This window comes from Chiloscyllium punctatum, chromosome 27, assembly GCF_047496795.1.
Source record: "Chiloscyllium punctatum isolate Juve2018m chromosome 27, sChiPun1.3, whole genome shotgun sequence".
Lineage (NCBI taxonomy): Eukaryota > Metazoa > Chordata > Chondrichthyes > Orectolobiformes > Hemiscylliidae > Chiloscyllium > Chiloscyllium punctatum.
The window spans coordinates 32,229,643-32,301,731 of NC_092765.1; the positions used below are offsets into that span (position 1 = coordinate 32,229,643).

Sequence of the window (72,089 nt, forward strand, 5' to 3'; positions counted from 1 at the left end):
CAAGGTTTCCAGCGTGTCTGATGTAGGTATCTCCTCAGCGCCATGAGGGAAATGAGCGTCTGTTCCTGATGGTGGGGGGGGGGGGGGGGGGGGTGTGAGTGTGTTCCTGGTGGTGGGGGAGGGAAGGGAGTGAGAGTGTGTTCCTGGTGGTGGGGAAGGGAAGGAGGGGAGAGTGTGTTCCTGGTGGTGGGGGAGGGAGGGGAGTGAGAGTGTGTTCCTGGTGGTGGGGGAGGGAAGGAGGGGAGAGTGTGTTCCTGGTGGTGGGGGAGGGAGGGGAGTGAGAGTGTGTTCCTGGTGGTGGGGGAGGGAGGGGGTTGAGAGTGTGTTCCTGGTGGTGGGGGAGGGGAGAGTGTGTTCCTGGTGGTGGGGAGTGGGGTGGGTTTGGGCCCAATTCTTGGTGGGGGATTGGAGCTGTCTTGCTGAGATTGGCCCAGTGCAGACTCCTTCGGAGGCTATCCTTGGTAGAGACAAGATGGCGATGGGCGGCACAGTGATGGGATTCGAGGCAGGTAGACTGCTCCCTGCTGGTGATGGTCTCTGTATCAGGAGGAAGGGCCTGGATCCAGCCTGTGGCTAAGCGCTTAAGAAGGACTGTAATGTTCAACTTTTAACCTTATTTCTTTATTTTCTACTTTATACGGAAGGTTTGCTATCTAGGCAACTTTGTATCTAAGATAGCGCTGGGAATGGCGACTGTGTGCACTTTTCACTGTACTCCTGTATCCCTGGACTTGGTTCCACGTGACAATAAAATCTAATTTATTAATAAAAACCAGGCAGACAAGATAGTGAAGAAGGAATTTGGCAGGCTTGCCCTTATTGGTCAGTGCGTTGAGTATAGGAATTGGGAGATCATGCTGAGGCTGTACAGGACATTGGTAATGACACTTTTGGAATACTGTGTGCAATTTTAGTCTCCTGCTATAGGAAAGATATTGTGAAACTTGAAAAGGTTCAGAAAGGATTTTTAAGGATGTTGCCAGGATTGGAGGGTTCGAGCTATAGGGAAAGGTTGAATAGGCTGGGCCTGTTTTTCCTGGTGTAGCAGAGGCTCAGGGTGACCTTAGAGAGGTTTATAAAATCATGAGGGGCATGGATAGGGTAAATTGACAAAGTCTTTTCCCTGGGGTGGGGAAGTCCCCGGAGGAAACTAGAGAGCATAGGTTTAAGATGAGTGGGGAAAGATATAAAGGGGATCTAAAGGCAATTTTTACATGCAAAGGGTGGTGCATGTATGGAATGAACTGTCAGAGTAAGTGGTGGCATCTGATATAATTACAGCATTTAAAAGGCATCTGGATGGGTATATAAGAAGGGATTGAAGGAATATAGGCCAAATGCTGGCAAATGGGACTAGATTAATTTAGAATAACTGGTCGACATATTGAAGTTGGACCAAAGGGTCTGTTTCTGTGCTGTACGCTCTTTGGCTCTATGACTCTATAATGTTGTCCTCTGACTTCTGTGGGAGAGAGTAGGTCATTCATAAATCTTTAGAGCAGGTTCCGTAACATTATTAAGAGCAGGAGGGAGGAGAGCCCAAAGACAGTCAACAATACCAAAAAGAGAATGAGAAAGGAGGACCCTGTGCTTCTGAAACAGCACAAGCGAGAGTGAGGACAGCAACTTCCTAAAGAGAAGAACAGCCCTGTGTGAGCAAGGTAGCAGTGGGTGTGTGATAAAAACCAGCAAAAGAGAATCTCTTCTACTTGTTTTGATGTGTAAGAGTGAAATGGGATGTCAGAGGAAATCAGGTCAGTGACCAAGGGGTAATTTTTCCATGTCTCTTCAAATTGACCAAGTGGTTACAGTCAGGAGAGATGATTTCCACTGAAGAGTACTGTTAATAAATTCAGTTTTAAAATTTAACATCAAAAGTAATGAATCAAATAGAATCGAGATGATTGGACGGGGGATTGTATTGCTGCTGCAGTATATGATACTGTTGCAGTTCATGGTGTCAACATCTGCAACATACTACGACAGGGTCAGGAGGAAGTGGAGTATCTAGACATTCTGTTTCAGGAGGCAGTCACACACTTAGATCAATTGAATCAAATGTAGTCTCTGGTTGGAGCAGGAGGGCGTGATGATGTAAGAGGCAGCTACAGGGATCTGTAATGCAGCTTTGCAGGAATCTCAGCCAGTATCTTGTCAAATACAAATGAAGTTCTTGCTCCTGATGTGGAGGTGGGCAAAGACTGCAGGGAGGTTTGACATTTGACAGTCCACCCTTGAAGCCCACCCTCCAACTGCAACAAGGACAGAACCCTCCTGGTCCTCACCTTCCACCCCACCAACTTGCGGATACATTGCATCATCCTCCACCACTTCCACCACCTACAAACAGACCCCACTACTAGGGATATATTTTCCTCCTCACCCCTATCTGCCCTTCGGAGAGACCATTTCCTCCATGACACCCTTGTCAGATCCACGCACTGCCAGCCACCGCCCACCCGCCCCACACCCCACCCCCCAACCACTCCACCAATGGCATGAAAGTCTGGGTCTCCTCCATCGCCAAACCCAAACTACCTGACTCCTGGAGGGAGAAAGCCTCATCTTCCGCCTCAGGGCTCTACAATCACATGGGATCAATGTGGATTTCACCAATTTCCTCATTTCCCCTCCCCCCACTTTATCCCAGTCAGCACCGCCCTCTTGACCTATCCATCTTCCTTCCCATCTATCCACTCCAACCACCTCTCTGACTTATCACCTTCCCCCCCCACCTTCATCTACCTATCACATTCCCAGCTACCTTCCCCCAGCCCCACCACCCCCTCCCCCATTTATCTCTCAACACCCCTCCAGCCCATAAGCCTTATTCCTGATGAAGGGCTTATGCACGAAGCATCGATTCTCCTGCTCCTTGGATACTGCCTGACCTGCTGTGCTTTTCCAGCACCACACTCTCGACTTGACCACAGCAGTATGGTGCAAGGCACCATTCAGCTGGAGGAAGAAAAGAGAACTGTAGCAGTACTGGGGATAGCATGGTGAGGGAAAACACGACTGTTTTCTTCAGCAAAGGTAGACAGTTTGAACTCCCTTTTGCCTGCCCAGTGGCAAGATTTAGGACATCTCCACTGGTCTGGAGAGGAACTCAAAATGGAGGGGAAGGTTCATTTATTATGGGTTGACATAGTGTCAACAGGTAGGACTAAGAAGAAGGCTGTGCTGAGGAATTATGAGCAATTCAGGATGAGATTAAATAGGAGAACAACAAAGGTAATAATCTCTGGATTACTACCTGAACCATGTACAAATTAATGTAGTGTGATAAGATTAGAGAGGTAAATGCATGGCACAGTTAGTTGTGTGAGAGAAATGGGTTCTGATTCTTGGGACACTGGCATCAGCATTGCAGAAAGAGAAGCCTGTTGGGACAGGCTTTATCTGAACCATGCTGGAACTAGTGCTCTGGTGAATGGTATACTCGGGTTGGAGATAGAACTTTAAGATAATTAATTTGGGCAGGAGCAGGTGGGGGTGGAGGAATGAATGTTAGGTTGAAGAGTAGTATAAAATGCAAATCAAAATGAGAGAACAAAAGTGCAGAATAGTGAAGAGGCAAATGATAATCAAAGTGTAATTGGATAGGGCAAAAGAGTTCATCTGAACTTCGAGCCAGAGCAAGTCATGAAGGTGAAAAGTCAAAGCTTATGGCTCTTAAAGAAGCTTTGTTAGAGATATGCCCAAGATGGATGACCAAGACTGTAAACTCAATATTCAAGGGTATTCAAACTTCCAGAAGAATAGATGAATAGGAAAAGAAGGTGGGGTAGTTTTGTTAATAAGAAAAGACATCTGAGTGTCAATGAGTCGTTCTATAGATGTAATCGATCATGAGTTTGGGTGGAAATAGGGAATAGCAAAGGAAAGAAATCAAGGATGGGAAAATCATATATGGGCTGCTGAACTGTTGCCTCAATGTAGCACAAAGTTTAAACTGGGAAATAATGGAGGTGTGCAAAAGGACACTACAGTTGTCATGGGTGATGTATAGAAATTTGATAAGTTAGGGACAACTTTGAAGATGAATTTGTAAAGTGTATCAAGGATTGTTTCTTAAAGCAATACTTTGCAGGACTGTTGGGGAACAAGCTATTTTAAATCCAGTAACGTGTAATAAAATGTGTAATAACGATCTTGTAGTTAAGGATCCTCTTTGGTATTGCAACCTCACAACTTGTTAGAATTTCAAATTCAGTTCGAAAAGAGCAACTCTGGTCTCAAACTAGTGTCATCGACTTACATAAGGGAAATTGCAGAGGTATGAAGAAAGAATTATCTAAAGTGGGCTGGGAAAATAGATTAAATACAAAGTCAGTGAATGAGCAGTGGCAGATATGTCATTATGCTCGGCAAAAAGATTTTCCAGTCAAAAAGAAGGCCTCTATGAGAATAATGAACTCTCTGTGGTTAACAAAAGTGGTCCAAGAGAGTACCAAAGTAAAAAACTGAGACATACAGAGTGCTAAAAACTAATGGTTGGCCAGAGGATTGTGAATGTTTTGGGAATCAGCAGCGGATGATGAAAAAGCTAATAAAGAGGAAAAAATTAATCATGAAATTAACTTGGCAAGAAACATACGAACAAGCACAAGAGCTCCTATAATTATATAAAGAGAACAGCTAAAGAATGTGTGCAAAGCTTCATGAATGTATTAAAGAATTAATAACTTGGGCGGCAGAGTGGCTAAGTGGTTAGGACTCTTGCTTCAGAGTACCAAGGACCCAGGTTCAATTCCAGCCTCAGGTGACTGTCTGTGTGGTGATTGCACATTCTCCCTGTGGCTGTGTGGGTTTCCTCTTGGTGCTCTGGTTTCCTCCCACAATCCAAAGATGTGCAGGTCAGGGTGAATTGGCTATGCTAAGTTGCCCATAGTGTTCAAGAATATGTAAGCTAGATGCATTGGTCAGGGGTAAATGTAGGGGAATGTGACTGGGTGGATTACTCTTCAAAGGGTCGGTGTGGACTTGTTGGGGCAAATGGCCTGTTTCCATGCTGTAGGGATTCTATAAAATGGCAGATAGTTTAAACCAATATTTTTGCATCAATCAAGATGGAGGCATTATAAAATTCTCAAAGGTAACAAGTAAGAAAGATACAAATAGAAGGAAATGTCTTGTAACAGTGTCTATAACAAAGGACTAAGTATTTGACAAACTAATAGGACTGAAGGCTGACAGGTTGCCTGTTTGCCTCTATCCAGGGGGTTTAAAGGAAGTGGCTGCAGTGATACTGGTGGCATTGGTTGAAATATTCGAATTCACTGGATTACAGGAAGATTCCATTGGATGAGAAAACAGTGGTGCTGTTGTTCAAGAAAGAAGGGACAGTGTGAACAGAATTGGACAAGTTAAGCAAGTGGACAAAATCATGATAAATGAAGTAAAATGTGGATAAATATGACATTATCCACTTATGTTGCAAAACCAGGAAGGCAGATCTGAATGATAGTTTGGGAAAGGGGGAGGTACATGAGACCTGGGAGTCCTTGTACATGAGTCCTTGAAAAGAAACAGGCAGAGGCAGCAGGCAATGAAGAAGGCAGATGATACGTTGGCCTTCATAGTGAAGGGATTCTCACACAGGAGCAAGGATGTCTTACTGCAATTGTATAGTGTTTTTGTAATACCACACTTAGAATATTATATTCAGTTTTGGTCTTTTTACCTGAGGAAATATGTTCTGCAATGGAGGGAGTGCAACAAAGGTTTACCAGGCTGATTCCTGTGGTGGAATCAGAACTCATTGGATTGGTTTTGACTGTAATCACTGGAGTTTAGAAAAATGAGGGGATATCATAGGAACCTATAAAATTTGAACAGGACTAGTCAGGATAAACAAAGGAAACTTGTTCCTAATGACCAGGGTGTCCAGAAAGAGTTTACACTTTAAGGAGTTAAAAATCACACAACACCAGGTTATTGTCCAACAGGTTTAATTGGAAGCACTAGCTTTCAGAGCACTGCTCCTTCATCAGATGGTTGTGGAGGACACAATTGTAAGGAGCGACACTCCGAAAGCTAGTGTGCTTCCAATTAAACCTGTTGGACTATAACCTGGTGTTGTGTGATTTTTAACTTTGTACACCCCAGTCCAACACTGGCATCTCCAAATCATGACACTTTAAGGATAGAGGGTAAACCATTTAAAACTGAGATGAGAGTGGTGAGCCTGTGGAATTTATCAGCCCAGAAAGCAATTAAGACCAAAGCATTGAATGTTTTCAAGAAGAAGAAAGATATAGTTAATAAAGCTAAAGAGATCAAAGGGCTTGGGGTGAAAACAGGAGTTGAATGATCAGCCATGATCACATTGAAGGGCGTAGCAGGCTCCAAGTGTCAAATGACCGCCTTTTGCTCCTACTTTCTATGTTTTTATGACAGATAAAAGGAAACTACAGGGCAGTTAACCGACCATATGTTATTGGGAAAATAAGAGTCTATTATTAAGGAAGAAATGGCAGGACATTTAGAAAAGCTTTGCGCAATCTGAGTCATCATGGCTTTGTGAAAGGGAAAGCTTGTTGATAAATTTATTGGAGTTCTTCAAGGATCTAACACAGAGTTGATAAAAGGGATCTCATAGTTGCAGTGCATATGGATTTCCAGAGGCATTCAAAAAGATGCCATATAAAAGGTTAATGCACAATATAGGTATTGGAGATACCCATAAGCAGCTGGACTGCAGCAGTTCATGAAAGCAGGTCATCATCACCTTCTCAAGGGCAACTGGGAATGGGGGGTAATAAATGCTGGACCAGCCAGCGACGCCTGCTTTAAATGTGTATTAAAAGTGTCCCGTAATATTGTCAAGTCCAGTGATAACAAAGGAATTGATAAGGCTGTCAGTAGCAGATAACTGGGGTGGGGCAAAGTCATTGCAGAATCAAACCTGATACCAGAGGCCAGATTTTTGAATGCTACTGGGATCATTTCAGACTGTGATTTAATAACCTAAGAGGCCATCTTCTGGATCCCAAAAACCTTTGTGACAGAGTCCAATTTTCAAAGTGGATGTCAGAGGGGAGGGCATGACAACATCCATTCATCATCTAAATGCCCAATAAATGCCTTTAAAAGCTTATGGAGATCTAGATGCTATGTTTAAATGAGGATTCATTCAACCTGAACAGTCTGGTCCAGGTCAACAGGAAGTGGTATCTGGATGATGAAAAAGTTTTGTTTTAAACCATTGAACACTATAAAATGTTCAGGAACCTTGCACTGGATTGTACACATCATCTATGTTTCGACTGTTTGGACACCACCTAGTGCTTTTATGTTGCTGGGCATCTGAGGTAGCTTGTTGTGTACTGCCATCCATACCTTCTAAGTGTCTGGTTTCTTTAGGGTCTTACATTGTCTAGTGTGTGGCAGGACAGGTCTAACAAGAGGAATCTTGTGAGTTTATTTGCAGTCTATTGCATTTCTACAGGTTATAGAATAGACTTAACATTGCTGCAAATAATGTTGAGTGGTGTTGCCTTAGGTCTGTCTCTCATGAGATCATCCTTTACGCTGCCCTTCAATCTTCATGACAACATCACAGTGTCTGGTGCTTATTATAGGGAAACAAGCGTTAACCCTTTCAGACCCATAAATAACAGAGCTGCCTGCTCTCTGCATGAAGGCAACAGCAGATTCCATCATAGAAGTGGTCTGCCTTTGCCAGTGGTCGTTTGCAGGCAGATCCTGCCTCTTGGAAAAACTTTATGCCATGAATTGGGTGCTAAAACATTGCCACAAAAGAGGCACTCTTTTGCGGCATGGTGTCAGGACTAGAATTTATTTAGTCATTTGGTTCTCGACACTTCTATCCAAATCCAAGACTGTGTTTGTGAGTAGTCTGGTTCAACCTTACACAGCTGTAGGTGAGATGAATGGAGGTGGCAGCTAGAGGTGGCTGATACCAAAGACAATAACTTCACAACATTTTGTTGGAAGTGTTGAGTTTAGTTATATAAAGTGATATAGTCATGTGTTTATACATTATTATTTATACTTTGAACATCAGACAACAATTTGTTTAATTATTTCTGCTTTATTAAAATAAACTATGCCTTGTCCTACTTACTTACTAAAAGGGCTTTTAACACCATCAAATTAACTGTGTTGAAAGCATTGCTAATGGATGCAACACTGTCACCTACAGTGTGAAGATCAGTTTATTAAAATAATGTGTTTGCATTTCTTTTAGACGTGGACCATTTAACATATGGAAGCCCTTGCAATAATTTTTAATTAGAGACATGGTATCCAGTAAATAGTCTATTTACCTCTTTCCAATGAAATCATTAAAAATTTGGTGGGCAGTACAAATATAATTTACACAACCATTTGATGAGAAACAGAGCATGCAAACTTTCAAATTCTATTCAAAACACAGTCAAACTTCATTCAAACAAATAAAAGGAATCCTGCAAATCTGAAGTAAAACTGAAAACTCTAGCAATACAAACCGGCATGCCAGAAAAGAAATATAGATTAATACTTCAGGTGGAACATTTCATTTATTCTGGCATTGTTACAGAGAAGCCCACTATATTGGAATCAATGAAATAAAGAGAGAAAAGGATAGCCAGAGATGAAAAACAAAAATTATATAGACTTTACAACACATCAGGACACATCGCCCAAATTGTCCAAACAATTTTTTTTATTTTGCACGAGCCTCCTTGCATCCTATTTGATCTAATTGTATTGTTTTATAAACTGTTGCACAAAGATAATTTGGGCAAGATTTTGCTGTCGCAGGACCTCGAACATTGACTGCCATTAATTAGGTACACCCTTAAACCCTCCAGCTCAAATGATTTATCTCATTAAGCTTATGAAAGTGTGAATTGATAACAAAGCAATGCGAGAAGGAGGACACCTGAGACCTGAGTGAATACAAAAGCTAACAGAGTATCTCCTTCACCAATTAAATATAGGGAGTGGAAAATAAACATTGGAAGGACTAAGGAGAATTAATCTAATGTCAAATCAGCTACAGAAAGAGAGTGAGGAAAAAATTGAGAGGGGGGAAGAAAAGAAAGAAAAGGTGTATAAAATACATAAATATTAAATCTGACTTTTTTAAAAATCTAAAGGAATGAAATTCTATATTTATAATTAATAATTCTCATGAACAATGATCATATTGTTAAATGTTTTTGCACTTGTAATTGGTAACCTCAAATATCTGCAATAGAATTGACTTATCCTGTTATCCAAATACATAGTCTGGCACCACTCAATGCATTTGAATAGTGAAGCAGACAGCAAGATGTCATTTTTTTGGAACTAATAACCATGTGACACAACCTAAGCAGTATCATTTAGACCTTTGTGTATAATCTCATACCTATTCCACAACTGAAGTTGTTGTGCTATTTACACAAAAATAGGTGAACACCATTAGTCTTTCTATTCTTTTGACAGCAAATTTAGCCCATGCTATATATACTGGTCCATTTTATTTCATTCAAATATAATTTGTCCTGGCTCCAGTGTTATTCCCAAATTGAGCATGAAAAATATTTAACTTCCATCACTGAAAATCCATGAGAGTAAGGAAGTTACTTTCTAATCAACACGAGTGTTTGAAAGTTTGGCTCTTGACTAACAAAATCATTGAGCTTCTTTCAGTAAGTAATACATTTGGCAGAGGGGTAAATAATAGCAAACATAGAGCAACGGTTCATAGTTTTGATTAAAGTAGCTCTAATCAAAATTTCCGAAAGGACTATCTGATAAACAAGGTGTTGTGCCATGCTAACCTGGATTCAAGTATCAATCATGATTTTTATTGATACAAGTGAACAATTGGAATACTAGAACATACCTGAAACTCATTGACCTGGGAAGGAGAATTCAATCAGACATCCCTCCACATTCTCTCCCAATCATGGAAAATGCACAAGACTGAGCATTGGTGCCTCCTATACCTGATCATACAAGTCACCTCTTCTTTGTTCCACCCCTTGAATCAAGACTTCCAGTGAGGACCCATATATGTCTGCTCTCCCCTATGGCCAGCGATTCCCATGATCGAAGCATCTGCAGCACAGTGCACTTCTTATATAAGAAGTTCATGCTAATATTAAATACTGCTCAGTGCTCGTGTTGTTGGACCCTTCTTGACACATGGAGCCAATTAGCAGGATGGAGCATGATGGCCCTGTACAGAAATTATTGGATTGAACAAGGAACTCAGAGTTGCTTGGTCCTGCCTGCATTCCAATCAACAGGCACAGCTTAATTGTACATCAAGGTTTCTGCATGCATTTTAGAATTATACAATTCAGTCCCTTTTCTGTCTGGCTCAACTATGATATTTCTACCTTTATTTCCTGCTCCATGTTAATGAATGATATATTCCTATACATGTCAATATTCTTGCAATATTTGTTGGTCATATTTCTTGGTATTGTGCCTGCCAAGAGGGTATGAGATGAAGGTATATAGCAAGCATCAATGAGCATCCAATCAATAATGCACTGCAAACTATAGGACATTATTTAAATCTGCAATGGAAGCCTAGATGGAATTAATCATATGGAGCTGGAGCTACAAACATCTTGACAGCTATAGGTAATACATTATATGCTTATTCTAATGTTGGTGTTCTGACTGAAACAGGTCTCAAACATCAAGCATGATCTCTTTAATGAAATGAAGGCACCCAAATATTGATCAACATTAATGTTCAAATATGACAATTGATACCTAACCATTTTCTGCAAATATGTAACACAATTGACACTCCTTCTCCCCTCCTCTTCTTTTCTCTCCACAGTGTATTCTGTCCTGTGTGACATCTCCACATTCTCCAATGTTCAATAACAAGAGGAAATCTTACAGTACTATCCATGTCTGCAAGTAATGAGTATTATATTCAAGCTTTCAAAACACTAAAAAATGATTTTAGAACCAGTCAAGCTACTTCTTGATGGCTACTGAAAGCTTAGACATGGAAAGTCTCCTGAATGCATAGAATTTATCTATCAGCCAGAAGAACTAACCCCATAACCAATCTTCAAACAGTTCTTAATCTCTTCAAATAGCATTAATGAGGTACCTGATTGTTTTATATAACCTATTTTTCTAGTCAATAAGCTCAGCAATGTTATTACACATTTCTGGAGTAGATGGGACTTGAATCCAGGCCTCCTAGCTCAAAGTTAAGGATACTACCACTCTGCCAAAAAACAATTTGTACTGGTGAGGTACTTCAGGCTAATAAGCTTAAGGTTCAGCTGTATAAAGGTAAAAGAAGATACAAGTTGCAAAGTGAAGCCTCGGTCATCCATTCTTCCCTTGTATTTCAAAGTGCTGAAACTATTTCCATTGTTTTGATGTTTGATATATCTAAAAGTAATGTTGTATGATCCTACAAACATTTAACAGCCCCTTCAAGGTGTCTTTTTGCAAGGCTAACACACACTAACGTATTTAGTTATTCTTAATGATGTAGCCTTCTAACACTGAAGATCCATTGGATGGTCAGCAGTCACTGGCATTGTTCCCAGCATTTCAATCTGCTTTCATTGATATTTAGTAACAAATCTATTAAGTGTTTTCCTCATTTTCAGTATTTCCTTGATAATTATTGATGCATGGTTTAAGTATACCTTGTTAAAATAGTTTAATCTGAGAATAACTCTGAAATACATAACAAAAGAATTCCATTTCCTCATATTTGCATGAAAATGTCAGGGAAAGTGGGTTGAATTATTTTAGTTTGAGTACAATTAGATCAATGAAATGCTTCAAGTTATATACATGTGGCACAGCCTACACTCCCCCTACTTTAACAGAATTCTTCTGTTTAAATATGATTAATCTAACATTCTGTGTCAAGAAAAATGCCAATCAAGATCGGGATTAGTCACCTGGTATTGAAACCTTGCTTGTTTTCATGGAGAGAGGAGAGAGTGGGAATTTGAGAGCCTGAATGAATTTGCACCGTTGAGTCATTGCTATTGCTGCAAAGCAGCGCCAATGGAAATAGCTTTCAGTGAAAAAGAGTAACTTCAGTGTAACTCACACTGGTCACCTTTCAATGACTTTGCTAAGATCACCTTCTTAGTGCGAAGCGACTATAGATTCAAGAGAGATTAAATATGTCAGTGTAGCCAGAACTCCAACATTAGAATAAGCACATAATGCATTACCTACAGCTGTTTTAAAAGTGAATACATTTTAAACATATTTATGCTATGTGGAGCACATTATTGAAACTACAGTAGTAAAACTGTACTGGTTGCAAAGAAATGTTAATATTGATTCAAAATATCCTGGAAATAGCTTGCTAATTTATCCATTAAACGTGCTTATATTCTCCTTTTTTAAAAAAAAACAATGAAATGCTTATTATGCAAACATTCTGCTCCTAATATCCAAAGCACAAATGTAAACCACATAGGTAAATAAAAGTGGTCCCGGGAGATATCTGTAGGGCTCCGTCCTCAGACTAACATCTTAACGAGCCATGGAAATAACGAAAGTGTTGTGCAAAGCCGTCAATGGATTTTCCTTCACATAAGCTCTGCAGACCTAGCCAACGACAACATAAGAAATTAGTCCCACATTTGTGGGGTTGCTCTGTTAGTATATACTTTCCACAAATATAAAACTTTTCAAAACACTGAATATATCAATAGGTTGTTCATTCAGCGGAACACAGACCTTAACCTCACTATTAGCTGCTTTTAAAAAAGGTCACAAAAGCATTACCATTATTTATTGAACATAATTACGCTGGAGTGAGATTTCTGAACTATGTCTATGATGTTTTTACAATGCTGGGGAAACAACGTGCGCAATAACCAACAAACAAGGGTCATTTGTGCTACAGTCTTAATTTGAAACCTACTACAGTATTTCAAAATTTGTAAGTGAGGCCTCAAAGGACTGGCCGCTAAGCTGCCCTTTTCCATCTGCCAATGGATCAGTGTCTGTTTTTGTCCCAAGCAACGTAAACATGAAGCAAGGAACTGGCTTGAAAACTCATCCCAAAGGAGGGAATGGAAAATGTATTCTTTTTTATTGACTGATGGCTCTCAACAGTGTTACATGGCTCGTTTAAATAATGCGTACAATATTTGGGAAGCAAGTTATATGGCGGTCGCTCGTTTGACATGACATTACCGTACATTGGTGAGCTAAAGCAGAGGTAAAAATATGGAAACTTACTTAAAAATCTGGAGAAAGAACGTAGGGGACAATTGTCCTGGCTGTTGCGAAATCATAAATGAGTTCATTCTGAAAGCATTCGCATTGTCACTAAACAAGACCAGTCATTTTTCCCCCCCTATGGGGTTGGCACACACCAACCTCGCTGTGAGCTGATGTAAATTGTAACTGTTTCTCATCTAACATTTCTGTCGTGCACGCATGTTTCTCTTGAAAATGGCAAACGACTTTTGAGCAAATTTCATCTTAAGTCCATCTCTCAAAGGATTCATCGAGGTGATCAAAATAAAAAAAGATGATGAAAAAGTTCACGGACCATTTGCAGAAGGTTGAAGTTGAAGGTTTTTTTTTCCAAACTTTAGAAATCATTCATATTCTTTGAAAGGACATTAGTTGACATAACCCTCATATTTGTTGATCTGCCCAGGTCAAGAGGATTTACATTTATCATGTTTAGCCGTGAAGGCGGAACAAAAGCAGAAAGTGCTGGAGAAACTCAGCAGGTCTGGCAGGATCTATAAAGAGAGAAATGGATTTCCACTGAGAGTAATTTAAGGAAATACTTATGCAAACCTCCACAGGGAACAGTTTGGAATCAATATACTCTTCACGTTTTCTTTATCAACACTTCCAAAGATGCAAACGACTCTTCTGTGAAAAAGAAATGTTCGGGTCTCCATCGTAAGTTGGACACATGATTGGTCGCCAGCAATAAGACACAAGTGCCAGTCGAAAAGTTGCTATCACTCCACATCCCATCAGGAGATGGCACACAACAGTCAACGGCCATCAATTACCCGTGCTAATCAGCACCTGCTAATTCAAATCCACTGCAGATCCAATGTTCTTGCATATCGGATCAAAATTCTGCAGAGGTGTCACTGGACTCGAAACATTAACGCTGTTTCCCTCTCCACAGATGCTGACAGACCTGCTGAGATTCCCCACTGCTTTCTGCTCTTGTCAGATATAACAAGCGGTCGATCTGAGATTTACACCACACACCAGACAAAATTCCAACCCGTTGTATTATTTACGCTTGCTGATGAAAAAGGGTGTTTTTTTTTAAAAACGTACTGCTTCTACAAAAACAACATTTTCCGACTAACCTCAAAAGGGAAATATTCAGCAAAGCAAACATACTTTAGCACCAACATTTCTCATAGTGGTGCCAGTAGGAATGACAGACTTGGCCCTGAAATGGAACATTGAGTGTTGGGACGTCTGTCCTCCGTTCGGGTAAATTTCCTCAAATTTCCGAGTGTACAGGCTGGAAGGCATTCTGTGAAAAGGACAGAATGAGGAAAGATTGAACCCTACAACTTAAATCTTACTTTTATTTTTCTCTGTAGAAGGCCCTCCCAAGGCGACAGATTCTGGGGGTGGCTCAGGCTGTATGATACATTTGATAATATGGGTTAGAATGTGTTTGTTTTAAATCTTGCGAAGACTCTTTGAAGAAAAAAACTTGATCGAAAAAATGTAGAATGAGTGATTTGAAGGTTTCAAACTGCATGAGAAGAATTGATTGTTATTATGCAGAGGCTGTTTGTGGGAGAGTTGCTATTTTCACTCTAGTGTGGGGGCCGAATGCCTGAGTGAGTAATGTCTTTGCGCTATGCGAATATGGCTCTCGCACTCTTTGTTTGCATATTTACCTAACGGTGTCCATTCTTACATCTTAAAATAACAACAGGAATATGGTTTCAGCTAATCCCGCTGTTGGCGCTCTTACGTGAAACTTTGGCATTAAATGCTAATGGTAATGAGAAACGTCGAATCGATAGTCCCACGCACATGAATTTACAAAGGACCTTACTGTCGTTAAATACGCAAATGTCCGATGTACTTCTCACACTCACAGGTCCCAACAACATATAGCACACATGAATGATCTGCTATTTTCTACTTCACTGTAACATTCTGGCGGAGAATATAACATTTACTAAAGTACCAATTGCAAATGTAAAGTAATAACACCTAATACAAATATTTTATTGGACCACAGCCCATAGTAAGAGCAGCGTGCATATTACTGATTCCACGGTTCGCGTCTCGCAACCCAAGTGACAGTGACCTCAAGTGACCTTCGCAAACACTTGATAATCAGTGGAGACCAGAGAGTTGTAAGAGGCGGTCATTTTCATTGGAACTGTCCTGGTAAGATATAAAACATGATCAGTAAATCTTATGTTCCATTTTTGCCAGCAGAGCCCAAGTCTAACTATAGCCGTGGACTTGACATTACTTTACCTTTATTCTTAGCTACGTGGTGTGAAGGTAATTTTGACAAGAATGAGAAAGAATGCTCAGATCTGATTTAACTTGCTGTTTAGCTAATAATATATTATGATAGAAGCCATTGACAGGAAAATAGCATTAGTGGTGTGTTGTAGTTTCTGAAGACTTCTGGCAACATCTGACTAATACAATGTCATGACAATTACCTGTATGTATATTTATGGGCTGTGCACTGCATAGGAGAGTTAGACTATATTGTGAAGGTACGTGATCGTTTGTCACTCGCAGTTTTAATGATAAATCACAAATTTCACAAATTGTTGAAATGGAAAGCCAGAATCGTGAAAAGACAACAACAATCCTTTTTAAAAGGCCAAAAAATTCCAGACGATTCACATAACCCACAGGTTCATCCTATTCCAGAACAAAGCTATGTTTTCCTAAGAAGCATTTATCCATTGAAGAAACTCACTGTGATTTCCAAACTATTGTCGGACATTCTAATTAATGATTGCAATGTTTAATGGGAAAAGAATCAAGTGATTTTAATGTTGGTGCTTCAAGCAGATTTTTAAAAGAAAGACTAAAAATGGTGCCCTTCATAAAGTTTGACCAGAACGATTACATTCCATAATGTAGCTCAGTGCAAAGCCTAGACTTTGATTTTGGCTCTCTTTTTTTCCAGTTACACAGAGCCTTTTTTTTCCCTGAGGTTAGGCTCCCTTCAATGTGAGCTCTGTGATCCCTTCATCTCCCTCTCCATGGTAACCATCAGCATCCTGGCAAAAACGCACCTCACCCAGACAAGGGCATATTCTTCCCCATCCAGCATCTGGACACTTTTAACAAACTTACTGCTTGTCCTTCGATTACAACAGGCCTCGCATTTCCGTCTTCTTCAATTGAAAGTAAAATAGCAGCTTTTGATGTTTTGCAATTAGGAAATTCATAAATAATGCAGCTTCTGTGGTGTTACGAACTGTAGCAAAAATATATTTCCTCAGTAATAGGATAACCATTAAATGATTTAAATTATCACTTGTACTTTATAATTTTGAATGTAAGTATGGAATACAGAGTTGATATATTTTGTCTGAAAATGGAATGTTATCTGGATCAAGTAACAAAAATAATTAGTGTTCATTTGCTCACGAATCAGAAATTGCTGCTTGCGAATTGATTCGATAAATTCTCTCTTAATGATAGAAAAAACAAACTTTTTTTCTGGTGGAGACGCATCTTCAGGGAAATGAAGGAATTCATTAAATACATCGTCATCTCTAACAGCCATGCCCAACATTACATCTGAAAACAATAATTGAATGCCCTGAGCATGTTCTGCTTTCTGTTAAGATGTGGAAGTAAATAGCCCTTAACACCACTCGTTCTAACCTCTTCCTTTGTTAATTTCTGATCCATTCTATAAAGTTCTGCAATCACGTGATCAGTTCTTTGAACTTGGGTTAATTTAAAAGGACACGTCTCAGCATCTCATGGATTTAAGCCAGAGGTAATGGATACTTTACCCGATAATTTATTTAACTGAATCGCTAAACTATTGGGGGAAAATAGGTAGTGGTTTATGAACACCATCAGTTGTAGGTTCACTTATAAGTGTTTGAAACATTACGCTATATAGGTCCTGGCTATTGTCCAAATCGATGATAGCGACAGGACTGTGGTAGTATGTTTTGTCTAACCCCTTGAAAGCAGCTCTATTTAAACATAAAATAAATAATTGTATTTTTCTCAAAAGGACAATAATGCATTTTATTTTTTGTGAGAGGAAATTAACAACCAGTCAGTCCTTCAATATGTGTAAAAGCATTTTAATTTCGCCTTAAATAATTCCTCAAACCTGTGATCACGTGTTACAAATTTAACTGAGCAATGGACAGATCTGGGGCTCCCTTATGGGGCTGATTATTAGACATTGGTTTTCATTTTAAATAGTCAGAGGAGGAAATGACTACAGTGTTTGTATTTGCGGTCATCTGATTAATCAATAATGCTGCAATCTCAGTTATGAATATTCCTTTAAATTTTAATGCCATGAACACGGACAAGAATTCCGTTTTTTATTTTGTTTTGGAACTGTGCACTTCAGTTATCAAAGACCCCAAACAACGAGGTACAAAAGGCATACTCTTCTGGAAGAACTATGGAAGGGCACCTTTTAAACTGTTGGCCTGAGGCATATTCTGGGGGGTGGGGGGGGGGGGGGGGGGGGTGGGGGGGGGCTGCAGAACGGCACTTTATCTTTGCATGCCTGAGAGAATTCCAAATGGCATCAGTCTTCCAGTTCTATTGCTGGTCTTTCAGTGGCACGGCGAGTATGGCCAGTGAGAAGATGACCCCTACAGACGAAAAGAATCTTAATTTGATCCCAGCTGGACTGTGAGCAATGGCAGGAAGATGTCCACTGTGAACAGGACAGTATTTAAACAGCCAGACAACAACCACAGTTATGACTCACACATGCATCGTGTCACTTAGCTAAGAAGCCAGAGGCGAGCTAATGCACAGATTAACTTCAACAAATGAGAAATGTAATTCGTATTGGGAGAAAATCAGAACTTTTGTTTTTGTGAATTGACTAGACAGCTCGGAAGTGAATTATTTCAACTGCCAAAGAAATTGATCCTACTTTGAAACTGGTAATTCTTTTGCACCATCAAAACATCTGCCCTTCCTTGTTACTTTTCAAACCCAGAGGCTTTATTTAGGACATAGTGCAACGTGCATGGGCAGACTGAGTGACAACGTCTGTAGTCCTTTTTCAGTCACCCAAGCAGCAGCATTCTTTCTCTCTTTACCTTAACTCAGCAAGTTCTGTTGAGCCCACTCCGGGAAACTTCCAAGCGCAAACACCGTTTGAGAGTATAATTTAAGCATCAACTTCCCTCGTAAAATACTCTGAAGTAAATGGAATACAATGAACATAGCAAAGCTGTCTGGTGTGTGATATGAATGCTGTAATATTCAGATGTGTTATCGTTTTCTTTAAACAACATAAAGCACCCTTCCCTTCACAGAAACTGATTTATATTGCTGCCAGGACTAGAGACAACTCCAATCAAGGGAAATCCAACATCTCCAAGTTGTATCTCAGTACTAGCATCATGTGCACCAATCTCATTTGAGGAGATGCGAGAATTTGTCTAGATTATACTCAATCTGACCTTCATTCTCAGGACACCTGCAGAGTGAGGTTCTGCGAGCCACCATCAACGCTGCAGCGTTTGCCCACAGTGCATATGTCATACTGGCCAGTCACCAGGAGATCTGAATTCTTAGAAGCAACGCAGCGCGACTTTCAAAAAGAGGATCCAAGTCAGCTTCTCCTAACTTTTATTCACGTGTCATATACCTCATGAAGCATACACTCTAATGTCATGTTCAAAACCTCAAAAGAACCATCAACTGCAATAGTTACAGGTTGGAGCCGAAAGAGCAATAGGAAACAACAAGTGATTATGATGCAACAATCTCAATAGTTGAAATAAATCGGAGACGTTCAGGATTTCAATGTTCCTGCTGCCACCCAACCTGTACAACAGGCTCTAAATATTCACCGGCAGTTGTTTGTTTTCAATTTGAGTAATGAGTTCCAGTTTCAATGTTGATTTTTTTTTTCACTCATCCGAGATGTGCGTCAGGAGTGTGTGTCAAGTGTTTGGGAACTCCATGTTATTAATATATTCATACTTGGTTGTGACAATTACTACGCAAGCTTTGAAAAATTAACACTGATTATATGAACATGCGAAGACAGTGTATGATATTAGAGTCATGGACACCTAAGAAGGGTGACATTTTTTTAATAGAGGGATTCAGGTAATTCATAAAACCTTGAACTGAGAAACTTGGATGATTTGTATGATTTGCTTTGAGTCCCAAGATTAGGCTTTGCTCATCTCTTTTAAACAAACTCCAAGCTTGCTTTTGACTAATGAAATTCTATCTCCTATAACATACAGGGGAAAATACTTTCCTTTATCTTTAATTACCAAGCCACCGATGGAATATTAGCAATGTATGACTACAAAATGCAAGATTCCTGAGGATTAGATGTTAGCAGGTTATTAATGACCATTTAAAAGCCTCCTATTTTTCACCGAAACAGAGATCTTGCCTCATCCAATACGTTACTGTCATCAGATAAAGTCCTGCATCCGGTCACGGAATACGGCCATGGAATCAGAAGCGACTCCTGGTCAGCATTCAAAGCAAAATTCGTTGACCGAAATTGTCACCTTGGGTTTCGAGGGGAACTTTGTCAGAGAACTGTGACGGCGATGTTGTCTTTGCCTGTGGTGCCTTATTGTGGCGGAATATCTGAAAAGTGCCTCACACGGTGCGACATACTGCCAGCGTTCTGGCCATGAACTTGTCGTTGCCTGAGAAGTTGTAGAAAGTTAGCTACATTCTGGGATGAGCCACACAGCAGCCGAAGAGAGAAGAGAACTTGGCTGTAATGTGTTCCCTTTGCACTGCCCCTCACTATCTTTGTACTGACATCCCCAAGGTACAACAGCACTTCAGAGATACTTAATTGGCTGTAATTGGGCGAATAATCGGCCCGAAAGGCGCTGTACAAATCAAGTCTATTACTTTTGTTTCTCTAAAGCATGTGCGTATTTGCAGGTCTTCCGGGTCCTTTCCTTTTAAATCTTACAGAATGTTGTGGCGGTGCCCTCATCTGATGGGCAGGGCCATTGTACTGGCGAAGTCAGAACCAACACTTGCAGAGTTCCAGGCCCTATCACATGCACAATGATCTCGCCCACCCCGCCATCCCATCCCAACAATTTCCTTGAGCTGAGCCATCACTGAGAGTCGGGAAGCAATACTCTTAAAAAGTGTGCCACACACCCTCTGAATTACTATAGTGCCCACAAGTGAGCGACAGGGAGCCACTCGAGGCCCAGGCTTGGCCTTCAGAGTTGTTTAATCTTCGTGAGTGCAACTAGACCATTAATTCTTCGTTCGCCTGGGGCAGGAGCGAACCCACCACTTCACTCTCACTGAATGAATCTAGATTCTCCTCCCAAATCTGTTCCATGCAGAGCACTAACCCCATTTGTTCCTTACTAAAATAAATCACACTTCTCTGTGAATTGTAAATGAGCGAAAGTCACATTAATCGATGCATACTTTAAAAAAATGCATTGGGGCCAGAGAGAAAGGGTAATAGTAAAAAGAACGTGAGAGAGAGAGAGAGAGCCTGCAGGTAGACAATCACAAACATCCAGTCACACAACATTATTCAAATATATTTCACATAACAGAATCCGCTTTTTGGAGAACCGTGAGGCGATTGAATACTTAAAAAAAACATCTACATATTTCTAATTCAAAACTTGACAAGACATCAGCCTCCAGTTAAAAAAAACTTGCTCAGAGTTTTAAGGCGAGTGGAACTAATATTTCCTAATAAGTGTCAATCAAATTCTTGTCTGTGAAGTGTGGAAACTTACCATCTACCCCAAGCGCTCTGCATCGTAATGAGAGTCCGCCGAATGATTAGAACTTGCAACCCATAGAAAAGCGCAAAAATACGAGGGTTAGATACATCCACGTTGAGATTTGCGGGACTAATGGGAATTAAGGGCCGATGTAAAACGTGTATGTGTGTCTAGAGTTATGGTGCCTTGCAAACTACGATCTAACATTAAAATGCCCTAAATTAACATTAAAGGACGTGCTTGTGTTTATAAGAGACTTCCCCTGCAGCAGGGAGACCTGCACTGAATGCTGTTTTGCAATTCATAGAATTGGTAATTTGCTGTGGGGCAAAAAAAAACGTGAATAGAAAAATAATCAAGCAGCACTGTAAAGATGGAAACGAATCCCCGTGGGCTTGCGGAGATATAAGTATTAGCGATAAAAAAAACAAATTAGAAACTTCAGTCATTTATCTGGATGAATTGTTCGGACGATAAAGCAGATCTCACGATCTCGATTCTGGTCACCACAAACGGAGATGCGTGAGGACAAGTGACATTTTATTTCTCTCTCACACACAACTCGCCTTTGTTGCCATTGTGATGATAGATTTAAAGCAACGATTTATGCAGAAACCATTTCTCTTTTCGATGGTATTTCTGGTTCCATTTGTGGGAAACATTTAGCTACCTAATTAACACGGCGATGGGCCGGGGCTGGAAAGTAGTTTGCGATCGGCAGAGGTGTTAAAAATATAACTTTATCGTTTTTAGTAGAAGTTCTGCAAACACGAGAAGAAAGAAAAATCAGCTTCGATTTAACACTTGGCGCTGGAAGTGTTCGCGAGGTATCTCGCCTGCCCACGAGTCTCAGGCCGATTTTCTCGAAGTAAACCCAGTAACAATAATCGGAGTGGGGGACGGGGAAGGGGAGAGAAAGAGGCAAGAACAAAACAAGATCAGATCAAAGGTGGGAGTGAACAATTGGCAGGCGAGGCGCTTCAGTTGGGAACACTTGCGGCTGAAGGAGAAAACAAACGCGGGATATCTTCACTTGAGATCATTGGCATTATCTTTGTACATTGCCCGGCCGTTTCCGCAATCTTTTATCATTTACTTTTGTTGTTGTTGTTGTTGAATGGAGATCACTGGGAGGTTAGCTTCTGTCCACCCACGTGGTCGCCTGAAATTGCAGCAGCCGGGGAAGACGGGCCAATCGGGGCTCGAGGGAGGTGGGATCTGAAGCTCCAAACCCACGGCCAGCGGCCAATCGGCTGTTAAGATGGTACACCCCGCCCATCGCACAAACCTCTGTCAATCACACCTGGGCACTGTCCAATCGGAGCGCCTTGTTATTGAGGGGCCGCCCACTAGCCAATGGGGGAAGGGGGCGGGAGCAGACGCCCCGACGGCGATGAGGCTCTCCACCAATCAGAGTGGGGTCAGGGTGGGGATTGGTTGTCAGTTCGTTGTGCTGAGCCAATGAGGGTGTGGAGGTGGAGTCGGAATGAGGTTGTCCCCGCCCCCTCGCCTCCTGCCTGCTTCCCTCCCTCCCTCTGAGCTCCATCCTCCCTCCTCATGCTCCCTCCCCTCCCGCTGCCCCAGCTCTGGGCTCTGCTAAAGCTGCCCAAAGTCGGCGGCAGCTGAGCAGTTTGGAAGTGCGAGTCATGGCCACCACAGCTTCGGCTCACTACATCCCCAGGAATAACTCGCTCCACTCCAACTCGTTGGTGCACCCGGACTCGGACAGGATGCATCCAGGGACAACCTACCGGGAGGTGCAGAAGATGGTGCAGAGTGACTACCTGCACGGCCTGAGCGGCAGCGGGCACCCCATCTCCCACAGCCACCAGTGGCTGTCCTCGGTGACGGACGGCGCGCCCTGGGTCACCGCCTCCCACCTGGGGCAGCAGGATCCCGGCAAGGCCAGCGTGCAGGCGCCGCCGAGGGACGACCTGGGCAACGGGCTGCACCACCGAGCGCACCACATGGTGCACCAGCAGAGCCACGGCAGCCACCCCGGGGCGGCGTGGGGACCGGCGGCTCCTCCGCCACCGCCGCCGCCGCCGCCGCCGCCTCCCATCCCCGGGATGCCCCCTTCGTCCAACGGGCACCAGCCGCTCATCTACTCGCAGGCGGGCTTCAGCAGCCTCAACGGCATGCTGAGCCCGGCCACGCCGAGCCTCCACCACGGCCTGACGGACGCTCTCCACGAGGACCCGGGCGGTCACGACGGCCACCCGGAGCACCCCGCGCCGCACCACCCGGAGCACTCGGACGAGGACGCCCCCACCTCGGATGACCTGGAGCACTTTGCAAAGCAGTTCAAACAAAGGCGGATCAAGCTGGGCTTCACCCAGGCGGACGTGGGCTTAGCCCTGGGCACTCTGTACGGCAACGTCTTCTCTCAGACCACCATCTGCAGGTTCGAAGCCCTGCAGCTCAGCTTCAAGAACATGTGCAAACTGAAGCCGCTGCTGAACAAGTGGCTGGAGGAGACCGACTCGACCTCAGGGAGCCCCACCAGCATAGACAAGATCGCCGCGCAGGGACGGAAGAGGAAGAAGCGGACGTCTATAGAGATTGGGGTGAAAGGGGCGTTGGAGAACCACTTCTTAAAGTGCCCCAAGCCCTCCGCTCATGAGATCAGCAGCTTGGCTGACAGCCTGCAGTTGGAAAAAGAGGTGGTCAGAGTTTGGTTTTGTAACAGAAGACAGAAGGAAAAGCGAATGACCCCGGCCGGAATCCCCGGCCACCCAGGTATGGAGGATGTATATTCACAAAGGGACACTCCGCCGCTTCATCACACACTTCAGACCCCTGTCCAATGACTGCTCCCCACACTCCACACCCCACACTAAGAAAACAAAAGACTAAGAAAAAGACACAAACTGGATTTTACAAAGCAAAAAAAAAACTGACTGAAAAAGGGATCTAGCCAGTGCCGCAGTAATTGTTTTGAGCGCGCACTGGACTGTACTCATACTTAGGAGAGACAGAAACAAAAACACATTTCATGCATTTGATGTGGTAAATCGAGTGGTTATTCTCCCCTACTGTAGAACAAAGATTTTGTTTTCATAGCTTAAAGACACGCATAAGTTGTAAGAGAAAAGAAAATACCTGTTCGTGGATGAATTATTTCAGGGGCATTCTGAAAAGCAGCGGCTTTTCCAAACTGGGTGAGAATGAGTTCAGTTTAAACAGAAAGTGAGATGGACATCGAAGTGTTCGCCTTCAGCCGCCGCTGTGTTCAGTAAGGGAGTCTGGTGGTGGGGGGAAGCTTATGATGTGGTCAAAGATTTCATAGTATCCCTACAGTGTGGGGACAGGCCCTTCGGCCCAACAAGTCCACACAGACTCTCCGAAGATTAGCCCACCCAAATCCCTACATTTACCTCTGAATACAACCCTGGGGCAATTTAATTTAGTATGGCCAATTCACGTAACCTGCACACCTTTGGATTGTGAGAGGAAACCCACGCAAACTGTATACAGTCACCCGAGACTGGAATTGAACGCGGATCCCTAGCGCTTGTGAGGTAGCAGTGCTAACCACTGAGCCACCCTTCCTCCCCTTATTTATTGTTCAACCTCAGAGGTATCTTGTGAGTTATTGGCGCTGGCGAGCCTCTTTGCGATTTTAAATAAAATTCCAAATCCAGAACTGGGGAAATGGTCCTGCATTCCAGATAAATTGTATTGTTTTACAGCTAGCACTTAGTGCTCGGACAACAAACTCTGATTTGAACCGTTCTTGGGAAATCTTGCCCTGAACTCAGTTCAATCTGTAAGTTGTTGAAAACTAGAGGGAAGTCAGTCCGATTGAAGTTTGAAATCTCTGTACACGGGGTTCTTTGTCATTACCACGTAGACAAGTTGAGATGGGTTTGAGAGATCAAAGGAGCGAACAGCAGTCGACAAAACAAAAATGTATCTTTAAATGTTCGGACCCAGCGGAAACATGCGAGGAAAAATTATTTGAATGGTCCAAAACTGACTTTGCGATTAGTTTCCCCGAACGGATAGCAAAACGACTTTACAACAGTAATGTTAGGGCTTGTTGTTCTTGCTGTGAAAAATGTACTTAACCTGAAGTGATATGACGCATTGTAAATCCATCTCGTCCACCAAGTTTTTTTAAACGCAACAATATTTTAACTGATTTTTTTTTCTGTGTTTACAAATACGTTAGAATAACAAACAAGATTTGAGGGGCACAGTTAGTGTTATCTGCAGGCTCTCAATTCTCATGAAACGTGAATTAAACCCCCTCCCCCTAAATCTCAGGAATTAAAGAACAGGTTACCACAAAATACCTTCACTCTTGGTCGCGTGTCTATTTTCTGGCCAGCTACAGGAGCGAAAGATGACTTGAAGTCGTTACCATTGCAAGTAGCAATACACTACTAATTTGCCATTTGATGCATGGGACTAAAATGATGGGGTTATCCTTCCAAACAATTCTGTTCTTTTGTTTTAATCCGATATATCCAGAATAGCTGAAGATTACTTTTTCATCCACATCTAAGACATTGTATATTTCCTATTAAAATTGAAACACATAGACAAAAATTGCCAAAATAAAGTGTACATTATATGTGTTAGAATGTTTACAATTCATCAAAAGGAAGTTTGAAAAAAAATCTGATTTGGTGAATTAAACAGTACTTAGGACTTAAAGCAGTGGGAAAAAAGTGACGTTTAGTAAATTGGGAAAAAATAATAATTGTCTGCTTTTTTTACTCTACCACTATGTAATATGTAAATATGTTGAATATGTATACATATGTATTTGTTTTTGGAATTTAATGATTTTTCTGGAGATTTTTTTTGTACGCTTACTAATTCCCAGAGGATATTTTAATATAATTTCCATGTGAATTCCCCCCTTGTATTTATTGCATAAACATATTTGAAACTTTCTTTTATCCTGTAGCTCTCATTGGGGTTATGTTAAAGCAGTTCAAACAATGTTTGTTTTAGTACATTTTTGTTGTATCTTATAAAAGACAGACTGCAGAGTCACATTAATATTTTTGTTATAGTAATATTTTATTACTTGCGTAAAATGTACACACCAAAACCCAACTGCCCCCTGTCTAAGTGGTCAGGGAGGTGTTTGAAACCATGCTGGGTTTTGCTTGTTAATTCATTCTGCTGTTGCCTGAATTGAGTGTCACTTTAGCAAAAAGAAAATGCAGTGGCAAGAAATCATTAAAAGTGATGTAAGGTCAAATTTCTTGAATTTTAATAGTTTGCTTGGTTTGTCAATTTTGTTTCTTACTTTGTGTTTTCTGAGTATGACTGCAATACCATGTGCACACTTTTTAGAAATTCAGAAAAGAGAAACTTATTTTTCTCCAAGTTATAGTTAAAGAAAGGAAGTTTATCAATGAGGCAGTAACGAATGAAAAGGCATGCAATGTCACTGGGCTTTTAGGAGCCTGGTTTCTGACACCAAGCAAAGTAGAGGAATAAAAATCAGACCCTGAAGACCTAACTGTACACCCTTGTAACTTGTTGTCACTGTTATATGATAGGCATGTATACTTGGAAGATATTTTAATATCTATTCCCATAAGTGGCTGTTGATTCTCTTAGCTTCATTGCAGCAGTTCTGATGCAGACCAGTTGGAAGGACTGAAGCTTACAGAAGAGAATATCCAGGATTTTGCAAGACATTTCATTCATCAAAAACCTTCTATTAGCCCTACTAATTAATTAGCCACATTTCAGAGATCATAATTGAGATACAATATTGATTTATTTTATCGTTAATAAATATGAATTAGTTTTAAATGCTGGTTTAGTCAGGTGCTCCCTATTTCCTTGACTCCAGCTCTCTTCATATAAGTTGATGATATCTGTGATATCTTGACTAGCTCCTTGATTGCTACTGTGTGGTCCTTAACCAGTCAGTGGACAGCATCTGAAGCCCAACAATGGTGAAACCCAAGATGATTTTTGCATTCTCCCATCAGTGAAGTTTTGTACTTGGTGGTGATTTTAGTAGCTCATTGTCAAGGAGTTAATGTTGAGATTCAAACCTAAGGTTTCCCATCCAAATTGAGGCTATCCAGACTATGACTGAAGGTTGAATTTTCCTCGAGTCTTTCTGATTCAAGTTTACCTGGGTCCTGGTGAAGGTGATCTAAAAAATGCAAATTAGTTTGTAATTAAAATAATCACCTTTCTGGTTGGAGCAGCTCAACTGTGTTTTCAAGTTGCTGTGGATGCTGTTAGGGTGAAGAAGAAGATAGAAATGTCAAGATGGAAAAAAAAATCATAACTACATAGTATCATATTTATAAAGAAAACAGGACAACAGAAAAATTGATTTAAGCCTATGTGCATTATCAAACATAAAACAGCATATTAAAAGCTGCATTTTGTAAAATAGAATCAGGGAAATTTAAGAAGCCAATATTTGAACTGGCAATACTTTAAATGATGAGGTAAATTGCTGAAATTTTGGTGCAGAATTAATACTATTTATTCAAAAGGGCTAAAAATAGAATACAGCTTTCATTTTTAGTATGAAAACTCTATCTTTTGACAGTAACTGAATATCAGTATTAGGAACATGGCATTGTTAGATGGTGTATGTTAATATTACTTTGAGATCAAGTTTTTCAATAATACAAACATTCTGACTTAAATAATTAGTTTGTTTTATAGTAGGTCTATTTTCCTTTATGTAAATATATTGCTCCTATTACTGATTGTTAAGGCTACTAATTTATAGCTTTCACAAGAAGTTGGAAAAATATCCAGAATTCCATTTCCGAATGGCAAAAAAAAATCCATGGAACATCAAATTTGACTTGCTCATTAGTGAAAGTCTCTCTTCCTGGTGTTTGTGTATCTTTGTCATGTGCACATTTAAGAGTAGAGTATGGTCTGCAATAACAAACTGCTGAAATCAATGAAATACTGTTAGAAAATTCCCATTACATTATTTAACTGTTCCTCAGTCATTTTCATTGTTGTGTTTTCTCTTCTGTGCAGTAAGGAGAATATCAGAGTATTAGTGAAGCATATTTTAAAATATTTTCGTAACAAATAGGCACATAACCATAATATAGCAGCAACAATCAAAGTCAGAGTGTGTACTATTCCAATTTGGTGTTGCCTTTGAATCATCCCAGAACAAACCAATTGAAAACACAAACTTTCTGAGAAACTGTTCTACAATATTTAAAGCATTGAAAGAACTACCTGATTAGAGCCTTTAAATCATTCAGAGTTTGAAGATGTAAACTTGTTTCTTACCAATTTAATGATGTGTATATATTGAGCACAAACTTTAAATCCATAGTAAAACCATGTCAGATAAAGCAGAGATTCCCCATAGACTGGGCTCTGCTTTTACGTAAATCGGCATAAATCAATAAGAAATACAAATGTCACCTTAGCTGAAAAGTCAGATGCAAAGTTTTAGCCTAAATTATAGACTGATAGTTTATGTACATTGTTTAATGTGGTGGATTTGGATTCAAGGTACACAATGTGGTTCACCTAAGATCATAATGCCTGATTATTGCCATTCTTTTAATTCTACTTAGCAATGACTCATTTTCAACATGGATATGAAATCATTGCAATCTGCAGTTACCTGAGCTGCTGTAAAAATAAAATATTGAGGTATGTAAATAAATGAAACATGAACAAATAAATAATGCTATTACATGCAACACATGTATGTTTTTGGCATTTATACAGATGACACATCCCAAATTTGCAGGTTATTTGAACTAATAATGTGAATCCTATGATACTAGAGAAATGCAAGCTGCCCTTGAAACACAGTATATTTTACAATCAAATTAACATCCATTATATTGTACGATGATCAATTGAGATTTATCTAATCTGTGTAGTAGCAGGCAGAAGTGAAATGTCAATTTTCAATTAGTACTGTATATACTTCAAATCAAAAATTGCCTCAAATGTACATACTCAAAGAATGAAGCCCGTTTTTGTGCTGTATAGAACTGTTCTAACACTTTTTAGAAAATACCTCGCACTCTATTTAATTTATGTATATACATTGAACTAGATTAAGTTCATCACTTCAGTTTTTCAATTTAAGATTATATAAGGAAATAATGAATATCTAGAAATTAAGTATCAGCTGATAACTTATGAAGCCATAATCATGAAAGAATTTTGAGAGTGATATGTTAATGATGAATGGTTTTGTATTTGGGCTCCAGCCTTTTCATCAGTCTAATGATGGAAAAGATTCAAACAAAGTACAACACAGCTTTCTGAGATTTATATTTTTGAGCTATGATGAGAAGGTAAAGGAGAACAGTTCACCCTTACTGGGAAAAATATACTGAAAGAACAGATTCTGAGTTCTCAAAACAGCTAAAAGATGGACTGGAAGATTGCATTAGGTTGAAAACAGGAGCAGAAAACTTGAGGAATGGTGAGCATAACGTCAAACTGTTATATAATCCAGTGAGGACTAATTTCTTCCAACTTATGGAACACACTGCATACCAGTGCAGTGACTAATAATATGGTTGAAACATTCGAAAGAAGGGAATTTGCTGACTCCTGATTGAACAGAAACAGAGTGATATAGGCTTAGTAACAAGGCAAAAGGGAAATGAAAATGTTTGAATATTAATGCAACAACAGTAAGCAGAGAGCTTGCTTTGCCTTCTCCACTGGGAGCCTGATTGTATACTGCAAATAAAGAGCAAGGGGGCTCAGATGCATGGTTCCTTTCTTCCCCATTAAACTAGCATTGATCAATCACATACACACACACATCACAGGGCTGCTTCTATGCTTGCACCCCTCCCCACGCACACACACATTCCTCACCCCCTGTGCTGCATGCACGTATTCACACCAACACATAACATGCACACAAATGACAGGATTGATTCATGTCCTTTACAATAGGGTAGAACTCCCTCTATTAGGTGGGAAAGCAGGCTTAAATTAAAAGACACTGCCTTACTTTCATCATTGTTGCTCCACTCATAATGGTGGGGAAAATGTCAGGTAATACCAGCTACATGCAGTGCATAGAGATTTACCCTACTGTGTACCTACAACAGAAAAACATATTGAGAAACAGCATAACCAGTATCACAGATGTGTAAAGGGATGGTGCCTATGTGTGTAATGTTTTACTCAAAGGGACACATCTAAATAGAGCACAGGGATACATTCAGATATCTCTCAATTAATCTGAAGAGGCTCAGTTGGGATCAATCTGGATATTCCACTCATTCTTAATTAGAAGCCTTATCAGATTACATTTTGCATGAGTTTATAATGATATTCAGTATTCATCAAACAATAATTCGTCAATAAATAATGGATTGATGGGACAACACTCAGGGAACACTCAGAAAAGAAAAGCCTGACAGCACTAATCATATTATTTAAAGTTTCTTTTTATGAATCTATGATATTTACACAGGGCCATAAGCAAGGTTATTGGCATTATTTCCAATTGCAAGTATTATTGTACACTATTTTTAAAAAAAGCCACATTAAGAATAACATAAATTTGATTGTTAATTTAGTTCTATCTGAATAGATAAAGAATCTCCAGGAATATTTTCTGTAAGTACATTATGATATGATATTCTTATATTTAAAGAGCAATGGGGAATTAGCAGTGCTGTAGTCTAGTTATTATAAATAAATCATAGGATTGCTGAGATAAACATTGCACATACCTGCAAAGACTGCATTAATATATTATAAAATGGTAAAAGCAGTATATATTATATGAATAATTTATCTAAAATGTACTATGAAATTAGAAAAAAGAGGAACAGGGACATAAGCATAATATGTGGTGAAATATTCAAGGTCACAGAGAGGCAGTAAAAAAATCATCTGTTTCTTAAGTATCAAATAGTATTAGACTATTATTCAGCAATTTACGATCAGATGTAAATGTACACATCTTTTGCTGCTTTCATGTTATATGAATATCTGCGTACAACATAGAAATAAAGCTTCAGATTCATTACAAAAATTGGCTGAAAATGCAAGCTCTAATGAAAACCCTATCCAATGAATGAAATGGTGTGCAGAATTATCTTCCGTCCAGTTAGGTTGCATTTAACAGGCCTGGCCTCTCCCAGTGCGTTTGCTGACTCGCAAAGCAAGAATTAATTTCATAGAGACCTGCTAAACTAAAAGAAATATGTAACATTTATTAAAGCAACGACGGTTCCGCTTCCTATTATTTAAAAGTTAGGCGAAAGGGATGAGCAATTTTGTCACGATTGCACACGTCACTTTATGAGGTGAATCTTCTCTGGCTTCATAATTTGCTTCGTATGTTCACGACCTGGTCAGTATTGATTTTTGTTTTATCAACCCGATCTTGCTCAGTTAAATTAGCGCGGATATGGAGCTGAGAAATTGAACACCATTTACATTTCAAATTCCCGTTTGCTGACTTTTCCACCGAGCTCAAGTAATCACAAAGCACTCGGAAAGGTTTCTAACTCGGTAGAAAGTTTGGATTTTTAACTCAAGACAAGGTGCAGCCTGGGACACGAGTACAAGAAACCAGATCAAGACAAGGGCTGCTCTCAGCTCCTGGGTATCTTTCCTGAACTGCCATTTGGGGCAATTCGATGCTAGAAATTCGAACATTTAAGTAGAAAGATAACATTTGCAGATGAAGAAGCAAAATGGTAAAGACACTGGCTGCGTGCTTCATCGAGACGATCAGCAGTGCATAATACAGACCGGGCAAAACGTTTATCTGATCCAACTGGATTTTATTTTTTTTTTCCCTGTCAGGGGTTCAAATTGATAACTCCACAAAACTTCACTTATGGAGAACAACCGCCCCTGCTCCACTGTCGCCAGACTCAAGACTGAATTCCCACTTTCAGGAGGTCTGTAAGCTTTTTTTAAAGCTCCGTTACCGCTGAGTTTCAACATTCATTCGACGTTTCTGATTCAGTGACATTGAAAAGAGTGATTCAGGCTCACAAACTCAATATTGGAATTACTGTTTGCAGTTTAGAGACAGAACGACACCACTTCACTATTGGGGCAGAGGATGTTTACTGTGCAACTATTTACATGTACGGACAGGGGTTTTTTTCTCTCCCTCTCCCTCCAGCCAGAACTGCAGTTCTCAGCAACAAGTCCGATTAATGCGAAGCTGAAATCAGTTTTGTACTGGTGTCAGTTATAGCCCCAAATTAAAACTAGAGAATCTAAGTATTGGGAATTGCAATTCTAATTACCGGGTAACTTATTACATAAGTCGACTTTGAAGCAAAAAGTCACTTTTATTGACGTGTCCGCACATGAACAGTGTGACTGAAATGAGATGACAGCGAGCTCTCTCCACGTGGGCACAAGCTTGAGCCCAGTCGGAGTGCAGTGCAGTCTCTGGCCTGAATGTTAAACAGGTACAAGCACAGGGGCCAGCTCCCAGCTTGGTGCTAGCATTCTCACTGCAGCCCTCAAATACTGTCACAAGCCACGTCCAGTCACCATCGTAACTGAACACTTGTACAACCCACATCTTTTAAAAGCCTGTTTGTCCCATTTCAACTGTCTCCAGAGCCACCACGTATAAATCATACCAGACTCGAAACGCTAACGCCGTTTCTCTCTCTACAGACGCTGCCAGACCTGCTGAGTTTCTCCAGCGTTCTCTGCGTTTGTTACATTTTATGTGGACGCTGTCTTGCCAAACCTGGCGTAACCCGTCTTCACTCACAGTTTGCTTGCAAGTGAGAATTGCAACCGATGTTTTTCTTTACGAAAATTATAACCCAGAGTTTTATTAGGATTGCAAGAAGCTCGGTGCAAATTCCAGACGAGCCAGTGCTCGGGCCTGCTCCACGCTGATTATCAATGTGTTTGTTTTAGTGGTGCTGGAAGAGCACGGCAGTTCAGGCAGCATCCAAGGAGCAGTAAAATCAACGTTTCGGGCAAAAGCCCTTCATCAGGATTGGGTTAGAAGAGGAAACAATACACACTGCCCTCTACCGACAATTGTCCTGCACATTGCTGCCTGGTGCCCCTCCTGGGAAACACAGTCGCTGTACCTAATTACGATGGAGTATTTACAGGGCAGTGGCTAACATGGTATCATAATATAACCCCGTTCTCAATGACAGTACAAAGTATTTTTTAAATTAAATGTTACCTTTCCCTATTTCATTCCAGTCACCTCATGCTCCCAGTCCTCTTGATGGGATACTGACAAGACACCATTTTACTGGTGCCTCAAAGAGCGAACGAGTGACATTGGATGCATTTAACCTTTGAGACAACGCGCAAGAAAGTATTAAGTGAGCCAGAAAAACAGCGAACAAAAATGTTGCTGAATGGAAATTCAGTGGGTGCACGGCATGGCCTTGGCCATGAAATTTGCCACAAATTAGCTGTAGAGCGTTTGCATTCCAGATTCTACATCTTCCAAAACGTTTCAAAATATTGCTAAGACCTCCCTCCAGCTCACCCCACCTCATGGCTCAGCTGATAAATGAATTGGCAAAAACGAGGTAATTGTGCAACTGAAAGGAGCAGAATGCAATACGCTTTATCCGCATGGTGGCTCAGTGGTTTGCACTGCTGCTTCACAGCATCAGGGCCCCAGGTTCGATTCCCGCCTCGGGCAATTGTCTGTAGGTCGTTTGTACATTCTGCCCATGTCTGCGTGGGTTCCCTCCCACAATCCAAAGATATGCAGATCAGGTGAATTGGATTTGGGTGCGTTACTCTTCGGAGGGTCGGTGTGGACTTGCTGGCCCAAAGGGCCTATTGTAGGGAATCGAATGAAGTATCTGCTACCCCATTTAGTAAGTTTCACTACGTGGATCTCCGACTCAAAAGATCCCTTTTCAAGACGATATTGCTCCTTTAAAACCATTCGTAATCATCTCAGAGATCATATATAATTTATGTAAGGCCCTAAGTTTTATTTTCATGGCATATGATAACGCTGAATATTTCAGCTGTACTACTGAATTGCAACTCAGTTCCACCATCAAAAGTTTTGGCTACACAATGTATCAAATAATATTCATAGTGTAGCAATTTTCACTTTTTTTCTCCTTTCTTTTTCTCACCCCTTAGTATGTGTAACTTCTAGAGTACTTGGTTACCAAGTTCTGCTAGCTAACTAAAAGCTTAGCTTGTTCGAGAGAAGGCCTTTGTATTTATTTCAAAACACATTGAATTCAGAGTAGAATAACTCCATTCAATAAACAACAAAGACTGGCACTGGAAACTATCCTTCCTATTTACATTTCTACAGGATTAGTGTTAGCAACTGTTTGTATTGTGATGTGTTCTTCGACCACAACTACCACCAACTGTTGAGTATTTTCAGTCTGGTTTAACCTCTAAAATACTCCAGCAAAATTTACACCTTTATATTGCAATGAATTACTCTTTGAAAGCTGAGTGTGAGTGTTGTAGGAATTTGAAAAAAAATGATCTTTTCTTTAATCCGGGAATGAAAAAAAAATTCCCCTCTCCTCCAGCATAATTTTATGATGCGATTTATTCTCAAGATTTCCATAATTTAGCAGAAAGGCCTTGTATCAGCGCACAAGATATACAAATCTTTACCAAATGCTGCCGGTTACTCACATGCAAATGTACAAATTTGGAGCAGGAGTTGCCCACTTGGCCCCTGAACCTACTCCACCATTGAAAAGCTCACGACTGATCCAATTACTGCGTAATCCCACCTGCTCCCGATAAACTTGCAGCCCTCTCGATATTTCTTCACTGTGTCCTGCACCTACATGCACATGACATGGGTGCTGGGGAGAAATAAGCAATATTGCTGTTTGGCAGTAGTGTGGGGGAATTTTTGAAGAGAAAAAAAACCAGCCCTTTGCCTGTCAAGGATATAAGGTATTTTTCGCATCTACCAGTAGGTGGCAGTGGTGAAGGTTGTTTGAGATGGTTCATTGCCACCCAGCCTCCTTTGTCTTTGCCTTGGCCTTTGACTTATTTGCTGGATAGTGCTGAAGGATTCACTGCCATCGACTACTTACAGAAGAGGCACTATCCTTAGATAGCAAGAAGGCTTACTGTATGAAAGCAAGAAATAAGACTATATTTGGTCAAGCGTAAATACTTGGACCCTAGGAAACTATTATGGAAAAATCAGCTGTTTCTGAAAACAAGAGTAGAACTTCTAGTCTCCACCTACAGACAATGTGTGAGATCATAGAATGGTTGAAGCCAAGGAGATGTAACATTGTGCCCTTCAGAAACATTAACTTATGCAACATCTTTCCCCAAATCAACTTATTGAGTAAAATCCTATGTACATCTACCACGTCTCCTCCAAGTCTTTGACTTCACAAATGCAAGTGGTCATCAAGTTTCACACTTTTCTTGGAAACCATTCTCTTTGGTCTTGGAATGTTAGTTCTCTTGCTTGAAGATGGATGACTCTGATTCTGATCTGTGGATCATTTCTCCACTGTACGATCCTTTATTTTTTGATATTCTGATCAATGAAAGTTTTCTGAATATGTCAAAATAGGTTGTACTACTCATTCTTGCTCTCAGTATTTGTATGTTTTACTGAACTTTAGTGTCATATCTGCCTTCGATGATGACAGCAATGCTTTCCAGACTTGGCAATCTGATATAACTGCTAATTCCCTATGAGATACTAGACCTGGCTCAGTCCTGGCTGTACACCTGGTAATGTCTAAGTCACCTGTGTATCCTTCCCAGAACATCTTCCCAGGGAAGTTGGAATAACTTGTCTTCTACGATATACAGGGCACAAGTTAATCGTCTGTGATTCCAAAATGTTGTTGGTGCTCCAAGTAAATGTTTTCAGACAACTTAGAATTTGGGTCTGGTAAATTTGTAAATAGCAGCAGGCTTGGCCACAAGCTGTTCTTGCAAAACTAGGTCAACCCAATTTTGACTTATTGGCCATTATTTTTTCTCAGCCATTTGAAACATGCTTTTTATGCCATCATAAGTAATCTGAATGGAATTTTCTTTTTAGTTCTACCATGAGTCTATGAAGTCCAATGAAATCATCTATAAATTGCAACTTGATGAGATGGTCAACAATTGTTTGTTTCTGGGAAGTAGTTGAGTTCCTTCTACGCTCCTAAGGAAGTTGAAGTTGTGACTCTCGTTCAGGTCCAAAAGTAAAAGTGGTTGATTGTGACAATGTGCACTCTTTCAAATGTCTTATATGTGTTGCATTGTGGTGTAACTTGTAGCATTCCTTTTCTCTTTATAGTTGTTCCAACTATGCTGCATAATCTCATTTCTATAGGTTGTAGTTGCTGCTTCTTCACCCATGATAACTAGTCTAATAGGATAGTGACCTCGGCACTGATATCAACCTTAAATTTATCAGGATGTCCATTGACATTAAAAAGTCCATGAAACCTGAATCACTGGGATCACAAAAATTCAGAATGCCTTGGTTATTATTCGAAAGGAGATTTCTCTACCATATGGAGATCTTTGCATGTGTGATCTCTTCCTTTCTTGCAGCTTTTCACACGTGTGACACTTCTGTACTCGATGTTTGACTTTGAGGCTATGCAGCATCTTGAAAACCGTCACCTCCAAGGAAGAAAGTCTTGCTTTCTGCATTACCCTTCAATGACCTTGAATCTGATAGGAAGTGTTCTATCTTTTTCCACTTCCTCACAATGTGCTGATTAATCTAATTACTGTGAAGTTACTGTATTTTAAATCTGTATCATTGCAATGTTATTTTTGTGCCCTGTAAGCTGCTATGATTTAAGCTTGTAGTCTTGTATTCACCAATTTCAAATTAAAGGACAGATGACCAGAGAGTCTGCTAGACTTGTACAGCCTTTCATTTTTTTAACCAGTCTTCTGATTTTGTCATGCAGTATTGAATTCTTCAATAATGGTTTAAACTATATGACAGGCTATTTTGTAGTCATTTATTGTGTCCAAGCTTTTAAAATCTGATTATTTGTAAGACTGCATCTTTGTCCTGCTATATGGGTTTCCTCATCTTTTCCAAGGCTTTCCTGCATTGTTTAATGATAAAAGAAGTGGTTGGCCCTTTTTTGAGATTCATGCACATTCTGAACCCTTGCCAAGATTTGGCAAATAGGGTTAAGAAGAATCTAAAAGGTTTTTACAAATATATTAAGGACAAAAAGGTAACTAGGGAGAGAATAGCACCCCTCAAAGATCAGTAAGGCAGCCTTTGTGTGGAGCTGTAGGAGATGGGAGAGATACTAAACAAGTATTTTGCATCAGTGTTTACTTTGGAAAAGAACATGTAAGATACCGAATGTAGGGAAATAGATGGTGACATCTTGAAAGATGTCCATATTACAGAGGAGGAAATGCTGGGTGTTTTGAAATGCATAAAAGTGGATAAAGCCCCAGGACCTGATCAGATGTACTCTATAACTCTATGGGAAGCTAAGGAAGTGATTGCTGGGCCCCTTGCTAAGATATTTGTATCATCAATAGTCACAGGTGAGGTGCCAGAAGACTGAAGGTTGGCTAATGTTGTGCCACTATTTAACAAAGGTAGTAAGGACAAGCCAGGGAACTATAGACCGGTGGGCCTGATATCATGGTGGGCACGTTTTTGGAGGGAATCCTGAGAGACAGGATGTACATGTATTTGGAAAGGCAAGGACTGATCAGGGATAGTCAACATGGCTTTGTGCTTGGAAAATCATGTCTCACAAACTTGATTGAGTTTTTTGAAGAAGTAACAAAGTGGATTGATGAAGGCAGAGTGATAGATGTGATCTATCTGGACTTCAGTAAGGTGTTCGACAAGGTTCCCCATGGGAGACTGGTTAGAATGGTTAGATCTCACAGAATACAGGGAGAACTCGCCATTTGGATACAGAACTGGCTTAAAGTTAGAAGACAGAGGGTGGTGGTGGAGGATTGTTTTTCAGACTGGAGGCCTGTGACCAGTAGAGTGCCACAAAAATTAGTGCTGGGTCCACTACTATTCATCATTTTTATAAATGATTTGGAGGCGAGCATAAGAGGTATCATAACTAAAGTTGCAAATACAACAAAATTGGAGGTGTAGTGGACAGCGAAAAAGGTTACCGCAGATTACAACAGGATCTTTATCAGATGGGTCAATCGGCTGAGGAGTGGCGGTTTAATTTAGATAAATGCGAGGTGTTGCATTTTGGGAAAGCAAATCTTAGCAGGACGTATACACTTAATGGTAAGGTCATAGGGAGTGTTGCTAAACAAAGAGACCTTGGAGTGCAGGTTTATAGCTCTTTGAAAGTAGAGTTGCAGGTAGATAGGATAGTGAAGAAGGCGTTTGGTTTGCTTTTCGTTATTAGTCAGAGTATTGAGTATACAAGTTGGGAAGTCATGTTGCAGCTGTACAGAACATTGGTTAGGCCACTGTTGGAATATTATGTGCAATTCCGGTCTCCTTCCTGTCGGAAAGATGTTGAGAAACCTGAAAGGGTTCAGAAAAGATTTACAAGGATGTTGCCAGGGTTGGAAGATTTGAGCTATAAGAAGAGGTGAATAGGCAGGAGCTGTTTTCTCTGGAGCGTTGGAGGCAGAGGGGTGAACTTATAGAGGTTTATAAAACCATGAGGGGCATGAATAGGCTAAATAGACAAGGTCTTTTCCCTGGGGTCGGGGAGTCCACAACTAGAGGGCATAGGTTTAGGATGAGAGGAGAAATATATAAAAGAGACCTAAGGGGCAACCTTTTCACGCAGAGGATGGTACGTGTATGGAATGAGCTACCAGAGGAAATGGCAGAGGCTACTACAATTGCAACATTTAAAAGGCATCTGGATAGGCATATAAATAGGAAGAGTTTGGAGGGATATGGGCCGGGTGCTGGCAAGTGGATTAGATTAGGTTGGGATATCTGGTCGGCATGGACGAGTTGGACCGAAGTGTCTGTTTCAGTGCCGTACATCTCGATGACTTGGTGACTCCATAAGTAAATGAAGGTTTTCCACCTTTCACGGTGCAAAACATCAAGCACTTTCTTCAACACACATTTTGAAATAAAGTTCTCTCACTGTGACCTTTATGAATCTTCCCATCGAATTTGTGGCTTAATTATTGCTCCTTTAAACTTTTAATTATGCATAGTTCTTCTGCTAGACTCTTTCACTGGAATTCTTTAAATTAGTTAATTTTCAGTTTAAGTAAAATCCGACATCTTTCCTGTTCTGTTGCCCCAGTCTAGATTTCTGATCTGACTCTTTAATGTTCCTTGCCTCGTGGAGCCTGATGTTGATGGCAGCAACCTTGTTGGGAGAAGTGAGAACTCTCTTTTATAGGACCTTGTCTTCCATTTCTCGTCTTTGCAACTTTTTTTGAATGAAATGTTTCCTATTCAATAATGATTTCTAACTTTATCTCCTGGAACTTTCAGTTGTTATTCAAAGAGCCACCTTTGCTAATGTCTCTGTATTTTCTAAGTGTAACTGAGTTTTCTCTCTTTTCCAGTGCAGACTCCTGCCCCAGCATTCCTGCCAAACCTCCTGAATAAGGTTTAACCTTTGGACTGCTGAGCTTGCTTTTCTGTTACTTCCATCACTGCTGTATCTCTCTCTGTCAGTGATTGTGTTTCAGCTACTCACTGACTGTCTTCTCAAAGTGATAATACTTTTAAAGTGGTAAGCACATATACTTGAATGTTTTTCCTTTTTTTCTGTATCTATGGAATTCCTCCTCATGGTGGGGTCAGATCCATACTACTGCAATCATGCACAACGTTACCAGACCATCCCTGATAATTTGTCAACTCTACCAATATCTAGTTAGGGTTGTTTGCAGAAATTCAGACTTCACACCTGGCTGTTCTAGACCATTATGTGTGTTGGAATCTTGTGTCTTGATAGTGTCGCGAGTGTTGTTCTGATGCTCTTCCATTTCTTCAGTATCTGAGCATACTTTGACATGTGTTCTGCACACAGTTGGAGTACACTACAATTTGCTGAGTTTGTTTCTGTTTCGCCTCAATGTTTCTCCATTCAGTGTTATGACCTCATAGATCCAGGCTCACTTCAGTCGGATAGATGACTGTGACCAATAGACTTGGGGATAGACTGACAGCTGCATGTCATTCATTTGCTATCTTGATTCTCCTTTGCTTTTCAAGAAGCTTGTCCTTTATGTTGGCAACTTGAGAAGGTGAAGCTCAGAGGTGTTGTCCTAATGTACCTTTCTGGCATGATCCCCACTGATACTGACCGGCCAATACCCAGAGGTCTAGCTCTTTGGTGGAACATATCCAGAGGTGGAGTACTTTGACAGTGCAAACCATTTGTTTGGCTCCATCATTGAATCTGTGGAAACTTGGTGAGACTATCACACAGGTTATGTCTCAAATGGTACGCATGCCCTTTCTTATCTCCTGATTTAGTGTAACCCATTGTCAGAAATAAACTGTTCAGGTGTATTGAACTAAGACTGTACTCATTATGTTTGCCACAGACAATCTTGGAGTGTCGTTTCAATGCCTGACAATTGGAAATTTGAAAAAGTAGTCAGTGACTTGAAGAAAATTGTCGTTTTGTAGGGTAGCTAGATCAGTAGTAACTTTAGACAGGGATTGATGGAATCTCATGAGGGTGTGGAGGTTGATTGTGTTGCTGTGGGTTAGTGATTTTGGCACACCTCACATTCTTACTGTCCTCTCTACGTCATTGATGAACCCTGGCCATTATAGAATATCCCATCCCAGGTATCTTCTTTACTTTATGCCCAAATGTTTTAATGTAACTGTGGTAATATAATGTCCTGATTTTAATACAAGCACTTGTAACTCCTTTAGGAGGAACACTTCTGGAGATACTTGGTTCATCAAAGTGTGGCCAAAGCATCTGAAAATGCCTGGCACCTCTGTTAGTTGGTCAGGCCATCCTTCCATGATAACCTTCCAGCATGCCTTCAGGCAAGGGCCACTATCTGTTTCGACTTGAAATTACATTGATTCATGTTGACCAATATTCATCAGATCGACCTTAAACACATCTTTCCTTCTCTGTGGAGACCCAGCAATGTAGCTGCTATCTTTCTTTAGCTTGTTTAAAAATGCTGCCCAGTATTGTTATCAGCTGTATCTCAAGCATTTTTGTTTGTCTTGCATGCTGTTTTCTTGAACTGGATCAAAGATCAGGTATTTGTTCTCCTCTAGTGATCCTTTTTTCTGGGATCCCAGAGTATGTGTAAATTCTGTGCTGCTTCAAGTCTTGTCTGAGTCCTCCTGTGGTTTTCAAGCTCGCTATATTTTATTAAGAAAAGTCCCCAGTGCTCATCAGCATATTGTATTTCTTGTGTTTTCAGTGAGTGACACAGATTTCAGTAGCATGGAGTCTGTCTACTTGAAAATTTCATGCAGGATTATTCAGCAGCTCAGACTACAGTTTACAGTTAGAGATAACTATGTGCGCTTCCCCCTTCTAGCATGCTTCTGCAGTGATGACTCATGGCACTGGTCATGTGGCTTTCAAGCGTGTCTTTGGTTCATTAGCATATCCAGTTCTGAAAGTGACACAGCTCTTAAAACAATGGCACTAAATTCGGTACTTTTGGAAATGAACCATTTTCATTTAATTCACAGCAAAATTGTCAATCACAACATTTAGATTATCACGCGGAAAGGGTGGAGTGAAAAGGTGAGGAAAAAAGTGAAAGACAATAAAGAGAAGTCCATTGAGTAAAAGAGGAAAATAGGGAAGGTGCGAGTGTAAACAGTAAAAAGTCAAGGTAAAAGGGCAAAGGAAGATTAGAGTGATCCATGAGTCTGAGGGATCTGAGAATGAAAGAAACAGAAAGAGAGAGAAGGAGAGCCTGAGAAATAGAGAGAAGAAAAGAGAGAACTAAAATCTGCACAAATAGAACATCTTTCATTAACCCAGAACATTCTGAAGTGTATTACATCCAATAAAGCATGTTTGGAGTATAATCACAATTCATAATGTATGCAATACTGCAGTCAATGAGTGCATAGCAAGCTCCCACACACAGCTGTATGACAATGAACAGATAATTAGTAAAGTTTATTTGTTGAGAAATAGCTTTCACTTTCGTACCAACTTCCTCCTTCAACCTCTCTCCCTTACTTTCCTCCTTCTACTGCAACAAAGTGCAAGAAACGTTGAGACGTTTTGCCATGGAAACTGAACCCATCTGTTCACCCATCAGTGCAACTTTCTTCTTACTCATTATGCCAAGCCTCCTGTTCTGTTAACGTCTAAACCAAAATGTTAGCATTGATTCACTCTCCACAGATGCTGCCAGACCTGCTGAGTTCCTCCAGCAATTTCTGTTTTATGTCAAACACCTCCCTGTTCCCTTGCCTGACCTCTAGATCTTTGTTTTCCTGTAGTTTCTCTTTTATCTCTCCACATGTGTTCCTTGGCTACATCTTGTGCACAAGATTCATTTCATTCTCTTATAACCCCAATTCTCACTGAAGTGTTAGGTTAGATTAGATTCCCTACAGTGTGGAAACAGGCCCTTCAGCCCAACAAGTCCATACCGACCCTCTGAAGATCAACCCACCCAGACCCATTCCCCTACATTCACCCATGAGTAATACACCTAACACTACGGGCAATTTATCATGGCCAATTCACCTAACCTACACATCTTTGGACTGTGGGAGGAAACCCACACAGACACAGGGAGAATGTGCAAACTCCACGCAAACAGTTGCCCAAGGTGGGAATTAAACCCTGGCGCTGTGAGGCAGCAGTGCTAACCACTGAGCCACCGTGCCATCCTAAACCGTTAACCAGCCAATTTCTTTTCCAATCCCAATGGCCGATGATATTGTAATTTGTTCATTCTTCTCAGGAACCGATTCTTTTCTTTGCAAAACTACTACAATCTTCTGCTTCTCAAAAAAGAACCTTGGATCCTGATGGCCTTGTAGTCTTTACTCCATCTCCAAACAGCTCAAATATGTTGTTGCTTTTCATATTCATGATTATGCTTCTATCTCTGATCTGAACCACATGCCAAACATGAAAGCAAAATAGTGTGGATTCTTGAAATCTGAAATAAAAAGCAAAATTACTGGAAATATTCAGCAGGCCAAAACAGCATCTGTGGACTGAGAAATAGGTGGATGACACTTCATCTGAAGTGGATATAGTTAAATATGTAACAGTTTTTAAGCAAACACAAAGTTTGCGCAAGGGGTGCAGAAGGAGGAAGACTTTCTTAAGAACTAAAGGAAAAGTCTATGATTTAGTGAAGGAAAGATGATGAAAGGAACAATGGTGTGAAGCAGATGAGGAGAATCATTACCAACAGCCACAGATTGAACAAACAGAGAATAAATAAGAACTCCAAAAAACAGAACAATTAAAGAGTTTATGACCTGAATTTGTTAACTCAACTTTGAATCTGAAACTTCAAGTCAGAAATCTACAGATTTCTGGATACTGACAAAGGGAATAATCAAGGGCTTTAAGAATGGAATAAGAAAATTGTGTTGGGTAGAAGATCAGCCATGATCAATAAGGTTGATGGGCTGAGTGTCCCTCTCCTGTTCACAGGCCTTACAGCACCATCTTATGAGGTAGAAGGTGGGGTTAATAATATATCTTAAATTTTTAAATTATGTGAATATATTGTTACTTAAATAATGGAAAATAAATTAAGGCCAGCCTTAATTTATTATATGTCAACACTGACTTTGTGGGTCTTTATCATGGCATAATTGTGAAAAATAATATTTCAACAGAAAACCAAGTAATTATGAATTAATTCAACATTAGCACTGAATTTTTAAAACAATGTTCTGTTTTGCATATATCCTTTGGGTGGCACTTTTTCCAATTCCTGTATGCTTGGTTAAAGCAGAGTTCATAATCTTGATATTTGTGTCAAGGTGAGCTGCATTGTCTCTTAGCTAGTTTGCACTTCTTTGTAGTTCCACCCAACTCCAAACTTTAGCTCCTTGCAACCGTAGAGTGTTAATCCCGGGTGTTGCTACCCAATTAGTAAACGTCCATCTGATTTATTATCATCATGCTGCTTTGTGCTGCATATGTTGCTCCAGGGTTGCATAATGACAGCTTTATTTGCTTACCTTTACAACATACTTTTCCACGTTTGATTCAAAGGTGAGCCTGACAGCTCTGGGAATGGGATGTTTACCCTCTTGAGACTGAATGACAGCATCAGGAAATTCCAAGGCAGGTTGCAAAGATCAGACAGGGAAGGTTAAGAGTTCCCTCTGTGCTGCCCAGCAATACATATTGACCTCTGGTAAAGAAGTGCACCCTCCCACTGTAGCAATATGACATTTTAATTTTTCAATTCATTGCCACGTGAATCAATTATACTCTCATGATTAAATTGTGAGCAGTAGAATCACTCATTTAGAAGATGTCAACCGCTGATCTCATAAAGAGTTTCACATTAAGGTTTTAGCATCCTGTTTTATGTTCCTTGATTTAATAGGAGAGACTGAATTGAGTTAATTGCAGCATTATACCTTGATCAGTTCCTTCAGTATATACTGACCAGAATCGCCTAGGTTTTATCTTGGAGAAAGTGTGATGCAGATTTATTGAGGTATCAGAGTTGAAAGACTTCACTTATATGAAGAGACGAGAGAAGCTGGAATTGTTTCCTACAGAACAGAGAAGATTAAGGTAGATTTATTAAGGTAGATTCAAAATTATGTGTGACTTTAATCAAAGTTATTGGGAACAAGTGGCTATCACTAGTACAAGGGCTGGTAACCAAAGGAACAGAATTAAAATAATTGGCAAAAGAATCAAGACAGCATTGAGGAGAATTCTTTTACACAATGAGTTGTTGTGCTTCTAGAATACACTGCGTGAAAGTGCTGGAAGGATGTTCAATATTAACTTTGAGCAAGTACTTGATAAGGTAAATTGTGTGTGCTATCAGGAAAGAAACACAGATCTAAATGGATTGCTCTTGTGAAGACCCAGTAGAGATATAACAGGCAATGTGGCCTCCTTCTATGCTTTAGGTTGCTTTAGGTTTCCATCATCTCAGCAGAGCGACTCTCCTACAACTACTCTTCACAATTCTGAGCTGAAAAGGACAGCTGGGGACTCCTGCATCTGAATTCAATTCACCAATGTGTGAGGATGTTTGGTGAGATCAGGATTAGCATCAGTTATAACAATCAAAAAGATGGTATTTCCCGTGGTCCGGTCTCAATTGTAGTGAATGGTCATTTGGGCAGTGAAATGGGATGGATATGAGATCCATGGCAACAAAATCCATGGAGACAAAATCCAGCAAGATTTCAGAAGGGAAGGAAGGCAAAGAAAAACTGAATCTTCAAAGTCACTCTACGTGACAGGGTGAGCACAGGCAGGACTTTAACACACCTCCTCCAACCCCTCCACAGGGTGAGTTTGGAAGCCATGGGATAGGGGGCAGTCATTGCTTGATTAAGAGACTCATTGTTAAGGAGGAGGGTTTCAATGCGTATGACACCCTTCCTTTGTTCTTAGTCCTGATAAAGGGCCTTTGCCCAAAGCGTCGATTTTCCTGCTCCTCGGATAGCCGATTCACCTAACCTGCACATCTTTGTGGGAGGAAACCAAAGCACCCTGAGGAAACCCACGCAGACACGGGGTGGACATGCAAACTCCACACTGACAGTCACCTGAGACTGGAATCAAACCCAGGTCTCCGGCACTATGAGATAGCAGTGCTAACCACTGAGCCACTGTGCTGCCCTTTCCTTGGGCAATACCACTGCTCCTACTCATGCTGCCTGTGTGGATAGCTGCAAGCATCTGATTGGTCAACATTTCTCAGAAACAGGTGGAATTTCAGCCACAAAAGTCCTTACAGTCCTAGGACAACACGAGCTACTTAAGTGCTTGTTTAACATTTCATTCAGCAGACGTTACCCAAAGCAGGTGACATGATGATCCCACTGGCTTTCCAGTTATAAAGTGCAAATCCTGTCACTGTGATAAATACAATTGTATGTTTCCAGCAATGTGTCCTTTCCAGCTTTTCATTGCACAATGAATTATAGCACTAACCGTTTAAACCAGGATGGGATATTGGAGATTAACACAGTGAGTCATGATACAAGTTTGTATGAGCTTTCTTGAAATACGCCTCCAACAATAATCTTACTGATGATGGAATAATTGTGCTCATGGTACCAGGTTAGTGACTAACGGTGAGTTTAAATTTCCCCATGCTGAGAAGGGAAATTGAATTCAATAAATCCAATAACTGGAGGACTTGCAGCAACAGAAATGGATATGAGAGCTGCCTAGACTTTATATAAAAAAAAGGCGGGTCCATTTTTGACGGGAGTCCATTGTATGTAATTGATCTTAATAGCTCCTGTGCAACATGGGATTGGCAATAAATGCTGACTAACCAATGTCATCAAAAAAGGAACACAGACAGGAAAGATGGCTCAGCAACATTAAGTTATTGAAAACAGAGGAGAACAATATGTATTTGGTTTCAAAAAAAAAGCTAATTCTTAGGAAAATATATTTCAAAAATGGAATCGTATTGGGTTTTCACACATCCTTAAGACATGCCAAAGCTTCTAAAGGAGGTGGAAGTAGTTCTTGCTCAACCTTCTGCTTTGGAACTGAACCATCACAGACAGCTGCAACTGTATGTTCTATGTAACCTTAGCCCTATTTCAATGCCAGAGCAAATCTAACCCAGGCATGACTAATTAGCTTAGTTTACCATTCAATTTTGTGTAAAAAAATGATACTCTAGAAAACAAAGGAGACCAACAAATTCCAAGAGCATCAATAAAATCTACAGATGAACCTCATTTTTGATGTTTCGAAAAAAACTTTTTAGTGTAAAATTATTCAGCAATATATGTTTATCAGAGTTTGTCCAAATCGAACTTGTGCTAACTTTTTCCACTGTGTTCTCAGGAGGAATTGGATTGAGTGTGTCCATGTTTATTTGCCTTCAGGCTTTCAACATCTTTCCAACAAAACATTTAGTTACAATGGGTCTGCTGTCTTAAAAACAATGTCAATTCAATTTCCCTGGGCAGTATAAAGCTAGAAAACAGGGGCTTACAATGTGGTACAGTTTCGTAGGCAGTCTTTCCCATGCTTTAACCATGTCATTCTGCATGAGTATTTTTAAACTTGAGATCCTTGAAAACAAAATCTGATTTTATTCTATTGCACCACAGCATCCACTTTATTTCTCACTACAAGTTTATTTCTATTATCTTTAATGTAATACTGGAGCAGAAAACAAAACTTGACACATTGGAGCAAGTGGGCAATGACTGAAGAATCAGTTAGAACACCAAAGGTGATATTGACACCACTACTAATGCAGCAGGGAGTCAGTGGGATACATTGGGCCCATTTGTAACATTGACCAGCAGTGATTCAGGTGGATATGTGTCCTTGGATTATTTCACTTTATTACTGACAAGAATGGATCTCTAATGCAACATGCAATGCAATCAACACTAAACTCCCCTCAAGGTTATCATGCATATTGATATGTACCATTGATCAGACCAGTCAAATAAATATTGTGCCAAATGACCAAGTCAAAAACCAGTAGTTTGTCGTGAGTAGCTCACCTCCTGACTCTCCAGAGTCTACAAGGCACATGTCAAAAGGATGATCTAATACTCTCTATGTGACTCTATGCAAGTGGGTGCTGGTCCACACATATATACAACATGAGAAGTTCATCAGATTCCACAGAAAAGTTGTCTGCTTGATCAGCACCCCACGACCATCTTAAACATATGGGCTGACTTGTACTCTATCTGAAGTATCTACCACCTTCAAGATATACTGCACTATTCACCAGCAGCATCACTGGGAACCACCACTTTAATCACCTGGAGGATAAGGGCAGCAGACTTAGGCATTGACAAGTTCCTCTCCAACTTTCACATCATTCTGCCTTGGAACCCTGTTGCTTTCTTAGCGATTTTTGAGAGGATTTGTAGCTCAGGTTGATGATAAGTCTGTAAGTTAGCTCGCTAACCTTGAAGGTATGTTTTCAGACGTTTTGTCACCATACCAGGTAACATCATCAGTGAGAGTCCCTGTTGAAGTGCTGGTGGTATGTTCTGCCTCTCTATTATGGTTTCGTAAGGTGAGTAATGTCATTTCTGGTTCTTTCTTTCTTTTTTTATTGATGGAGTTCTGGTTAGAACGCCATGCCTCGAAGAATTCTCATGTGTGTCTTTGTTTTGCCTGTCACTAGCCACCAACTGGCCACCAAAAGACATGACCCACTATCACTAGTTTCCACACATACAGACAAAGAAGGACACCACTTTGACTGGGACAACACACACATCCTAGGATAGGTGAAACAAAGGCATGCATAAGAATTCTTCAAGGCATGGCATTCTAACCAGAACTCCATCAATAAACACATAAATTTAGATCCTATCTACCTTCCCTTGAAAAAAAAGAACTGGAAATGACATCACCCACTTTAAGAAACCAAGACCTACAAATAGAGAGGCAGGACATACCTTGAGCACTTCACCATAGACTCTCACTGATGATGTTGTCTAGTCATGGTGACGAAACATTTGAAAACAAACCTTCAAGCTCAGCGAGCTAACTTACATACCTGTTACTACTATCTCTTCCCCAGACTTGGTTCAAAATCATATGGCTCCTGATCTAAGCACCATGGCAGCATTTCACCAAGCAGGCTCACTACCACTTTCTTAATGGAAACTGGGGATGGGGAATAAGTGTTGACCTCGCTATCAATAGCCACATCCCATGAATGAACAAATCAAAAGTCACAGACGGGTATCTCCAAAATCATTCATAAATCCAACCTCCTAAATCTCGAGGGAATACAGACACATTGTAGTAACTCCTTTTTGTTCCATCACTTTTGTTTGAATCTGTGTTATTTTGGTGAAAGATGCAATCCAATCAAAGCTGCAAGAAGACACATGTTTGTAATAATCCTTTACACATGCTTCAGATATAGAGTATATTACTCAAGGTGGAGGCAAACCTTGCTGTGGAAAGCCTCGAAGTGTCTACATAGTATTTTAATACTGTCAAAATAAAACACAATGTCCAAAATGAAAAGGCATATATCATACATCTGGACTGTACTGAAACACAGGTTCAAGGGTATTGCTGATAACTGTCTAACCACTGAATCAACTGTCTTTTGCACTTGCATACTATATCTCAGTCCACCATTACTGAATTAACTCAACGATTATTATCAAGTTAAATGCTGAGGAAAATAGAATTTTGCCAATGATGTAATTGTAGTTATTCAACCGTTTCCTGCTTTAAAACCCCTCCCCTCCTTTAGATTATTTGGCTCTTTTTGCCACGCTGACAGTTTGTTCTTTGTCTGCTTTTTGCACCTAAGTTCCTTCCCACATTGTATCCATTCTCTAAGAGTGTCAAGCATGGACAGCAAGGCTGAAGAGATTTAATCAACATTGCCTCTTGTACTACCACTCACTGTATAACTGCTTAAGTTGAAAGCCAAAGAGATGGGTTTTTGCCCGCACTAAGAAAAGGAATTAAGAATTTATCCAGGGTTCCTGTAACCAATTGTTACTCTGTGACTCTTTGTCTGCGTGCACACTTAGGGATGTTTAGTTAGGATAATGTTGGCCTTAGAATTAAGATAGTGATATGCACTCCAGGGCAGGTAGTAATTGGAGGGCAGGCACTTACACACATTAAGGATGAGAAATTAGTCTGAGGACCATCTTGGGCTCAGCCATGCATTTCTGAACAGCTGGATCAGAATCAGCATTGACAGAGACCCAGCTATAGGGTTCACATCCTTATGCTCAGGCAGGGAATGGTGTGTGGACCTAAGAATGAAAGATGGGGAAAAAAAAGCAACATAAAAATTCAGGATGCAGAATAAATAATTTGCAATCTGGCCAGCTGACAAGTAGGAGCTGATTGTATTTTACTATGCATTGAATAGATTAGTTTGACAGATTATAGTGTAGACTTGCATTTCGCAGTTGTTTGAAGAAAGTAGTGTGTGCCATTTCAGTTAAAGTTAGCTCCACTACTTGGGGTATATGCCATGTATACTAAATACAAACTGCAGTACTATGCTGTACTGAGATACCAGAATGTTACACAAAACATCAAAACAGAAGCACCCTAAATGTTCATTGGTATACGCAATGTTCAGAGTGAAATTGATCATACGGACTTGGCAAGGTCCCAGGGTTGAATTCAGGTGCAATGAGTTATGTGCTAAGATTATGTAATTTTCTTCAGAGGAATAAATAAAATCCATTGTCCAGCATCTACTTTTATAGTGCTTCTACTGATATTATGCAAAGTATTTGCTTAAAGTGTCCATTGTGTCACATAATATTTACCTAAATCAAGTTTGAACAGAGGTCATGATGGTCATAAAGTCATAAAGTCAAACGCAAGGAGACCAATCAGCCCATCGAATCCATGCCTGCTCTGTGTGAAGTAATCCACTTAATCATCATTCGAGCTGCCTGTATATTTTCAGTGTCTCTGACTGTGCCTAGGCTAATCAGCAGGTACAGGACACAGTGCCTGTTAATAATCTTGAGACCTTCAGTGACTGCAGGGCACAGCACTGACTAGTCAACAGTGAAAATAGCATCACATTTCAGTTTGATAAGGTTTATGGTTTTGGTTTCTTTAGTCGTGGCCCTTAAATAGGGACACTTCAGTTGATGATACCGACAATAATGGTGACAGTGCCTCCTGTCATCATAATTAAAGGAGGTGTACTGACATTAGGTCACTGTAACAAGGCAATGATAATTGAGTATACAAGCAGGTAAGATTGTGCAACAGCAAGTGGTAGTTGGCAAGAGTTGGCATTAAAAGTGATATTTGCGAAGAAATGAATGGAGCTCTATTGAAACAGCAGAGACATTAGTAAATAAAAGTATCAATTAAAAAGATCTCAATAAGTGAGATACACTGTATTGGAATCACTGACAGTACACCATTCCATACCCAACGCAAACTTCTTGAGTGGATAATGGACCTACTGCATTCTGTAGGTCCTGCGGTCAATTTCTAACTTGCCAGTGATAAAGTAAGCCTTCTGAGCCTAACTTGGTTGAAAGTTTATTTACATATTAAAAGGAAGCTTTGTTCACCTTTACTCTTATGACTGTAGCTTACAAGTTTGTTACTCTGACTCTGAGGAATATTACCAAGACAACCTCACTCTCAGCATTTCATCCACTTCCTTGTATTGGAATACCATTAACAACCTAATTTTACAATCTCTTCCAAAAATGAACTGAAAGCTTCACCTTCCCTCTGATTAATGTGTTTGTCATCAAATAGTCTAATTCCATATCATTGCTGCTTTTCCAAAGTATAGTTGTACATCAACTCCTTATTGTTCTCATGCAGTCACCTCGTGGGTCACCAAAACCACCATTTTAAAAAAACTTCTCCAAATTTATCACTATTTCTGCCTTTACATTCGGGACCTTACTACCTCTGTGTCTAACTAAATGGTAGCCTCTAATAGTTGAATAGCAGACCTAACTCTGTTTTAGCTAACTCTGTCTTTGACATGTTTGAAAACGGAAAACCTCCAGCATCTCCTGTTTGGAATCCATTTGCCACAGGTCCTAATGATGAACTAAAAAACACTCTGTTCATACTGCAAGGCAGCCATTAGTAGGAGACAGAAAGCTCATTTGGAAACAAGCACATTAATCAGATACCTGCAGCAGTTTCATCCTACAGCACTGTGTCACTGTCAGACAGAAAGCTCATTTGGGAACAGACACATTAATCTGACACCTGGAGCAGTTTCATCGTACTGCACTTGCTGGCGTGGTCATGATGAACAATGAGATGGAATCATGATGAAAATGAGCAACTTGAATAAAGTGCCAGAGCTGTATGTAGTTGTAGGAGTTGTTGTACGAGTGTTGAAGCCAGAGGTCCAGGGAGTTAATTCTGACAGTCTTGAAGGACATAAAGGAACAAAATCTCATTATCCTTGTGCTCTGCTTCTCAATGCCCTCTGTTTCTATCAAAAGATAGACACCTTTGAAGAGCATGTCACATTTGACAATCTAAAGAATACGAGAATCCATAACCCGTTTCTTTACAAATCCTCCTGTTGCTGCTAAGCCTATGAGGTTGATTCGGGAAATTATAGTTCTCAACTTCCATCCTTACTCTATGATAGTGAATATAGATCTCACCTATTAATGAGAGGATAAGTTAATATAGTTAGAGGTCAATCATGTCAACCCCAGGATATTGCTGTAGGAGTTCCTCAGGAAGTGTCTGAGGCCCATTCACCTGCAGCACCTTCCGTTCAACTTGTGACCTTCTACAAAATCTTTGTATCCGCTTTAGTCACAGGAAGGGTCCCAACGAACTGGAGGATAGCCAATATTGTTCACTTATTTAAGAAGGGCAACAGGGATAATCTGGAAAATTACAGGTAAGTGAACTTTACATTAGTGATAGGGAAGTTATTGAAGGAGATTTTAGGGATAGGATTTACTCACACTTGGAAATGTATGGACTTATTAGCAATAAGCATCAGGGCTTTATGTGGGGAAGATCATGTCTTACAAACTTAATGGAGTTTGTTAAGGAAATGACAAAGATGCTCGATGAGGACAGGGTGGTAGATATTGCATATGTAGACTTTAGCAGGGCCTTTGACAAGGTACCTCATGGCAGACTGATACAAAAGGTGAAGTCACATCATCCTCAGTGAGCTGTTAAGGATGGGTACAAAACTGGCTTAGACATAGCAGACAGAGAGTAGCTGTGGAAGAGTATTTTTCTAACTGGAGATCTGTGACCGGTGGTGTTCCATAGGGATCAGTTCTGGGACCTCTACTGTTGTTAATATATAAAAATAATTTGGAGGAGAACATAGGTGTCCTGATTAGTACGTTTGTGGATGAACAAAGATTTGAGGAGCTTGGCATAGTGAGGAGAAATACCAGCAACTATAGCAGGATATAGCTAGGCTGGAGACTTGGGCAGAGAAATTGCAGATGGAGTTTAATCCGAACAAATACAGGTAATGCATTTTGAAAGATCTAATGCAAGAGCTAAGTATACAGTAAATGGCAGAATCCTTAGTAGCACCAACATATGAAGGGATCTAAGCATACAGGTCCACAGTTCCTGAGAGTGGTAACACAATTGGATGAGTTGCTCAAGAAAGCATATGGCACGCTCGCCTTCATTGGTCTCGTCGTAGAGTGTAAAAATTGGCGAGTCATGTTGAAGCTGAATAGACTTTAGTTAGGCCACATTATAATGTTGTGTACAATTCTGGTCGTCACTCAACAAGAAGGATATGGAGACTTTGGAGAGGGTACAGAAACAGTATATACCAGGATTTTGTTGATTTAGAGGGTATTAGCTTTGAGGAGAGATTGGTCGAATGTAGTTGCTTTCATTTGAATGTTGAGGATGAGGGGAGACCTGATAAAAGTCTACAAAATTATGAGAGGTTTGGATAGTTGGAGAATGGATAGTTGGAGTCTTTTTCCCAGGTTAGAAATTTCAGTTACATGGGTCATAGGTTTAAGGTAAAGAGGAGTAAGTTTAAAGCACGAGATGTGAGAGGCAAGTTTTTTACATAAAGGTTGGTAACTGGAATGTGCTGTCAGAGGAGATGGTGGAGGTGATTACAATAGCAGCACTTAAGTGGCATCTTTACAGATATATGAATAAGCAGTGAATAGAAGAACATGGACCGCATAGAGGCAAAAAGGTTTTAGTTTGAAAAAGCGTTATGTGTCATCTCAGTGTTGGTGGCTGAAGGCTGAAGGGCCTATTCCAGTGCTGTATTGTTCTGATCCGTTCTCACATAAGAGCAGATCTGGGAATGTTTATTGATGATTGCACCATATACAGTAGCATTTGCAACCCCTCCAACCTATTAGTTGAACTAATAAGTGCTAAGTGACATTTGTGTCACTCAAGTGCCAGGCTATGACCATCTACAAGAAGAAAGCCTAATCATCTCCATTTAGCATTTAATGGTATTTACATTGTTGATCTCCTACCACCAACATCCTTGGAATTACAATTAATCAGAAACTGAACTACACCAGCCACGTAAATACTGTGGGAGTCTAGAAACTCTGTGGCAACCAACTCACCTCCTGATAACCCAAAGCCTGTCCACCATCTACAAATCACAGTCAGGAGTGTAGTAGAATATTCTCAACTTGTAACATTAGATTATTTACAGTGTGGAAACAGGTCCTTCGGCCCAACAAGTCCACACCGACCCGCCGAAGCGCAACCTACCCATTCCCCTACATTTACTCCTTTACCTAACACTACAGGCAATTTAGCATGGCCAATTCACCTGACCTGCACATCTTTGGACTGTGGGAGGAAACTGGAGCACCCGGAAGAAACCCACACAGACACGGGGAGAATGTGCAAACTCCACACAGAGAGTTGCCTGAATTGGGAATTGAACCCGGGTCTCTGGCACTGTGAGGCAGCAGTGCTAACCACTGTGCCACCGTGCCGCCCAAAACAAGAGCGCAGTTCAAACACTAGTCAAATAGCTCAACAACATCCAGAACAAAACAACTCACCTGATTGACATCCAATGCACCACTTAAAAATTATACTCTCCATTACTAGTAGATCATGGCTACAATGTGTACTATCCAGAAGATGTACTGTTACAAATTCACTAAGGTTTCTGCCACTGCACCTTCCAAACTCCTGAACTTCATGGAAGTAAAATATATCATCAATAATATCTTGTCCCAGTATTACTGTTAGATCATACAACAGACCTTACAGATTACCCATGAATGCTATAAACTTTTAATTACAGCTTTTTTTTAAGACAAAGTGATCATATAGCCAAACTGATGGAGAAGGCCATAAACAAGAGGACCATTAACATTAGGAGCAGAAGTAGGGCATTCGGCCCATTGAGTCAGCTCAGCCATTCAATTAAATTATGGCTGCTCTAATACTTCAATGTCACTTTCCTGCTTTTCCCCCATAACCTTTGAAACCCTTACCATAAAAATCTGACTGTCTCAACGTTGAATATACCTAATAACCTAACCTCAGCCGTGCTTTGTGGTGAAGAATTCAACAGGTTCAGTACCCTCTGAGAGAAGAAATTCCTCCTTATCTTTGTATAAAATGCGCAAGCTCTTACCTTGACATTATATGTCCTCTGGTCCTAGACTCTCCCACAAGGGAAAACAACCACTCCATATCTGACCTGACAAGCCCCCTCAGACTCATATGTTTCAAAAAGGATGCCTCTCATTCTTCGAAAATCCAACCCAACCTACTCAACCTCTCCTCACAAGAAATCCTCTCCACACTCAAGATCAACCGAGTGAACCTTTTCTGGATCACCTCCAGTGGCACTGCATCTTTCATTAGGTAAGGGATCTAAATCTGATCACAGTGTGGTCTGACTAGTACCTTTTATAGATTAGCAATACTTCCCTATTTTTATAATGCATTGCCTTTACAATAAAGGTCAACACTTTATTTGCCCTTCCTATTAGCCATTAAACTTATATGTTAACTTGTTGTAATTTATGCACATGGACCCCGAATCCCTCTGTGCTACAATTTCCTGCAGTCTTTTTCTATTTAAATAATGTTCACTTCCTCTATTATTTCTGGTAAAGCTCATAACATTATACTTTCCTGTATTATATTCCACCTGCCAAGTTTATGCCCATTCATTTAAACTGTCTAATATCCTTTTATAATCTTTGTGTCATTCGCACCACTTATCTTCCCACCTAATTTTGTCTCATCACAAACTTGGCTATAGTACATTTATTTTCAACATCCAAATCCAGTATCAAGCCTGAGCTGTGTGTGCCAGTGGACAACGTTTAAAAGACATTTGGATAGGTACATGAATAGGAGAGTTTTGGAAGGATATGGGCCAGGAGCAGACAGGTGGGACTAGTTTAGTTTGGGATTATGTTCAGCATGGACTGGTTGGGCTCAAGTGTCTGTTTCTGTGCTGTATGACTCTGTGACTCCATGACTCTATGACAAAGGTGTATGCTGTAGTGGTCATAACTGAGAAAACCTCTAGTTATCCCTGTTGCAGATAAAAAGAAAGTCTCCCTCTCTGGAAACCAGAAGGCAAGTGATACCACAGTAGAAGGGAAACAGGCCAAACATTTTTCAGCTGACCTGCAAAGCCAAGCATTTCACCTCCCAGTATCTGTGCTACCAGTATCACCCAATGTATGACTGAAATGTCTCTTCATCTGCTCTTCAAGGAGCTCAGAGGCTGAACTGCTTACCATTTAGAAACATTATCTTTTTATGCAACCACCTAGCATTTCTAATCTGTGTGAGGAGTTATTATTTATTCTCATATTTAGTAATGAATAAACTCACTCTTTCATTAACTAAAGAAAGCCTGGTTGAATTGGCTCCTTTGAAACCACAGAGTGAGTTGGTTTTGAGGAAATACATTCACAAGGACAGGATTCTCTTTAAATTAAGCATGTGTGACTAACCAAAAGAGTGGGTAAATGAGGAATAGCATTCAGCTTATCCCTCCTCATCTGGAGGCTTGACAGTTTGTGGTTTCCCATCTAGAACTGTAATAAATTGAGAAGCCTCACTCATGCACTGGCCATAACAGATGCATTTAGGGAAAATTCATTAGATGCAAGACAAATGGGTTCTTGAATTCATTCATGCCTTTCTCTGGTTAAACTTTTAACAGGAGTTCAATGGATAAAAGGTTGAGCATATGTATTCATGGTGGGACATATTACACATTTTTATCTGTTGGTATTATTTTAACACGTATTTTAATCCAATTTATAAGTTTTATTATTTATTTTTAAAATAGTTTGTAATATTCCATCTTTTGTGGGAGAATAATTTTCATTCATTTTATTATTATTGTTCATTTGTAAGTAACTTCTGCAATGAGTGAGCAACTGCACTCAATGAATTTTGATCCAGGTTTTAAACTGAAATTGAGTTGAACTGAATTGAATTAATTCACCCACCTGGAAGGACAAAGGCAGCATTTGTACGAAATCACCACCATCAGAAAAGGCCCCTGAGGGTATTAATGGTGGGAGATTCAGTGATGTTGGTATTACACTGACACGAGAGAGAGAGAGAGAGAGAGAGAGGGAGATGGTTGGATCTGTACTTCAATACTTGGTATTAATTGACACTAATATTATAAAAGCAATAGCAATTTTATATATAATGGGCAAAGGTAATTCACAGGAGACTTATTCCTATTAAGCTTTGTGAGATTGAGCTACATAAGGAAATATCAGCACAACCAAAATAAAATTAAAGAAGCATCTTAAAGGAGGAAAAAAGATAGTTGCAAAGAATTCCAGACCGTAACAACATAAGAAGAATGTGACATTCAGCTTTTTAAGTCTGCCCATTATTCCAGAATATCTTAGCTGGTCTGCCCTAGGCCTCAGCTCCTCTTTCTTGGCAACTCCTGATAGACCTCAATCCTTCAATATTTCAAAAAGCAATCTATCTCTTTTTTAAGTGTTCTCAGTGACCTAGCCTCCACAATTCTCTGGGTTTGAGAAAGCTAGACATTCACTAGACTTTAAGAGAAAAAAAATCCTTTGCGTCTCAGATTTAAATGAGTGTGTTCTTATTCTGCAACAATGTCCACTAGTTGGAGATTTCTCCACAAGTGAAAACATCTTCCTAACATCTCACTGTCAAACCCTTTCAGAATTTTATATGCTCCCATGAGGTCACCTCTTATTCTTCTAAACTCTGCTGAATAAAGCCTAACCTGTTAGCCATTCTTGATAAATCAACCCTTTTGTCACCAGAGTTATCCAGGTGAATCTCCTTTGAACTGCATCCAAAGCCAGCATACCCTTAAATGCAGAGGCAGAAACTGTACACAGTTTTTATGTTTCATGCACAAGAACACATGCATCTCCCTGTGAAATCTCTTTCGATTCTTCTTAGGAAAGTACATGACTTCACACTTTCCCACATTAAATTTGTTCTTACTCAATCTATGTCCCCTTTCAGATTTTTTTATATTCTCATTCTCCCTCCTATTTTTGTATCATCAGCAAATTTGGATACATTGCAAAAACAGAAATTGCTGGAGAAACTCAGAAGGTCAATCTGTGGACAGAAAGCAGAGTTAAAGTTTCGTGTCCGGTGACCCTCCTGCAGAATTAATGGTAATTGGAAAAGGTAATATATATGTGGAAAACAGGGGTGAAGGCAGGTGGGGGAGAGGGTGGGAATGAGTGAGCAGATAGGTGAAGACAGAACACGGAATGAGAGAAAGGAAGTTAGGCAGACAAAGGCATGGTTGGTAGCAAGCCAGGCAAGAAGTAAAGCTGATAATGGGGATGATAAGTAGGTGAACGTGGCTTGGCTGTGCTGAAAACAGTCCATATGATGACAGGGTCTGGGGTGTGGGGGTCGGTAAAGGACATGAAGGGAAGTGGTCAGGCTGTAAAATTATTGACTTTGATATTGAGTCCTGAAGGCTGCAGGGCCTCCAAGTGGAAAGTGGGATATTGTTCTTGAGCTGAGCTGCGAACAAAATGTGAGGATGACCACAACCTTCCAGTAGCCTGCCATTTTGATACATCACCATGATCCCAGGCCAGCTGTTGCAGTGCTCCAGTGAGATTCAGCACAAGCTGGAAGAACAGTGCTCATTTTCCATGGTGACCCTATTTGATTGTGTTAACATTTTCTAAATGTCCTGAAATTCCTTACTTTTCCCAATGACAGATGTTTGCCAACTGACCTAAAGTGTCCTGCATTCTGTATCCCTCCTTTTTGAACTGGAGCATCACATTAAAATCTGCTAGAAACCTCCCGAATCTAGTGAGTTCTGGAATAGTTCAACCAAAGCCTCAGTCTCTCTGCAGCCACTTCCTTGAAAACCCTTGAATGCAGGGCCATCAGTTCCTGGTGACTTGTTTGTCTTCAGCTCTGTTAGGTTAGCAAACACTTTGTCCGTTGTGATAGAGATGGTTACAATACTTTCTTCCCATTAGTATCATGTTTGTCTGATATCTTATGAATGTTTACAGAGTCCTCCATTATGACAACTGAAGCAAAATATTGATTTAAATTGTCTAACATTTCCCTGTTCCCATTAGTAGTTCTCCAACTGTACCCCTCAAGGATCCCAAGCTCACTTTAGTTGCTCTCTTTTTACGTATACAATGAAGCACTTGCTGTTTGTTTTTATATTTCTTGCCAATTTGCTTTTATAATCAATTTTCTCTGTTTAATTAATGTTTTAGTCAACCAACTCCTCTTCCTTTTTGCCTATACTTCCAGGGCGTTAAATGGCTTTGAACACTGAGTCCCCAGTCCTCATCACTCTGTAACAGCTAACAAGTCATATTCATTTATTTCTATTTGTGTCATCAACTCATCGATCATGTTCCAAATGCCGTGTGCATTCAGACAGAGAGCCTTAAGCTTTGACTTTTTACATTATTACTTTCTCTAGACACATTTCTGGTCCACTCTTCTGTGTATATTTTCTGCCCTCCCTGTGACACTTTGATTATTATTCGCCTCCTCATTAACCTACACTTCCACTCTCTCATTTTTAAAAATTCCCCTTCAGTTGAACCCTCCCCCCAATCAATTCATTTAAGCCCCCTTGTACAATCCTATTCATAGTATTCATTAGGACACTGAGCCACACATTGATCTTTGAGCCACATATTTTACTAATCTTACTCATGCTTTGCCAATTTGCAAATGGCTCAAGTAGAATTATGAAGGTCATTACCTTTGTGGTCTTGCTTTTTAATTTAGTCAAAACTATTCGTAATCCCTCAGCAGAACGTCTCTCCTATGTGGACAACAACAGCTATATCCTTCCCCTCTCAATCCGAGTTCCTCTCCAGCCCAGAAGAGATGTCCTGATCCTTGGCATCAGGTAGGCAACACAGCCTTCAGGACACTCTGTGTTTGCCGCAGAGAATAGTATCTATTCCTCTGACTTTAGCCTCTTCTGCCATTGCTACATTTTTCTTTCTCCCACCTTGTAAATAATGCTCTGTACCATGGTGCTTTGGTCAGTTTGCCCATTCTCTTTGCAGTCTGTTGTCCCTTGTCCACACTGGGTGCAACAGGCTCATAACCATTGGGAAAGAGAACTGGCTGAGGCTCCTCTAATGCTAGTATCTGGTTTCCAATTCCTGCCTCACTTGCAGTCATGCCCTCCTATTCCTCAGCTCGGCTGCTGCTGTTCTCACACCGATCTGCTCTTCCAGTTTACCAGAACCTAGGGTCTAGGCAGCTGAGAGTGTGGTCATTCTTGGAGATGCACAAGAAACAAGGTTTGGGGAAGTGCACTTCAAATGATTATCAAGTAAAAAGAAGCAATAGAAATAGGTAAGAGCAGCCGTGGAGTCAAACAATGTGACAAACCAGAGACAGTAAAGGTGTTCAGGAATGTAGCAATAAGTTGGAATTGAATGGCATTGGCATACATATACAGACTGATGTTGCATTTTTAATGAATGTCTTCAATGGGCAGCATTCATTGAGAAATAGAACAGCGTTAAAGGTAGATTTGTGTGAGGGTCTTCAGAATTAATAGTGCAGAATGGAAAGCAAATTTGTTTCAGTTGATCCTTTGACTGTATTTAATTGAACAGAATCAGGTAAAGGTAATTCCACCCAGCAAGATGATAGAGAACTGGCAGTGAAGGAAGGAGTTCTAGTTAACAATGTTGCAGATAACTAGGTTGAGATGATTGAGGATACATAGCCATCATGCTATTTTGAGAAGTGCAAAGGTACCTGCACCTGTTGGCACAATTATTGTCTGCCATCTTGCACCCTAAACCGAAATGGTTACCAGGTCTTTCTGAGTTTGAGGTGGATTATTTCACTTTAGAATGTGTTATGAATGGAACTAAATATAGTCAAGGAACCTCACTGTGAAACTGCAACAATGATGATATGGGGTGAGAGGGTCACAGAGTCATACAACATGGAAACCCCTTTGGTCCAACTTGTCTGCTAGTCCCACCTGTCTGCATTTGGCCCATACCCCTCCAAACCTTCCGATTCATGTACTTATGTGGATATCTTTTAAACATTGCACCTGTACCTGCATCCACCTCTTCCTCTGGTAGTTCATTACACACACTAACCACACTCTGTGGAAAAAGTTGCCCTTCATGTCCTTATTACATCTTTCTCCTCTCGCCTTAAAAAATATATCCCCTAGTTTTGAACTCCCCACTTTAGGGAAAAGACTTTTGCTATTCACCCTATCTATGCCACTCATCATTTCATAAGCCTCTGTAAAATCACCCCGGCCTCCTACGCTCCAGTGAAAAAAGTCCCAATCTGTCCAACTTAGTTTTATAAATCAAACCCTCCATTCCTGGCAACATTTTGGCAAATATTTTCTGAACCCTCTCCAATTTAATCATATCCTTCCAATAACAAGACAATCAGAATTGCTCACAGTAGTCCAGAAGAGGCCTCATCAATATCCTGTACAACCTCAATGTGACGTCCCATTTCCTATACTTAAGGGTCTGAGCAATGAAGGCAAGCATGCTAAATGCCTTCATAAACACCTTGTCTGTTTTTGATGCAAATTTCAAAGAATTATGCACCTGAAACCCTAGGGGTCTCTCTGTTCGACAGCACTACCCAGGGCTCTACCATTAATTGTATAAATCCTGCCCTTGTTTGTTTTACCAAAATGTAATACCTTGCATTTATCCAAACTAAACTCTACATTGACCCAATTATAGAGTCATAGAGCCATAGAGATCTACAGCATGGAAATAGACCCTTCGGTTCAACCCATCCATACCGACCAATTATCCCAACCCAATCTAGTCCCACCTGCCAACACCCGGTCCATATCCCTCCAAACCCTTTCTATTCATATACCCAGCCAAATGCCTTTTAAATGATGCAATTGTACCAGATGCGCAGCTCAAGAAAAGAGTAAGCGGATAGTGGATTATCCAGTCACCAGTTAAATGAGGATGCTTACTAAAAATTCACCTTTGCGTCTGGTTCTCACAAACAGTTGGGATGAAGCTTCCTCTATCTGTAAATTACCTTACTCATCATCAGATTTGAAATGTGGTAAGACTAAAAACCTTTGCTATCTCTTAGTTGAGGAGCACTTAGCTCTTTTGGTGCTAAACATGGCGCCTTGCTGTTCTTTCAATCAGTTGGTATTTTTCTGACTTTTCCTGACAACGGTAAACTGTTTTACAAGCACCACCTGCTCCCCCACCCCTAAGTTCCATGGTGATCTTGGCATTCCTCCAGTGGGAGTACATTTTCCAGCAGGGGATAACAATGAGAAATGGAATTTCTCCAGATCTTCCCATTATCTAACCTAGGGGTATGGTGGTGAACTTTGATATCTAGCCTGCTCTTTTTGAGATCAGCTAACTCAGCACAGATGAAAATTGTCCTGGAGATATGGATTCCCCAGGAATTGAAAATTAATATCCAAGACACTGCTAAGCATTCAATCCAGATGAAAGAAAACCTCAAACTTTAAAATACATTGTATTGTTTTATAAGTTCTTCAAAAACGTTCATTTCTCAGTTTTATGGTGTTTTGGGGAAAAAGAGGCTGTTTGACTGAGAGTTAGGAACCATCCAGTCGAATGATGAGTGTATAGGAAGTGGTGCACTGTTAAGATGACCATGTTGAGTAGCTAGTGAGCAGGACAGGTGTTGATGTGATGAAATCTCCAGGAAGTCATCCAACTGGAGTTGGCAACTCTAGCACAGATTGAGACTTCTTAATCCATGATTCAGTAGAGGCTCAGATTAAAGTTAATAGGTGAATCTATTCACTACCACAAACTGAAAAATGCATGTCAACTTTTATTTGTGTGCTTAACAACATATTTTAATAATTGGCCATCTGGAAATTAAAAGGCCCCACAAGTTTAAAACTTGAAAGTTGCCAAGTGTCTCTGCAGAGAAATGTTAGAAATTTCCTTGGGCATAATGAAGAGTATCAAATGGAACAATTTCAGTAAAACTAGTAATGCCCCTAATTACAAGGTTTAACCTGTCAGGCTCGTTCAGTTGGTTGCCCTCTTGTCTCTGACTAAAGAGGCTTGCATTCAAGCGCTGCCCCGGAGACTTGAATGCATTTTAAATCTCATCCAAAGGATGGCACCTCCAACAGTGCGCTACTCCCTCAGTATTGAACCCAAGTGTCTGCCAGGGTTATGTGTTCAGATCTCTGGGACAGGGTCTGAACGCAATATCCTGGCAGACATTTCAGAACAGAACTGAGGGAGTGATGCACTGTTGGAAATGCTGTCTTTTGGATGAAACTTTGAACTGAGGTCACTTCAGTTGTCTTAGGTGAATGCAAATTAGTAAATGGCATTTTATACCTCAATTAATGCCAGGATATGGAAAATTTGCTCCTTTATCGGATTCCAATTTTTGAATCTTGCAGTACATGTATTTGCTTCTGTGTTTCCCTAGGTTGCAAATGTGATGACATTTCAAAAGAACTTAATTGCCAACAAAGTATTTTGGGACTTCCTGAGGTTGTTTAATGAAACATGTAAATCCTAAACTATAAGGTACAGAATGGTGAACAATGAGAGATTCATTTAAAACGCCAGGGGTGAAGATCTTCAAAACAAGTAGGTAATGTACCCTGTCAGAATGTGTTTTGGACTGAAAAACATTGAATATATTTCAAATGTGAGTGGGTGTGTAATAGGAGTGTGGAGTGTTGGACCAGTGCTGACTGACATGTGAACCAAAGCAACTATTATGATTATTCCCAGATCAGGTTCCCCAATTCATTATAGTTCCAGATGGGATATCCCAAATCATTCAACTCCCAGCTGATGATGGATAGGTAGGCTCCCTTTCTTTATCCTCCCCTCCCCATTGCTTGGTCACAAAAAGCTTAACGTAAAACAAAATCCCTTCCCCTGTGTATACCTTTCTCTCAGAACAAATAAATCTACGATTTAAAAGAAGCTGATGTAATTGGGCTTTCTTGAGTTAACGAGAGAGTGAGGTTATTAGTTACTCAATATGACAAGGAATAATAATGCAACACATATTCACTGGTATTAGTGAATCCAAAAAAGCAGTTAAAAAATAGGGATCAATCTCTGAGTTGCCATAAAGAGTAGATATTAGAAAGTTGCAGCCGTTATAGTGGACATTACCCAGTAGTGATGAGATCCTTGGCTTTGCAAGTTGATTGAAATTTTTTATCCCTGTTCTTTTTAACAGGGGCTGGTTAGCAGCAATAGATAGTTTCTCCCTTTCTTTACCTACAGTACAAGGTGTTTAATGGTGTTCTCAGAAGCTGTGACCTTCATAGTGCACGAGTCTACTTACTGGGAGGGACAGGTCACTAACACACAGAGACCAAGATAAACATTTGCTTTTAACCCTTTTTTTTGTATATCTCTGGATGTGCAAATCTTTTCATTTTTTTAGTTTTGCTGTTTGTAGTTTCCCCGATTCCATACATGTGTGATATGGATAAATTCTTTGCAGATGGCCACAGAATTTACATCTGCAGTCACTTGACTATATCAGTCCTCTTTTAAAAAAAGCATGTGCTGGGATCAAAATTCCCATATGTCCATTGGTGGTTAGGAGTTATGAACTGGGGATATAACATAAGAATTGACTAATTTAATTGGGAAAAAGCGTTAATGTACTCACATTATAAATGAAAATGTATATCTACTTTATCACCATCAGTAACCAAACTAAAACATTCAGAACTATCACAAAAATATTGCAAACTACACTCTTCAATTTAATATTTTATTAATAACAACAACTTGAACTTATATAGTGCAATTAATCCATTCAATAAACCATAGGGTTTTTCACAAGTTTTATTCAATAATTTTTAACACTTAACCACATTAATAGCTATCAGGAAGATGATTAAAAGCAAAGTTAAGGAGGTATGTTTTATGGATTTCTTAATAGTAGAGAGAAAGGGAGAGAAATGTGGAGGTTCAGGTTGGGATGTCCAGAAGTGTGGGGTAAAGTAGGAGAAGACACAGTCAACAATTGTGGAGCAATTATGTTTGGACACATTCAAGTGAGTATAATTCAAGGACAGCAGATATCTTGAAATGTTGTCAGGCCAGGGACATTACATGGCTAGGGACAGGCATCACTCCAGAGTGATTTCAATACAACAATGAGAATCTTAATATCCAGGTTGTTCAACCAGGAACCAATGTAGCTGAATGAGCACAGGAGTCTGGATGTATGGGGGTGATGACGGATGATCAGAATTCGGTGAAACGTGGCATATAGACAGCAGAGTTGTTGATGAGTTCAAGTACATGGAGGCTGTCCAGAAGTGCATTGAAGTAATCAAATCTAGAGGTAACAACAGCATTAATGACAGCTTCAGCAGATGAACTAAAACAGGGGTAGTTTAATGGAGGTGGAAGACAAAATGAAATGTTTAAAATATACGTGCATGTGCTGATTGAATATGAAATCAAATGCTCAGAAATGATCCTCATTTTATACTTATCAATAAGGAAAATAATTAACCCACATCTAAATTCTCAATTAGCCAGATGTGGATAAGTTCTGAGGAAGGGACACTTGACCCAAAACATTAACTCTGATTTCTCTCCACAGTTGCTGCCAGATTGTTGAGCTTTTTCAGCAATTTCTGTTTTCCTTGTGGGTAAGGTATTACCGTATTAGCTGATTGGGCTCAGGTAGCTGATTGCCTTTCCTTGTCAATGTTTTTTCTTAATGTGTCCTTTTTTGGCCAGCCTCAAAATCCTCCAAAGGCCTCAATTAATTCAGGATTATCTTGTTTTTATCTTATCAATCATCAAGCCCCAATCAACTTTTAAAATTTCCGCTCTGACCATTATGACTTCCAAATTCCCCAAAACCTTAACGTTAAAATTCCTTTTCATTCTTAAAGCCTATATGCTATCATCCCATGTTACCTCAATAATGTCCTTTCACTGTAAGTCAATCCCACCAGTATTTAAATCAGTATCTGATTTCTGATATGTATCCCTCTCGTTGTCATTCCACCATCAGAAATCATGCTGTCATCTGCCTAAGCCCCAGACACTGAAGTTCATCCTTAAAACATACATTCCCTCTCTTCACATAATAAATTCCTAAAACCAACCTACTTGATGAAGAATTTGTTCATTTCTCCTATTCTCTCCCTCTTTTACTCAGTGTCCATTTTCTAATACATTCATGGGATGTGGGCATTGTTGACTAAACCAGTAATTGTTGTTAATCCCTAATAGCCTTTTAAACTGCTGCAGTCTTTGAGGTGCTGTCGAGAAAGGAGTTCCAGGATTTTGACTTAACAACACTGAATGAGCAATGATACTGCTCCAAGGATGGTTTGTTCCTTGGAAGGGGATTTGAAAGTGGGATGCTCCCATGTGTCTGATGCCCTTATTCATCTGAGTGTCAGAGGTCACAGGCTTAGAAAGCATTTTTGATGTATATATCTCTGTTAAACCGCTTCAGGACATTTATTTATCTTGAGATACTTTATAAATCGAGATTGCTGGTGAATATTGTTGTGTTACATTCATTAGGAAAGGCCTTATTTATGAGCAGTGGGGCTTTTTCCTTCACTTCTCACTCTGTTCATTGTGACAGGACAGAAATGAATGCACTACAATCCGAAACCTGTAAAAATAATTGCTTACCTCTGTTCTTGTTTTCATTAGAAAGTAAATATTTTTAAGGAATTCTACGTTCTACACAAATTAATCTTACTTTCAGATCAATATCTTTGGCAATTAATTATTGGCTAATTATCAGAATAATCATTAGAACTTTAATTGCTATGTGTCAGAATATTCTAAAGCACCAGGGGAGGAAGTTGAGGCTGAACAGTGATCAATTGAGCTTGGAGCCCTTGTTATTGATCACCTTTAACCTGTGCCTAAACTAATGGCAAAACCACCATTTAAACAATCTAATCTGTCCCAAGGCACAAAGCACATCAATCGCAGGAGAATCACATAAATCATTACGGGTTACATTGCATTTCCCAGTAGGCCAATAGCTGATTAGACTGCTGTCCAGCATTCCCCTGCTGCCACTGTCTGCAAAGGTCACAGAGAAGTGCAAAACCTTAACTCAGAGCTGACATGCACCCTGTGGTATGTCACACACCAAGGGATCAGAGACAATGTCCTCATTCATGAGGTCCATATCTGCAGGAATCTCACTTTAAAATCAAAGGTCTTTTTGCTGCCCTGTAAAGATCTTTTCAGATTACAATTTAAACTGTTCGCCAGTCTCCCGACAAGAGCAGATTATCTAAGCAGCAAACATTTCTTCCTGCAGTAGATGCCATTGTAAATTATTACCCAAACACTGAGGAAATACTGCCAGAAGGACTTTTTATTTGTTCAATCTATTTGAAGATTTGATACAATTTGTGAAACTCATAAAACAAATTTATCTACTTATTTACTGTTGCTTTGATTACAGGACGTTGAGCTTTTTAAGCTGCTTACTGTAAGTGAGCTTGTCAGGAAGTTTCTGCCGTGTTTAGTAACTAATCAGGAATGCAACCAAGAGTTGGAATGGAAAATCTTGTTCATTGCCACCTTGCTTTCAACAGCTGCTAAGACAACTGAAACAGGCCACCACAGTGTAATATACACTCTGCACTTTCATTTGGCTTTGAACCTGCCCAGTCTGATGGTATGTAAGTTTCTTCTGTCTGTGGCTGGATGGTTCCTTCAAGAAAAGAGGTTGGAGTTGGATAGTCTCTACCTCAATTGATGGGCATGACACCATACAAACCTGTCCCCACATTTCCCCTGAATTGCAGATTTTTTTTTAGGTTGGGCAGTGATTGGCTGGGGAAGAATAGAATGACAATTGTGTGGTAAAATGTGTTTTCCTGAAACTTCACACTCTTGATGCTGAGTGAAGAGAAATTCATGCAGCAACCTTGAGACTTCCACACAGTGAAATAGTGTTTGACTGGTCAGTATCCAATGGAAGGGCTATATCTAATGAGTTTCCACAATTCAGAAAGTTATAATTTGACTCTATATCTGATGTGGGAGTGCATTACAGTTATAGAGTCATACAGCATGGAAACAGGTCCCTCAGTCCAATTAGTCTACGTCAATGATGTTCCCAAACTAAACTAGCCCCACCTGCATGCTTTTGACCCAAATCCTTCCAAAACTTTCCTATTCAGGTACTTATCCAAATGTATCCTCACCTGCATCCATCACTTTCTCTGGCAGTTCATTCCACACTGTGTAACAAAGTTGCAGCTCAAGTTCTTTTTAAATCATTCTCCTCTCGTCTTGAAAATATGTCCCCTGGTTTTCAACTCCCCCACCCAAGGGAAAAACCCATTGTCGTTGACTTTCTTTATCCCCCTCATGATTTTGGGAACCTCAATAAGGTTAACTTCAACCTCCTGTGCTCCAGCAGAAAAAGACTTAGTTTTGCCGATCTGTTTTTATTTCTTAAACCCTCCATTACCAGCAACCTGCTAAATCTTTTCTGAAACCTCTCCAGTTTAACAATATCCTTCCTATAATTGCTGACACTACTTGCTCATTTCCCAGCAATAAGATCCCCAAGGTACTGGGCACAAAGTTGATCAAAAAAGAAAATAAAACTTGCAAAATAACAACATTCTAAACAAGAGCTGAAGTAGACCATTCAGCCCCTCAGGCCTGCTCTGCCATTTGGTAAGATCAAGTCTGATCTGCTTGTGTTTCAAATTTCATATTCCCATTGAGCCCTGATAAACCTTGGTTCTCCCACCCCACAAGAATCTATCTGATTCCATTTCAAAAACATTCAGTGACCCTGCCTCCAATCTCTTCTGAGGCAGAGAATTCTAAAAGCACACAATTCTCTGTTTTGAAAGGGTGACCCCTAGTTTTAAAACAGAGTCCCCTACTTCTGGACTAATCCACAGGAGGGAACATGTTTTCCATATCTTCCTTGTCTAGGACTTTCAAGATCTTATACACTCAGTCAAGAGATTCTTAGCTGTTCTAAACTCCAGTGGAAACACGCCTAGCCTGTCAAATCCATCCTCGTAAGACTGATTCAAACTGCTTCCAGTTAACAATCCAGAAAGGCTCCAGTAAACTGCTTCCATTGTACCTCGATCTTTTCCAAAATAAGGTAATGAAAACTGCACACGGTATTCGAGATGCGGCCTCATCAATGTCCTATATAACTGGATCATAATACCTTTCCTATTATGTACAATTCCTCTCGTAATGAAGGTAGCATCCCATTTGTCTTCTTGATTACATGCTGTATATGTGAACAAACTTGTGATTCATGCGTCAGAACACCAAATCCCTCTAAATATCTTGTAATTCTCTCGTCATTCTCCACAGAAGTAACACTGTTTTTTAATTCTACCTGCCAAAGTGAACAGCTTCACACTTTCCCATGAGATTTTTGGCTACTTGCTCAAACAATCTGCATCTTCCTGTAATTTCCTTATGACTTCTTCACAACATACTGTGGGCCAGAAGGGAAGGGGGCAGAATGCAAAAGCGCTAGTGGTAGGAGACTCGATTGTCAGAAGAATTGACAGGAGATTTTGTGGTCAGGATCAGGATTCCCGGAAGATATGTTGCCTCCCTGGTGCCAGGGTCCGGGACGTCTCCGGTCGGGTGTATAAGATTCTGAAAGGGGAGGACGAACAGCCAGAAATCGTGTTACATATTGACACCAATGATATAGCCAGGAAAAGGATTGAGGATATAAAAAGTGATTTCAGGGAGTTAGGGTGGAAGCTGCAGAGCAGGACGAACAGAGTAGTGTTCTCGTGTTTACTACCGGTGCTACGAGATAGGTGAGGAACAGGGAGCGGGCGCAGCTTAACACATGGCTGCGCAGCTGGTGTAGGAGGGAGGGCTTCAGATATGTAGATAATTGGGATGCCTTCTGGGGAAGGTGGGACCTGTACAAGAAGGACGGTTTGCACCTGAACTGGAAGGGGACCAATGTCCTGGGTGGAAGGTTTGCTCGAGTGGTTCAGGAGGGTTGAAACTAGTATGACGGGGGGGTGGGAACCTGAGCTATATACCGGTGGTGAGAGTTGATGGAGATGAGGCAATAGCAAGAGGTAGCGCAGCCAGTGGGAAGGATTTTCCTGGGAAAGAACCAAGGGATCGGTTAAAGTGTGTTTGTTTTAATGCAAGGAGTATCAGGAATAAAAGTGATGAACTTAGAGCATGGATCAGTACCTGGTGCTATGATGTTGTGGCCATAACAGAGACATGGGTTTCTCAGGGGCATGAATGGTTGCTGGATGTTCCAGGGTTTAGAACATTTAAAAAGAATATGGGGGAGGGGGGGAAGAGGAGGGGGTGTAGCACTGTTAATCAGAGAGGGTATCACAGCTACAGAAGTTACCATTGTTGAGGAAGATCTGCCTACCGAGTCAGTACGGGTGGAAATTAGGAACAGTAAGGGAGCAGTCACCTCATTAGGGGTTGACTACAGGCCCCCCAATAGCAGCAGGGAGATTGAAGAAAGCATTGGTCGGCAGATTTTGGAAAAGTGTGAATGTAGTAGCGTTGTTGTAATGGGTGACTTTAACTTTTCCAATATTGATTGGAACCTCCTTCGATCAGATGGTATGGAAGGAGCTGCTTTTGTAAGTTGTGTTCAGGAGGGTTTCCGAACTCAGTACGTTGACAGGCTGACGAAGGGAGAGGCCATTTTGGATTTGGTGCTCGGCAATGAGCCGGGTCAGGTGTCAGATCTTGCGGTGGGAGAGCATTTTGGTGATAGTGACCACAACTGCCTCACATTCTACATAGCTATGGAGAAGGAGAGAAGCAGGCACAATGGGAGGATATTTAATTGGGGAAAAGGAAACTATGATGCTATCAGTCGTGAGTTGGGAAGCATGGACTGGGAGCAATTGTTCTGTGGAAAGGGCACTATAGACATGTGGAGACTGTTTAAGGAACAGTTGTTGTGAGTGATGCATAAATGTGTTCCTCTGAGTCAGGTAAGAAGGGGTAAGATAAAGGAACCTTGGATGACGAGAGCGGAGGAGCATCTCGTCAAAAAAAAGAAGGCAGCTTACGTAAGGTGGAGAAAGCAAGGGTCTTACTCAGCTCTAGAGGACTTCCTGATGAATGGCTTTTGCCCGAAACGTCGATTTCGAAACTCCTTGGATGCTGCCTGAACTGCTGTGCTCTTCCAGCACCACTAATCCAGAATCTGGTTTCCAGCATCTGCAGTCATTGTTTTTACCTAGAGGATTACAGGCAGGCAAGGAAGGAGCTCAAAAATGGTCTGAGGAGAGCCAGGAGGGGGGCACGAAAAAGGCTTGGCAGGAAAGATTAAGAAGAATCCAAAGGCATTTTAAACGTATGTGAGGAATAAGAGAATGATCAAAGAAAGAGTAGGGCCAGTCAGGGATAGCATAGGGAACTTGCGTATAGAGTCTGAGGAGGTAGGGGAAGCCCTAAATGAGTTTTTTGCTTCTGTCTTTACTAAAGAAAAGGACCTTGTAGTGAATGAAACCATTGAGGAGCAGGTAGGCATGCTGCAACAGATAGAGATTGAGGAATTTGTCTTGCAAACGTTTCAACCCCTGTCTAAGTGATATCCTCAGTTCTTGGGAGCCTCCTGTGAAGCGCTTCTGTGCTGTTTCCTCCGGCATTTATAGTGGCCTGTCTCTGCCACTTCTGGTTGTCAGTTCCAGCTGTCCGCTGTAGTGGCCGGTATATTGGGTACAACCCAATATACCGGCCACTACAGCGGAAGCTGGAACTGACAACCGGAAGCGGCAGATACAGGCCACTATCAATGCCGGAGGAAATAGCACAGAAGCGCTTCACAGGAGGCTCCCAAGCACTGAGGATGTCACCTGGACAGGGGACGAAACGTTTGCAAGACAAATTCCCAGCTCGGCAAACAGAACCACAACAATGAGCACCCGAGCTACAAATCTTCTCCCAAACTTTGAAGAGATTGAGGAAGCTGATGTGCTGAAAATTTTGACAAACATTAAGATTGACAAGTTGCCAGGGCCAGACCAGATTTGTCCTCGGCTGCTTTGGGAAGCAAGAATTGTGATTGCTTCGCCTCTTGCGAAGATCTTTGCATCCTCGCTCTCCACTGGAGTCGTACCTGAGGACTGGAGAGAGGCAAATGTAATTCCTCTCTTCAAGAAAGGAAATAGGGAAATCCCCAGCAATTACAGACCAGT

General features: G+C 40.5%; 1 protein-coding gene and 1 long non-coding RNA gene across 2 annotated transcripts; one reads left to right on the top strand and one right to left on the bottom strand.

Moving 5' to 3' along the window:
* Nucleotides 1-6,081: 6,081 nt before the first annotated feature.
* Nucleotides 6,082-21,929, bottom strand: LOC140453629 (uncharacterized). Its single transcript, XR_011952444.1, has 3 exons — nt 20,919-21,929; nt 14,307-14,479; nt 6,082-12,558 (listed from the first exon to the last, which is right to left on the bottom strand). It is a non-coding gene; the product is annotated as an uncharacterized lncRNA (long non-coding RNA).
* A 413-nt stretch (nt 21,930-22,342) lies between these two features.
* pou3f1 (POU class 3 homeobox 1) lies at nt 22,343-26,139 on the top strand. The gene has a single exon (XM_072548485.1). The coding sequence runs from the start codon at nt 22,553-22,555 to the stop codon at nt 23,714-23,716; it is 1,164 nt and encodes a 387-aa protein (XP_072404586.1). The 5' UTR covers nt 22,343-22,552; the 3' UTR covers nt 23,717-26,139.
* Nucleotides 26,140-72,089: the final 45,950 nt, after the last annotated feature.

Excerpts from the sequence above, each read along its gene's own strand:
- pou3f1 (XM_072548485.1), top strand. The coding sequence starts at position 22,553 with ATGGCCACCACAGCTTCGGCTCACTACATCCCCAGGAATAACTCGCTC.